The sequence below is a fragment of the Hemitrygon akajei genome, chromosome 22 (assembly GCF_048418815.1).
Source record: "Hemitrygon akajei chromosome 22, sHemAka1.3, whole genome shotgun sequence".
In the NCBI taxonomy this organism is placed as follows: domain Eukaryota; kingdom Metazoa; phylum Chordata; class Chondrichthyes; order Myliobatiformes; family Dasyatidae; genus Hemitrygon; species Hemitrygon akajei.
The window spans coordinates 14,029,151-14,101,239 of NC_133145.1; positions in this window are offsets into that span (position 1 = coordinate 14,029,151).

Below are 72,089 nucleotides of genomic sequence, written 5' to 3' on the forward strand. Positions count from 1 at the left end.
GAGTAGATCCGCAACCATTTTTATTTGTGTGCTACTGATGTTGGTGAAGTTACTCGAAGCAATATAACCAGTTTCACATAATAGAACTACATTGTTTCAAAGCAACAGAAGGATAAAGGCAGTTCTAATGTAAATGCAATGTAGTAGGTTCTTGAATTCAACTTTACTTTATGTATTCCGTGGCTGTGAGTAGTACTCATTGTGTTTCAATTCACTTCACTTCACCCTCTATAGTTATGCACCTGTAAATAACACAAAATACACAGAATAGTAAGTAATGCATTCAACCGAAATGTGAGTAGAATATAATTTCCCTCAAACGTCCTAGGTGCTAATTTGATGCACCCCTTTTTAATATAGTTTCCATATCATTTAGAGTAGTCTGTAACCATTTCTATGTGTGTGCTACTGATGTTGACGAAGTTATTCTAAACAGTATAACCAGTTTCACATAATAGTACTACAGTGTTTCAAAGCAGTACAAAGATCAAGGCAGTTCCAATGGAAATGAAATGCAGTAGGTTCTTGAATTCAACTTTACTTTATGTATTCCGTGGCTGTGAGTAGTATTCATTCTGTTTCTATTGACTTACACTTCACCCTGTATAGTTATGCACATCTATATAACACAAAATACACAGAATAGTAAGTAAATGCATTCAACCGAAATGAGAGTAGAATATAATTTCTCTCAAACGACCTAGTTGCTAACTTGATGCAACCTTTATAATATACTTTTCATATCATTTAGAGTAGTCTGCAACCATTTCTATGTGTGTGCTATTGATGTTGACGAAGTTACTCTAAGCAATATAACCAGTTTCACATAATAGTACTTCAGTGTTTCAAAGCAATACAAAGATCAAGGCAGTTCCAATGTAAATGCAATGCAGTAGGTTCTTGAATTCAACTTTATGTATTCCGTGGCTGTGAGTAGTACTCATATTATTTCTATTCACTTACACTTCACCCTGTATAGTTATGCACCTGTAAATAACACAAAATACACAGAATATTAAGTAATGCATTCAACCGAAATGTGAGTAGAATATAATTTCCCTCAAACGTCCTAGGTGCTAACTTGATGCAACCCTTTTTAATATAGTTTCCATATCATTTAGAGTAGTCTGCAACCATTTCTATGTGTGTGCTACTGATGTTGACGAAGTTATTCTAAACAGTATAACCAGTTTCACATAATAGTACCAGTGTTTCAAAGCAGTACAAAGATCAAGGCAGTTCCAATGGAAATGAAATGCAGTAGGTTCTTGAATTCAACTTTACTTTATGTATTCCGTGGCTGTGAGTAGTATTCATTGTGTTTCTATTCACTTACACTTCACCCTGTATAGTTATGCACATGTACATAACACAAAATACACAGAATAGTAACTAATGCATTCACCTGACAAGAGAGTACAATATAATTTTACTCAATAGTATGTGCTAAGTTGATGCAACCTTTTCTAATATACTTTCCGTATCATTTAGAGTAGATCCGCAACCATTTTTATGTGTGTGCTACTGATGTTGGTGAAGTTACTCGAAGCAATATAACCAGTTTCACATAATAGAACTACATTGTTTCAAAGCAACAGAAGGATAAAGGCAGTTCTAATGTAAATGCAATGTAGAAGGTTCTTGAATTCAACTTTACTTTATGTATTCAGTGGCTGTGAGTAGTATTCATTGTGTTTCTATTCACTTACACTTCACCCTGTATAGTTATGCACATGTACATAACACAAAATACACAGAATAGTAACTAATGCATTCACCTGACAAGAGAGTACAACATAATTTTACTCAATAGTATGTGCTAAGTTGATGCAACCATTTTTAATATACTTTCCATATCATTTAGAGTAGTCTGCAACCATTTCCAAGTGTGTGCTACTGATGTTGACGAAGATACTCTAAGCCATATAACCAGTTTCACATAATAGTACTTCAGTGTTTCAAAACAATACAAAGATCAAGGCAGTTCCAAAGTAAATGCAATGCAGTAGGTTCTTGAATTCAACTTTATGTATTCCGTGTCTGTGAGTAGTATTCATTGTGTATCTATTCACTTACACTTCACCCTGTATAGTTATGCACATGTATATAACACAAAATACACAGAATAGTAAGTAAATGCATTCAACCGAAATGAGAGTAGAATATAATTTCTCTCAAACGTCCTAGGTGCTAACTTGATGCAACCTTTTTAATATACTTTCCATATCATTTAGAGTAGTCTGCAACCATTTGTATGTGTGTGCTACTGATGTTGACGAAGTTACTCTAAGCAATATGACCGGTTTCACATAATAGTACTTCAGTGTTTGAAAGCAATACAAAGATCAAGGCAGTTCCAATGTAAATGCAATGCAGTAGGTTCTTGAATTCAACTTTATGTATTCCGTGGCTGTGAGTAGTACTCATTGTGTTTCAATTCACTTCACTTCACCCTCTATAGTTATGCACCTGTAAATAACACAAAATACACAGAATAGTAAGTAATGCATTCAACCGAAATGTGAGTAGAATATAATTTCCCTCAAACGTCCTAGGTGCTAATTTGATGCACCCCTTTTTAATATAGTTTCCATATCATTTAGAGTAGTCTGTAACCATTTCTATGTGTGTGCTACTGATGTTGACGAAGTTATTCTAAACAGTATAACCAGTTTCACATAATAGTACTACAGTGTTTCAAAGCAGTACAAAGATCAAGGCAGTTCCAATGGAAATGAAATGCAGTAGGTTCTTGAATTCAACTTTACTTTATGTATTCCGTGGCTGTGAGTAGTATTCATTCTGTTTCTATTGACTTACACTTCACCCTGTATAGTTATGCACATGTAAATAACACAAAATACACAGAATAGTAAGTAATGCATTCAACCGAAATGAGAGTAGAATATAATTTCCCTCAAACGTCCTAGGTGCTAACTTGATCCAACCTTTTTAATATACTTTTCATATCATTTAGAGTAGTCTGCAACCATTTCTATGTGTGTGCTACTGATGTTGACGAAGTTATTCTAAACAGTATAACCAGTTTCACATAATAGTACCAGTATTTCAAAGCAGTGCAAAGATCAAGGCAGTTCCAATGGAAATGAAATGCAGTAGGTTCTTGAATTCAACTTTACTTTATGTATTCCGTGGCTGTGAGTAGTATTCATTCTGTTTCTATTGACTTACACTTCACCCTGTATAGTTATGCACATGTAAATAACACAAAATACACAGAATAGTAAGTAATGCATTCAACCGAAATGAGAGTAGAATATAATTTCCCTCAAACGTCCTAGGTGCTAACTTGATGCAACCTTTTTAATATACTTTTCATATCATTTAGAGTAGTCTGCAACCATTTCTATGTGTGTGCTACTGATGTTGACGAAGTTATTCTAAACAGTATAACCAGTTTCACATAATAGTACCAGTATTTCAAAGCAGTACAAAGATCAAGGCAGTTCCAATGGAAATGAAATGCAGTAGGTTCTTGAATTCAACTTTACTTTATGTATTCCGTGGCTGTGAGTAGTATTCATTGTGTTTCTATTCACTTACACTTCACCCTGTATAGTTATGCACATGTACATAACACAAAATACACAGAATAGTAACTAATGCATTCACCTGACAAGAGAGTACAACATAATTTTACTCAATAGTATGTGCTAAGTTGATGCAACCATTTTTAATATACTTTCCATATCATTTAGAGTAGTCTGCAACCATTTCTAAGTGTGTGCTACTGATGTTGACGAAGATACTCTAAGCCATATAACCAGTTTCACATAATAGTACTTCAGTGTTTCAAAGCAATTCAAAGATCAAGGCAGTTCCAATGTAAATGCAATGCAGTAGTTTCTTGAATTCAACATTATGTATTCTGTGGCTGTGAGTAGTATTCATTGTGTTTCTATTCACTTACACTTCACCCTGTATAGTTATGCACATGTACATAACACAAAATACACAGAATAGTAACTAATGCATTCACCTGACAAGAGAGTACAACATAATTTTACTCAATAGTATGTGCTAAGTTGATGCAACCTTTTTAATATACTTTCCATATCATTTAGAGTAGTCTGCAACCATTTCTATGTGTGTGCAACTGATGTTGAATAAGTTATTCTAAACAGTAAACCCGTTTCACATAATAGTACTACAGTGTTTCAAAGCAGTACAAAGATCAAGGCAGTTCCAATGGAAATGAAATGCAGTAGGTTCTTGAATTCAACTTTACTTTATGTATTCCGTGGCTGTGAGTAGTATTCATTGTGTTTCTATTCACTTACACTTCACCCTGTATAGTTATGCACATGTACATAACACAAAATACACAGAATAGTAACTAATGCATTCACCTGACAAGAGAGTACAATATAATTTTACTCAATAGTATGTGCTAAGTTGATGCAACCTTTTCTAATATACTTTCCGTATCATTTAGAGTAGATCCGCAACCATTTTTATTTGTGTGCTACTGATGTTGGTGAAGTTACTCGAAGCAATATAACCAGTTTCACATAATAGAACTACATTGTTTCAAAGCAACAGAAGGATAAAGGCAGTTCTAATGTAAATGCAATGTAGTAGGTTCTTGAATTCAACTTTACTTTATGTATTCCGTGGCTGTGAGTAGTACTCATTGTGTTTCAATTCACTTCACTTCACCCTCTATAGTTATGCACCTGTAAATAACACAAAATACACAGAATAGTAAGTAATGCATTCAACCGAAATGTGAGTAGAATATAATTTCCCTCAAACGTCCTAGGTGCTAATTTGATGCACCCCTTTTTAATATAGTTTCCATATCATTTAGAGTAGTCTGTAACCATTTCTATGTGTGTGCTACTGATGTTGACGAAGTTATTCTAAACAGTATAACCAGTTTCACATAATAGTACTACAGTGTTTCAAAGCAGTACAAAGATCAAGGCAGTTCCAATGGAAATGAAATGCAGTAGGTTCTTGAATTCAACTTTACTTTATGTATTCCGTGGCTGTGAGTAGTATTCATTCTGTTTCTATTGACTTACACTTAACCCTGTATAGTTATGCACATCTATATAACACAAAATACACAGAATAGTAAGTAAATGCATTCAACCGAAATGAGAGTAGAATATAATTTCTCTCAAACGACCTAGTTGCTAACTTGATGCAACCTTTATAATATACTTTTCATATCATTTAGAGTAGTCTGCAACCATTTCTATGTGTGTGCTATTGATGTTGACGAAGTTACTCTAAGCAATATAACCAGTTTCACATAATAGTACTTCAGTGTTTCAAAGCAATACAAAGATCAAGGCAGTTCCAATGTAAATGCAATGCAGTAGGTTCTTGAATTCAACTTTATGTATTCCGTGGCTGTGAGTAGTACTCATATTATTTCTATTCACTTACACTTCACCCTGTATAGTTATGCACCTGTAAATAACACAAAATACACAGAATATTAAGTAATGCATTCAACCGAAATGTGAGTAGAATATAATTTCCCTCAAACGTCCTAGGTGCTAACTTGATGCAACCCTTTTTAATATAGTTTCCATATCATTTAGAGTAGTCTGCAACCATTTCTATGTGTGTGCTACTGATGTTGACGAAGTTATTCTAAACAGTATAACCAGTTTCACATAATAGTACCAGTGTTTCAAAGCAGTACAAAGATCAAGGCAGTTCCAATGGAAATGAAATGCAGTAGGTTCTTGAATTCAACTTTACTTTATGTATTCCGTGGCTGTGAGTAGTATTCATTGTGTTTCTATTCACTTACACTTCACCCTGTATAGTTATGCACATGTACATAACACAAAATACACAGAATAGTAACTAATGCATTCACCTGACAAGAGAGTACAATATAATTTTACTCAATAGTATGTGCTAAGTTGATGCAACCTTTTCTAATATACTTTCCGTATCATTTAGAGTAGATCCGCAACCATTTTTATGTGTGTGCTACTGATGTTGGTGAAGTTACTCGAAGCAATATAACCAGTTTCACATAATAGAACTACATTGTTTCAAAGCAACAGAAGGATAAAGGCAGTTCTAATGTAAATGCAATGTAGAAGGTTCTTGAATTCAACTTTACTTTATGTATTCAGTGGCTGTGAGTAGTATTCATTGTGTTTCTATTCACTTACACTTCACCCTGTATAGTTATGCACATGTACATAACACAAAATACACAGAATAGTAACTAATGCATTCACCTGACAAGAGAGTACAACATAATTTTACTCAATAGTATGTGCTAAGTTGATGCAACCATTTTTAATATACTTTCCATATCATTTAGAGTAGTCTGCAACCATTTCCAAGTGTGTGCTACTGATGTTGACGAAGATACTCTAAGCCATATAACCAGTTTCACATAATAGTACTTCAGTGTTTCAAAACAATACAAAGATCAAGGCAGTTCCAAAGTAAATGCAATGCAGTAGGTTCTTGAATTCAACTTTATGTATTCCGTGTCTGTGAGTAGTATTCATTGTGTATCTATTCACTTACACTTCACCCTGTATAGTTATGCACATGTATATAACACAAAATACACAGAATAGTAAGTTAATGCATTCAACCGAAATGAGAGTAGAATATAATTTCTCTCAAACGTCCTAGGTGCTAACTTGATGCAACCTTTTTAATATACTTTCCATATCATTTAGAGTAGTCTGCAACCATTTCTATGTGTGTGCTACTGATGTTGACGAAGTTATTCTAAACAGTATAACCAGTTTCACATAATAGTACCAGTGTTTCAAAGCAGTACAAAGATCAAGGCAGTTCCAATGGAAATGAAATGCAGTAGGTTCTTGAATTCAACTTTACTTTATGTATTCCGTGGCTGTGAGTAGTATTCATTGTGTTCCTATTCACTTACACTTCACCCTGTATAGTTATGCACATGTACATAACACAAAATACACAGAATAGTAACTAATGCATTCACCTGACAAGAGAGTACAATATAATTTTACTCAATAGTATGTGCTAAGTTGATGCAACCTTTTCTAATATACTTTCCGTATCATTTAGAGTAGATCCGCAACCATTTTTATGTGTGTGCTACTGATGTTGGTGAAGTTACTCGAAGCAATATAACCAGTTTCACATAATAGAACTACATTGTTTCAAAGCAACAGAAGGATAAAGGCAGTTCTAATGTAAATGCAATGTAGAAGGTTCTTGAATTCAACTTTACTTTATGTATTCAGTGGCTGTGAGTAGTATTCATTGTGTTTCTATTCACTTACACTTCACCCTGTATAGTTATGCACATGTACATAACACAAAATACACAGAATAGTAACTAATGCATTCACCTGACAAGAGAGTACAACATAATTTTACTCAATAGTATGTGCTAAGTTGATGCAAACTTTTTAATATACTTTCCATATCATTTAGAGTAGTCTGCAACCATTTCTATGTGTGTGCTACTGATGTTGACGAAGTTATTCTAAACAGTAAACCCGTTTCACATAATAGTACTACAGTGTTTCAAAGCAGTACAAAGATCAAGGCAGTTCCAATGGAAATGAAATGCAGTAGGTTCTTGAATTCAACTTTACTTTATGTATTCCGTGGCTGTGAGTAGTATTCATTGTGTTTCTATTCACTTACACTTCACCCTGTATAGTTATGCACATGTACATAACACAAAATACACAGAATGGTAACTAATGCATTCACCTGACAAGAGAGTACAATATAATTTTACTCAATAGTATGTGCTAAGTTGATGCAACCTTTTCTAATATACTTTCCGTATCATTTAGAGTAGATCCGCAACCATTTTTATGTGTGTGCTACTGATGTTGGTGAAGTTACTCGAAGCAATATAACCAGTTTCACATAATAGAACTACATTGTTTCAAAGCAACAGAAGGATAAAGGCAGTTCTAATGTAAATGCAATGTAGAAGGTTCTTGAATTCAACTTTACTTTATGTATTCAGTGGCTGTGAGTAGTATTCATTGTGTTTCTATTCACTTACACTTCACCCTGTATAGTTATGCACATGTACATAACACAAAATACACAGAATAGTAACTAATGCATTCACCTGACAAGAGAGTACAACATAATTTTACTCAATAGTATGTGCTAAGTTGATGCAACCTTTTTAATATACTTTCCATATCATTTAGAGTAGTCTGCAACCATTTCTATGTGTGTGCTACTGATGTTGACGAAGTTATTCTAAACAGTAAACCCGTTTCACATAATAGTACTACAGTGTTTCAAAGCAGTACAAAGATCAAGGCAGTTCCAATGGAAATGAAATGCAGTAGGTTCTTGAATTCAACTTTACTTTATGTATTCCGTGGCTGTGAGTAGTATTCATTGTGTTTCTATTCACTTACACTTCACCCTGTATAGTTATGCACATGTACATAACACAAAATACACAGAATAGTAACTAATGCATTCACCTGGCAAGAGAGTACAATATAATTTTACTCAATACTATGTGCTAAGTTGATGCAACCTTTTCTAATATACTTTCCGTATCATTTAGAGTAGATCCGCAACCATTTTTATTTGTGTGCTACTGATGTTGGTGAAGTTACTCGAAGCAATATAACCAGTTTCACATAATAGAACTACATTGTTTCAAAGCAACAGAAGGATAAAGGCAGTTCTAATGTAAATGCAATGTAGTAGGTTCTTGAATTCAACTTTACTTTATGTATTCAGTGGCTGTGAGTAGTATTCATTCTGTTTCTATTCACTTACACTTCACCCTGTATAGTTATGCACATGTATATAACACAAAATACACAGAATAGTAAGTAAATGCATTCAACCGAAATGAGAGTAGAATATAATTTCTCTCAAACGTCCTAGGTGCTAACTTGATGCAACCTTTTTAATATACTTTCCATATCATTTAGAGTAGTCTGCAACCATTTGTATGTGTGTGCTACTGATGTTGACGAAGTTACTCTAAGCAATATGACCGGTTTCACATAATAGTACTTTAGTGTTTGAAAGCAATACAAAGATCAAGGCAGTTCCAATGTAAATGCAATGCAGTAGGTTCTTGAATTCAACTTTATGTATTCCGTGGCTGTGAGTAGTACTCATTGTGTTTCAATTCACTTCACTTCACCCTCTATAGTTATGCACCTGTAAATAACACAAAATACACAGAATAGTAAGTAATGCATTCAACCGAAATGTGAGTAGAATATAATTTCCCTCAAACGTCCTAGGTGCTAATTTGATGCACCCCTTTTTAATATAGTTTCCATATCATTTAGAGTAGTCTGTAACCATTTCTATGTGTGTGCTACTGATGTTGACGAAGTTATTCTAAACACTATAACCAGTTTCACATAATAGTACTACAGTGTTTCAAAGCAGTACAAAGATCAAGGCAGTTCCAATGGAAATGAAATGCAGTAGGTTCTTGAATTCAACTTTACTTTATGTATTCCGTGGCTGTGAGTAGTATTCATTCTGTTTCTATTGACTTACACTTCACCCTGTATAGTTATGCACATGTAAATAACACAAAATACACAGAATAGTAAGTAATGCATTCAACCGAAATGAGAGTAGAATATAATTTCCCTCAAACGTCCTAGGTGCTAACTTGATCCAACCTTTTTAATATACTTTTCATATCATTTAGAGTAGTCTGCAACCATTTCTATGTGTGTGCTACTGATGTTGACGAAGTTATTCTAAACAGTATAACCAGTTTCACATAATAGTACCAGTATTTCAAAGCAGTACAAAGATCAAGGCAGTTCCAATGGAAATGAAATGCAGTAGGTTCTTGAATTCAACTTTACTTTATGTATTCCGTGGCTGTGAGTAGTATTCATTGTGTTTCTATTCACTTACACTTCACCCTGTATAGTTATGCACATGTACATAACACAAAATACACAGAATAGTAACTAATGCATTCACCTGACAAGAGAGTACAACATAATTTTACTCAATAGTATGTGCTAAGTTGATGCAACCATTTTTAATATACTTTCCATATCATTTAGAGTAGTCTGCAACCATTTCTAAGTGTGTGCTACTGATGTTGACGAAGATACTCTAAGCCATATAACCAGTTTCACATAATAGTACTTCAGTGTTTCAAAGCAATTCAAAGATCAAGGCAGTTCCAATGTAAATGCAATGCAGTAGTTTCTTGAATTCAACATTATGTATTCTGTGGCTGTGAGTAGTATTCATTGTGTTTCTATTCACTTACACTTCACCCTGTATAGTTATGCACATGTACATAACACAAAATACACAGAATAGTAACTAATGCATTCACCTGACAAGAGAGTACAACATAATTTTACTCAATAGTATGTGCTAAGTTGATGCAACCTTTTTAATATACTTTCCATATCATTTAGAGTAGTCTGCAACCATTTCTATGTGTGTGCAACTGATGTTGAATAAGTTATTCTAAACAGTAAACCCGTTTCACATAATAGTACTACAGTGTTTCAAAGCAGTACAAAGATCAAGGCAGTTCCAATGGAAATGAAATGCAGTAGGTTCTTGAATTCAACTTTACTTTATGTATTCCGTGGCTGTGAGTAGTATTCATTGTGTTTCTATTCACTTACACTTCACCCTGTATAGTTATGCACATGTACATAACACAAAATACACAGAATAGTAACTAATGCATTCACCTGACAAGAGAGTACAATATAATTTTACTCAATAGTATGTGCTAAGTTGATGCAACCTTTTCTAATATACTTTCCGTATCATTTAGAGTAGATCCGCAACCATTTCCAAGTGTGTGCTACTGATGTTGGTGAAGTTACTCGAAGCGATATAACCAGTTTCACATAATAGAACTACATTGTTTCAAAGCAACAGAAGGATAAAGGCAGTTCTAATGTAAATGCAATGTAGTAGGTTCTTGAATTCAACTTTACTTTATGTATTCCGTGGCTGTGAGTAGTACTCATTGTGTTTCAATTCACTTCACTTCACCCTCTATAGTTATGCACCTGTAAATAACACAAAATACACAGAATAGTAAGTAATGCATTCAACCGAAATGTGAGTAGAATATAATTTCCCTCAAACGTCCTAGGTGCTAATTTGATGCACCCCTTTTTAATATAGTTTCCATATCATTTAGAGTAGTCTGTAACCATTTCTATGTGTGTGCTACTGATGTTGACGAAGTTATTCTAAACAGTATAACCAGTTTCACATAATAGTACTACAGTGTTTCAAAGCAGTACAAAGATCAAGGCAGTTCCAATGGAAATGAAATGCAGTAGGTTCTTGAATTCAACTTTACTTTATGTATTCCGTGGCTGTGAGTAGTATTCATTCTGTTTCTATTGACTTACACTTCACCCTGTATAGTTATGCACATCTATATAACACAAAATACACAGAATAGTAAGTAAATGCATTCAACCGAAATGAGAGTAGAATATAATTTCTCTCAAACGACCTAGTTGCTAACTTGATGCAACCTTTATAATATACTTTTCATATCATTTAGAGTAGTCTGCAACCATTTCTATGTGTGTGCTATTGATGTTGACGAAGTTACTCTAAGCAATATAACCAGTTTCACATAATAGTACTTCAGTGTTTCAAAGCAATACAAAGATCAAGGCAGTTCCAATGTAAATGCAATGCAGTAGGTTCTTGAACTCAACTTTATGTATTCCGTGGCTGTGAGTAGTACTCATATTATTTCTATTCACTTACACTTCACCCTGTATAGTTATGCAACTGTAAATAACACAAAATACACAGAATATTAAGTAATGCATTCAACCGAAATGTGAGTAGAATATAATTTCCCTCAAACGTCCTAGGTGCTAACTTGATGCAACCCTTTTTAATATAGTTTCCATATCATTTAGAGTAGTCTGCAACCATTTCTATGTGTGTGCTACTGATGTTGACGAAGTTATTCTAAACAGTATAACCAGTTTCACATAATAGTACCAGTGTTTCAAAGCAGTACAAAGATCAAGGCAGTTCCAATGGAAATGAAATGCAGTAGGTTCTTGAATTCAACTTTACTTTATGTATTCCGTGGCTGTGAGTAGTATTCATTGTGTTTCTATTCACTTACACTTCACCCTGTATAGTTATGCACATGTACATAACACAAAATACACAGAATAGTAACTAATGCATTCACCTGACAAGAGAGTACAATATAATTTTACTCAATAGTATGTGCTAAGTTGATGCAACCTTTTCTAATATACTTTCCGTATCATTTAGAGTAGATCCGCAACCATTTTTATGTGTGTGCTACTGATGTTGGTGAAGTTACTCGAAGCAATATAACCAGTTTCACATAATAGAACTACATTGTTTCAAAGCAACAGAAGGATAAAGGCAGTTCTAATGTAAATGCAATGTAGAAGGTTCTTGAATTCAACTTTACTTTATGTATTCAGTGGCTGTGAGTAGTATTCATTGTGTTTCTATTCACTTACACTTCACCCTGTATAGTTATGCACATGTACATAACACAAAATACACAGAATAGTAACTAATGCATTCACCTGACAAGAGAGTACAACATAATTTTACTCAATAGTATGTGCTAAGTTGATGCAACCATTTTTAATATACTTTCCATATCATTTAGAGTAGTCTGCAACCATTTCCAAGTGTGTGCTACTGATGTTGACGAAGATACTCTAAGCCATATAACCAGTTTCACATAATAGTACTTCAGTGTTTCAAAACAATACAAAGATCAAGGCAGTTCCAAAGTAAATGCAATGCAGTAGGTTCTTGAATTCAACTTTATGTATTCCGTGTCTGTGAGTAGTATTCATTGTGTATCTATTCACTTACACTTCACCCTGTATAGTTATGCACATGTATATAACACAAAATACACAGAATAGTAAGTAAATGCATTCAACCGAAATGAGAGTAGAATATAATTTCTCTCAAACGTCCTAGGTGCTAACTTGATGCAACCTTTTTAATATACTTTCCATATCATTTAGAGTAGTCTGCAACCATTTGTATGTGTGTGCTACTGATGTTGACGAAGTTACTCTAAGCAATATGACCGGTTTCACATAATAGTACTTCAGTGTTTGAAAGCAATACAAAGATCAAGGCAGTTCCAATGTAAATGCAATGCAGTAGGTTCTTGAATTCAACTTTATGTATTCCGTGGCTGTGAGTAGTACTCATTGTGTTTCAATTCACTTCACTTCACCCTCTATAGTTATGCACCTGTAAATAACACAAAATACACAGAATAGTAAGTAATGCATTCAACCGAAATGTGAGTAGAATATAATTTCCCTCAAACGTCCTAGGTGCTAATTTGATGCACCCCTTTTTAATATAGTTTCCATATCATTTAGAGTAGTCTGTAACCATTTCTATGTGTGTGCTACTGATGTTGACGAAGTTATTCTAAACAGTATAACCAGTTTCACATAATAGTACTACAGTGTTTCAAAGCAGTACAAAGATCAAGGCAGTTCCAATGGAAATGAAATGCAGTAGGTTCTTGAATTCAACTTTACTTTATGTATTCCGTGGCTGTGAGTAGTATTCATTCTGTTTCTATTGACTTACACTTCACCCTGTATAGTTATGCACATGTAAATAACACAAAATACACAGAATAGTAAGTAATGCATTCAACCGAAATGAGAGTAGAATATAATTTCCCTCAAACGTCCTAGGTGCTAACTTGATGCAACCTTTTTAATATACTTTTCATATCATTTAGAGTAGTCTGCAACCATTTCTATGTGTGTGCTACTGATGTTGACGAAGTTATTCTAAACAGTATAACCAGTTTCACATAATAGTACCAGTATTTCAAAGCAGTGCAAAGATCAAGGCAGTTCCAATGGAAATGAAATGCAGTAGGTTCTTGAATTCAACTTTACTTTATGTATTCCGTGGCTGTGAGTAGTATTCATTCTGTTTCTATTGACTTACACTTCACCCTGTATAGTTATGCACATGTAAATAACACAAAATACACAGAATAGTAAGTAATGCATTCAACCGAAATGAGAGTAGAATATAATTTCCCTCAAACGTCCTAGGTGCTAACTTGATGCAACCTTTTTAATATACTTTTCATATCATTTAGAGTAGTCTGCAACCATTTCTATGTGTGTGCTACTGATGTTGACGAAGTTATTCTAAACAGTATAACCAGTTTCACATAATAGTACCAGTATTTCAAAGCAGTACAAAGATCAAGGCAGTTCCAATGGAAATGAAATGCAGTAGGTTCTTGAATTCAACTTTACTTTATGTATTCCGTGGCTGTGAGTAGTATTCATTGTGTTTCTATTCACTTACACTTCACCCTGTATAGTTATGCACATGTACATAACACAAAATACACAGAATAGTAACTAATGCATTCACCTGACAAGAGAGTACAACATAATTTTACTCAATAGTATGTGCTAAGTTGATGCAACCATTTTTAATATACTTTCCATATCATTTAGAGTAGTCTGCAACCATTTCTAAGTGTGTGCTACTGATGTTGACGAAGATACTCTAAGCCATATAACCAGTTTCACATAATAGTACTTCAGTGTTTCAAAGCAATTCAAAGATCAAGGCAGTTCCAATGTAAATGCAATGCAGTAGTTTCTTGAATTCAACATTATGTATTCTGTGGCTGTGAGTAGTATTCATTGTGTTTCTATTCACTTACACTTCACCCTGTATAGTTATGCACATGTACATAACACAAAATACACAGAATAGTAACTAATGCATTCACCTGACAAGAGAGTACAACATAATTTTACTCAATAGTATGTGCTAAGTTGATGCAACCTTTTTAATATACTTTCCATATCATTTAGAGTAGTCTGCAACCATTTCTATGTGTGTGCAACTGATGTTGAATAAGTTATTCTAAACAGTAAACCCGTTTCACATAATAGTACTACAGTGTTTCAAAGCAGTACAAAGATCAAGGCAGTTCCAATGGAAATGAAATGCAGTAGGTTCTTGAATTCAACTTTACTTTATGTATTCCGTGGCTGTGAGTAGTATTCATTGTGTTTCTATTCACTTACACTTCACCCTGTATAGTTATGCACATGTACATAACACAAAATACACAGAATAGTAACTAATGCATTCACCTGACAAGAGAGTACAATATAATTTTACTCAATAGTATGTGCTAAGTTGATGCAACCTTTTCTAATATACTTTCCATATCATTTAGAGTAGTCTGCAACCATTTCTAAGTGTGTGCTACTGATGTTGACGAAGATACTCTAAGCCATATAACCAGTTTCACATAATAGAACTACATTGTTTCAAAGCAACAGAAGGATAAAGGCAGTTCTAATGTAAATGCAATGTAGTAGGTTCTTGAATTCAACTTTACTTTATGTATTCCGTGGCTGTGAGTAGTACTCATTGTGTTTCAATTCACTTCACTTCACCCTCTATAGTTATGCACCTGTAAATAACACAAAATACACAGAATAGTAAGTAATGCATTCAACCGAAATGTGAGTAGAATATAATTTCCCTCAAACGTCCTAGGTGCTAATTTGATGCACCCCTTTTTAATATAGTTTCCATATCATTTAGAGTAGTCTGTAACCATTTCTATGTGTGTGCTACTGATGTTGACGAAGTTATTCTAAACAGTATAACCAGTTTCACATAATAGTACTACAGTGTTTCAAAGCAGTACAAAGATCAAGGCAGTTCCAATGGAAATGAAATGCAGTAGGTTCTTGAATTCAACTTTACTTTATGTATTCCGTGGCTGTGAGTAGTATTCATTCTGTTTCTATTGACTTACACTTCACCCTGTATAGTTATGCACATCTATATAACACAAAATACACAGAATAGTAAGTAAATGCATTCAACCGAAATGAGAGTAGAATATAATTTCTCTCAAACGACCTAGTTGCTAACTTGATGCAACCTTTATAATATACTTTTCATATCATTTAGAGTAGTCTGCAACCATTTCTATGTGTGTGCTATTGATGTTGACGAAGTTACTCTAAGCAATATAACCAGTTTCACATAATAGTACTTCAGTGTTTCAAAGCAATACAAAGATCAAGGCAGTTCCAATGTAAATGCAATGCAGTAGGTTCTTGAATTCAACTTTATGTATTCCGTGGCTGTGAGTAGTACTCATATTATTTCTATTCACTTACACTTCACCCTGTATAGTTATGCACCTGTAAATAACACAAAATACACAGAATATTAAGTAATGCATTCAACCGAAATGTGAGTAGAATATAATTTCCCTCAAACGTCCTAGGTGCTAACTTGATGCAACCCTTTTTAATATAGTTTCCATATCATTTAGAGTAGTCTGCAACCATTTCTATGTGTGTGCTACTGATGTTGACGAAGTTATTCTAAACAGTATAACCAGTTTCACATAATAGTACCAGTGTTTCAAAGCAGTACAAAGATCAAGGCAGTTCCAATGGAAATGAAATGCAGTAGGTTCTTGAATTCAACTTTACTTTATGTATTCCGTGGCTGTGAGTAGTATTCATTGTGTTTCTATTCACTTACACTTCACCCTGTATAGTTATGCACATGTACATAACACAAAATACACAGAATAGTAACTAATGCATTCACCTGACAAGAGAGTACAATATAATTTTACTCAATAGTATGTGCTAAGTTGATGCAACCTTTTCTAATATACTTTCCGTATCATTTAGAGTAGATCCGCAACCATTTTTATGTGTGTGCTACTGATGTTGGTGAAGTTACTCGAAGCAATATAACCAGTTTCACATAATAGAACTACATTGTTTCAAAGCAACAGAAGGATAAAGGCAGTTCTAATGTAAATGCAATGTAGAAGGTTCTTGAATTCAACTTTACTTTATGTATTCAGTGGCTGTGAGTAGTATTCATTGTGTTTCTATTCACTTACACTTCACCCTGTATAGTTATGCACATGTACATAACACAAAATACACAGAATAGTAACTAATGCATTCACCTGACAAGAGAGTACAACATAATTTTACTCAATAGTATGTGCTAAGTTGATGCAACCATTTTTAATATACTTTCCATATCATTTAGAGTAGTCTGCAACCATTTCCAAGTGTGTGCTACTGATGTTGACGAAGATACTCTAAGCCATATAACCAGTTTCACATAATAGTACTTCAGTGTTTCAAAACAATACAAAGATCAAGGCAGTTCCAAAGTAAATGCAATGCAGTAGGTTCTTGAATTCAACTTTATGTATTCCGTGTCTGTGAGTAGTATTCATTGTGTATCTATTCACTTACACTTCACCCTGTATAGTTATGCACATGTATATAACACAAAATACACAGAATAGTAAGTAAATGCATTCAACCGAAATGAGAGTAGAATATAATTTCTCTCAAACGTCCTAGGTGCTAACTTGATGCAACCTTTTTAATATACTTTCCATATCATTTAGAGTAGTCTGCAACCATTTGTATGTGTGTGCTACTGATGTTGACGAAGTTACTCTAAGCAATATGACCGGTTTCACATAATAGTACTTCAGTGTTTGAAAGCAATACAAAGATCAAGGCAGTTCCAATGTAAATGCAATGCAGTAGGTTCTTGAATTCAACTTTATGTATTCCGTGGCTGTGAGTAGTACTCATTGTGTTTCAATTCACTTCACTTCACCCTCTATAGTTATGCACCTGTAAATAACACAAAATACACAGAATAGTAAGTAATGCATTCAACCGAAATGTGAGTAGAATATAATTTCCCTCAAACGTCCTAGGTGCTAATTTGATGCACCCCTTTTTAATATAGTTTCCATATCATTTAGAGTAGTCTGTAACCATTTCTATGTGTGTGCTACTGATGTTGACGAAGTTATTCTAAACAGTATAACCAGTTTCACATAATAGTACTACAGTGTTTCAAAGCAGTACAAAGATCAAGGCAGTTCCAATGGAAATGAAATGCAGTAGGTTCTTGAATTCAACTTTACTTTATGTATTCCGTGGCTGTGAGTAGTATTCATTCTGTTTCTATTGACTTACACTTCACCCTGTATAGTTATGCACATGTAAATAACACAAAATACACAGAATAGTAAGTAATGCATTCAACCGAAATGAGAGTAGAATATAATTTCCCTCAAACGTCCTAGGTGCTAACTTGATCCAACCTTTTTAATATACTTTTCATATCATTTAGAGTAGTCTGCAACCATTTCTATGTGTGTGCTACTGATGTTGACGAAGTTATTCTAAACAGTATAACCAGTTTCACATAATAGTACCAGTATTTCAAAGCAGTGCAAAGATCAAGGCAGTTCCAATGGAAATGAAATGCAGTAGGTTCTTGAATTCAACTTTACTTTATGTATTCCGTGGCTGTGAGTAGTATTCATTCTGTTTCTATTGACTTACACTTCACCCTGTATAGTTATGCACATGTAAATAACACAAAATACACAGAATAGTAAGTAATGCATTCAACCGAAATGAGAGTAGAATATAATTTCCCTCAAACGTCCTAGGTGCTAACTTGATGCAACCTTTTTAATATACTTTTCATATCATTTAGAGTAGTCTGCAACCATTTCTATGTGTGTGCTACTGATGTTGACGAAGTTATTCTAAACAGTATAACCAGTTTCACATAATAGTACCAGTATTTCAAAGCAGTACAAAGATCAAGGCAGTTCCAATGGAAATGAAATGCAGTAGGTTCTTGAATTCAACTTTACTTTATGTATTCCGTGGCTGTGAGTAGTATTCATTGTGTTTCTATTCACTTACACTTCACCCTGTATAGTTATGCACATGTACATAACACAAAATACACAGAATAGTAACTAATGCATTCACCTGACAAGAGAGTACAACATAATTTTACTCAATAGTATGTGCTAAGTTGATGCAACCATTTTTAATATACTTTCCATATCATTTAGAGTAGTCTGCAACCATTTCTAAGTGTGTGCTACTGATGTTGACGAAGATACTCTAAGCCATATAACCAGTTTCACATAATAGTACTTCAGTGTTTCAAAGCAATTCAAAGATCAAGGCAGTTCCAATGTAAATGCAATGCAGTAGTTTCTTGAATTCAACATTATGTATTCTGTGGCTGTGAGTAGTATTCATTGTGTTTCTATTCACTTACACTTCACCCTGTATAGTTATGCACATGTACATAACACAAAATACACAGAATAGTAACTAATGCATTCACCTGACAAGAGAGTACAACATAATTTTACTCAATAGTATGTGCTAAGTTGATGCAACCTTTTTAATATACTTTCCATATCATTTAGAGTAGTCTGCAACCATTTCTATGTGTGTGCAACTGATGTTGAATAAGTTATTCTAAACAGTAAACCCGTTTCACATAATAGTACTACAGTGTTTCAAAGCAGTACAAAGATCAAGGCAGTTCCAATGGAAATGAAATGCAGTAGGTTCTTGAATTCAACTTTACTTTATGTATTCCGTGGCTGTGAGTAGTATTCATTGTGTTTCTATTCACTTACACTTCACCCTGTATAGTTATGCACATGTACATAACACAAAATACACAGAATAGTAACTAATGCATTCACCTGACAAGAGAGTACAATATAATTTTACTCAATAGTATGTGCTAAGTTGATGCAACCTTTTCTAATATACTTTCCGTATCATTTAGAGTAGATCCGCAACCATTTTTATTTGTGTGCTACTGATGTTGGTGAAGTTACTCGAAGCAATATAACCAGTTTCACATAATAGAACTACATTGTTTCAAAGCAACAGAAGGATAAAGGCAGTTCTAATGTAAATGCAATGTAGTAGGTTCTTGAATTCAACTTTACTTTATGTATTCCGTGGCTGTGAGTAGTACTCATTGTGTTTCAATTCACTTCACTTCACCCTCTATAGTTATGCACCTGTAAATAACACAAAATACACAGAATAGTAAGTAATGCATTCAACCGAAATGTGAGTAGAATATAATTTCCCTCAAACGTCCTAGGTGCTAATTTGATGCACCCCTTTTTAATATAGTTTCCATATCATTTAGAGTAGTCTGTAACCATTTCTATGTGTGTGCTACTGATGTTGACGAAGTTATTCTAAACAGTATAACCAGTTTCACATAATAGTACTACAGTGTTTCAAAGCAGTACAAAGATCAAGGCAGTTCCAATGGAAATGAAATGCAGTAGGTTCTTGAATTCAACTTTACTTTATGTATTCCGTGGCTGTGAGTAGTATTCATTCTGTTTCTATTGACTTACACTTAACCCTGTATAGTTATGCACATCTATATAACACAAAATACACAGAATAGTAAGTAAATGCATTCAACCGAAATGAGAGTAGAATATAATTTCTCTCAAACGACCTAGTTGCTAACTTGATGCAACCTTTATAATATACTTTTCATATCATTTAGAGTAGTCTGCAACCATTTCTATGTGTGTGCTATTGATGTTGACGAAGTTACTCTAAGCAATATAACCAGTTTCACATAATAGTACTTCAGTGTTTCAAAGCAATACAAAGATCAAGGCAGTTCCAATGTAAATGCAATGCAGTAGGTTCTTGAATTCAACTTTATGTATTCCGTGGCTGTGAGTAGTACTCATATTATTTCTATTCACTTACACTTCACCCTGTATAGTTATGCACCTGTAAATAACACAAAATACACAGAATATTAAGTAATGCATTCAACCGAAATGTGAGTAGAATATAATTTCCCTCAAACGTCCTAGGTGCTAACTTGATGCAACCCTTTTTAATATAGTTTCCATATCATTTAGAGTAGTCTGCAACCATTTCTATGTGTGTGCTACTGATGTTGACGAAGTTATTCTAAACAGTATAACCAGTTTCACATAATAGTACCAGTGTTTCAAAGCAGTACAAAGATCAAGGCAGTTCCAATGGAAATGAAATGCAGTAGGTTCTTGAATTCAACTTTACTTTATGTATTCCGTGGCTGTGAGTAGTATTCATTGTGTTTCTATTCACTTACACTTCACCCTGTATAGTTATGCACATGTACATAACACAAAATACACAGAATAGTAACTAATGCATTCACCTGACAAGAGAGTACAATATAATTTTACTCAATAGTATGTGCTAAGTTGATGCAACCTTTTCTAATATACTTTCCGTATCATTTAGAGTAGATCCGCAACCATTTTTATGTGTGTGCTACTGATGTTGGTGAAGTTACTCGAAGCAATATAACCAGTTTCACATAATAGAACTACATTGTTTCAAAGCAACAGAAGGATAAAGGCAGTTCTAATGTAAATGCAATGTAGAAGGTTCTTGAATTCAACTTTACTTTATGTATTCAGTGGCTGTGAGTAGTATTCATTGTGTTTCTATTCACTTACACTTCACCCTGTATAGTTATGCACATGTACATAACACAAAATACACAGAATAGTAACTAATGCATTCACCTGACAAGAGAGTACAACATAATTTTACTCAATAGTATGTGCTAAGTTGATGCAACCATTTTTAATATACTTTCCATATCATTTAGAGTAGTCTGCAACCATTTCCAAGTGTGTGCTACTGATGTTGACGAAGATACTCTAAGCCATATAACCAGTTTCACATAATAGTACTTCAGTGTTTCAAAACAATACAAAGATCAAGGCAGTTCCAAAGTAAATGCAATGCAGTAGGTTCTTGAATTCAACTTTATGTATTCCGTGTCTGTGAGTAGTATTCATTGTGTATCTATTCACTTACACTTCACCCTGTATAGTTATGCACATGTATATAACACAAAATACACAGAATAGTAAGTAAATGCATTCAACCGAAATGAGAGTAGAATATAATTTCTCTCAAACGTCCTAGGTGCTAACTTGATGCAACCTTTTTAATATACTTTCCATATCATTTAGAGTAGTCTGCAACCATTTGTATGTGTGTGCTACTGATGTTGACGAAGTTACTCTAAGCAATATGACCGGTTTCACATAATAGTACTTCAGTGTTTGAAAGCAATACAAAGATCAAGGCAGTTCCAATGTAAATGCAATGCAGTAGGTTCTTGAATTCAACTTTATGTATTCCGTGGCTGTGAGTAGTACTCATTGTGTTTCAATTCACTTCACTTCACCCTCTATAGTTATGCACCTGTAAATAACACAAAATACACAGAATAGTAAGTAATGCATTCAACCGAAATGTGAGTAGAATATAATTTCCCTCAAACGTCCTAGGTGCTAATTTGATGCACCCCTTTTTAATATAGTTTCCATATCATTTAGAGTAGTCTGTAACCATTTCTATGTGTGTGCTACTGATGTTGACGAAGTTATTCTAAACAGTATAACCAGTTTCACATAATAGTACTACAGTGTTTCAAAGCAGTACAAAGATCAAGGCAGTTCCAATGGAAATGAAATGCAGTAGGTTCTTGAATTCAACTTTACTTTATGTATTCCGTGGCTGTGAGTAGTATTCATTCTGTTTCTATTGACTTACACTTCACCCTGTATAGTTATGCACATGTAAATAACACAAAATACACAGAATAGTAAGTAATGCATTCAACCGAAATGAGAGTAGAATATAATTTCCCTCAAACGTCCTAGGTGCTAACTTGATCCAACCTTTTTAATATACTTTTCATATCATTTAGAGTAGTCTGCAACCATTTCTATGTGTGTGCTACTGATGTTGACGAAGTTATTCTAAACAGTATAACCAGTTTCACATAATAGTACCAGTATTTCAAAGCAGTGCAAAGATCAAGGCAGTTCCAATGGAAATGAAATGCAGTAGGTTCTTGAATTCAACTTTACTTTATGTATTCCGTGGCTGTGAGTAGTATTCATTGTGTTTCTATTCACTTACACTTCACCCTGTATAGTTATGCACATGTACATAACACAAAATACACAGAATAGTAACTAATGCATTCACCTGACAAGAGAGTACAACATAATTTTACTCAATAGTATGTGCTAAGTTGATGCAACCATTTTTAATATACTTTCCATATCATTTAGAGTAGTCTGCAACCATTTCTAAGTGTGTGCTACTGATGTTGACGAAGATACTCTAAGCCATATAACCAGTTTCACATAATAGTACTTCAGTGTTTCAAAGCAATTCAAAGATCAAGGCAGTTCCAATGTAAATGCAATGCAGTAGTTTCTTGAATTCAACATTATGTATTCTGTGGCTGTGAGTAGTATTCATTGTGTTTCTATTCACTTACACTTCACCCTGTATAGTTATGCACATGTACATAACACAAAATACACAGAATAGTAACTAATGCATTCACCTGACAAGAGAGTACAACATAATTTTACTCAATAGTATGTGCTAAGTTGATGCAACCTTTTTAATATACTTTCCATATCATTTAGAGTAGTCTGCAACCATTTCTATGTGTGTGCAACTGATGTTGAATAAGTTATTCTAAACAGTAAACCCGTTTCACATAATAGTACTACAGTGTTTCAAAGCAGTACAAAGATCAAGGCAGTTCCAATGGAAATGAAATGCAGTAGGTTCTTGAATTCAACTTTACTTTATGTATTCCGTGGCTGTGAGTAGTATTCATTGTGTTTCTATTCACTTACACTTCACCCTGTATAGTTATGCACATGTACATAACACAAAATACACAGAATAGTAACTAATGCATTCACCTGACAAGAGAGTACAATATAATTTTACTCAATAGTATGTGCTAAGTTGATGCAACCTTTTCTAATATACTTTCCGTATCATTTAGAGTAGATCCGCAACCATTTTTATGTGTGTGCTACTGATGTTGGTGAAGTTACTCGAAGCAATATAACCAGTTTCACATAATAGAACTACATTGTTTCAAAGCAACAGAAGGATAAAGGCAGTTCTAATGTAAATGCAATGTAGAAGGTTCTTGAATTCAACTTTACTTTATGTATTCAGTGGCTGTGAGTAGTATTCATTGTGTTTCTATTCACTTACACTTCACCCTGTATAGTTATGCACATGTACATAACACAAAATACACAGAATAGTAACTAATGCATTCACCTGACAAGAGAGTACAACATAATTTTACTCAATAGTATGTGCTAAGTTGATGCAACCATTTTTAATATACTTTCCATATCATTTAGAGTAGTCTGCAACCATTTCCAAGTGTGTGCTACTGATGTTGACGAAGATACTCTAAGCCATATAACCAGTTTCACATAATAGTACTTCAGTGTTTCAAAACAATACAAAGATCAAGGCAGTTCCAAAGTAAATGCAATGCAGTAGGTTCTTGAATTCAACTTTATGTATTCCGTGTCTGTGAGTAGTATTCATTGTGTATCTATTCACTTACACTTCACCCTGTATAGTTATGCACATGTATATAACACAAAATACACAGAATAGTAAGTTAATGCATTCAACCGAAATGAGAGTAGAATATAATTTCTCTCAAACGTCCTAGGTGCTAACTTGATGCAACCTTTTTAATATACTTTCCATATCATTTAGAGTAGTCTGCAACCATTTCTATGTGTGTGCTACTGATGTTGACGAAGTTATTCTAAACAGTATAACCAGTTTCACATAATAGTACCAGTGTTTCAAAGCAGTACAAAGATCAAGGCAGTTCCAATGGAAATGAAATGCAGTAGGTTCTTGAATTCAACTTTACTTTATGTATTCCGTGGCTGTGAGTAGTATTCATTGTGTTCCTATTCACTTACACTTCACCCTGTATAGTTATGCACATGTACATAACACAAAATACACAGAATAGTAACTAATGCATTCACCTGACAAGAGAGTACAATATAATTTTACTCAATAGTATGTGCTAAGTTGATGCAACCTTTTCTAATATACTTTCCGTATCATTTAGAGTAGATCCGCAACCATTTTTATGTGTGTGCTACTGATGTTGGTGAAGTTACTCGAAGCAATATAACCAGTTTCACATAATAGAACTACATTGTTTCAAAGCAACAGAAGGATAAAGGCAGTTCTAATGTAAATGCAATGTAGAAGGTTCTTGAATTCAACTTTACTTTATGTATTCAGTGGCTGTGAGTAGTATTCATTGTGTTTCTATTCACTTACACTTCACCCTGTATAGTTATGCACATGTACATAACACAAAATACACAGAATAGTAACTAATGCATTCACCTGACAAGAGAGTACAACATAATTTTACTCAATAGTATGTGCTAAGTTGATGCAAACTTTTTAATATACTTTCCATATCATTTAGAGTAGTCTGCAACCATTTCTATGTGTGTGCTACTGATGTTGACGAAGTTATTCTAAACAGTAAACCCGTTTCACATAATAGTACTACAGTGTTTCAAAGCAGTACAAAGATCAAGGCAGTTCCAATGGAAATGAAATGCAGTAGGTTCTTGAATTCAACTTTACTTTATGTATTCCGTGGCTGTGAGTAGTATTCATTGTGTTTCTATTCACTTACACTTCACCCTGTATAGTTATGCACATGTACATAACACAAAATACACAGAATGGTAACTAATGCATTCACCTGACAAGAGAGTACAATATAATTTTACTCAATAGTATGTGCTAAGTTGATGCAACCTTTTCTAATATACTTTCCGTATCATTTAGAGTAGATCCGCAACCATTTTTATGTGTGTGCTACTGATGTTGGTGAAGTTACTCGAAGCAATATAACCAGTTTCACATAATAGAACTACATTGTTTCAAAGCAACAGAAGGATAAAGGCAGTTCTAATGTAAATGCAATGTAGAAGGTTCTTGAATTCAACTTTACTTTATGTATTCAGTGGCTGTGAGTAGTATTCATTGTGTTTCTATTCACTTACACTTCACCCTGTATAGTTATGCACATGTACATAACACAAAATACACAGAATAGTAACTAATGCATTCACCTGACAAGAGAGTACAACATAATTTTACTCAATAGTATGTGCTAAGTTGATGCAACCTTTTTAATATACTTTCCATATCATTTAGAGTAGTCTGCAACCATTTCTATGTGTGTGCTACTGATGTTGACGAAGTTATTCTAAACAGTAAACCCGTTTCACATAATAGTACTACAGTGTTTCAAAGCAGTACAAAGATCAAGGCAGTTCCAATGGAAATGAAATGCAGTAGGTTCTTGAATTCAACTTTACTTTATGTATTCCGTGGCTGTGAGTAGTATTCATTGTGTTTCTATTCACTTACACTTCACCCTGTATAGTTATGCACATGTACATAACACAAAATACACAGAATAGTAACTAATGCATTCACCTGGCAAGAGAGTACAATATAATTTTACTCAATACTATGTGCTAAGTTGATGCAACCTTTTCTAATATACTTTCCGTATCATTTAGAGTAGATCCGCAACCATTTTTATTTGTGTGCTACTGATGTTGGTGAAGTTACTCGAAGCAATATAACCAGTTTCACATAATAGAACTACATTGTTTCAAAGCAACAGAAGGATAAAGGCAGTTCTAATGTAAATGCAATGTAGTAGGTTCTTGAATTCAACTTTACTTTATGTATTCAGTGGCTGTGAGTAGTATTCATTCTGTTTCTATTCACTTACACTTCACCCTGTATAGTTATGCACATGTATATAACACAAAATACACAGAATAGTAAGTAAATGCATTCAACCGAAATGAGAGTAGAATATAATTTCTCTCAAACGTCCTAGGTGCTAACTTGATGCAACCTTTTTAATATACTTTCCATATCATTTAGAGTAGTCTGCAACCATTTGTATGTGTGTGCTACTGATGTTGACGAAGTTACTCTAAGCAATATGACCGGTTTCACATAATAGTACTTCAGTGTTTGAAAGCAATACAAAGATCAAGGCAGTTCCAATGTAAATGCAATGCAGTAGGTTCTTGAATTCAACTTTATGTATTCCGTGGCTGTGAGTAGTACTCATTGTGTTTCAATTCACTTCACTTCACCCTCTATAGTTATGCACCTGTAAATAACACAAAATACACAGAATAGTAAGTAATGCATTCAACCGAAATGTGAGTAGAATATAATTTCCCTCAAACGTCCTAGGTGCTAATTTGATGCACCCCTTTTTAATATAGTTTCCATATCATTTAGAGTAGTCTGTAACCATTTCTATGTGTGTGCTACTGATGTTGACGAAGTTATTCTAAACACTATAACCAGTTTCACATAATAGTACTACAGTGTTTCAAAGCAGTACAAAGATCAAGGCAGTTCCAATGGAAATGAAATGCAGTAGGTTCTTGAATTCAACTTTACTTTATGTATTCCGTGGCTGTGAGTAGTATTCATTCTGTTTCTATTGACTTACACTTCACCCTGTATAGTTATGCACATGTAAATAACACAAAATACACAGAATAGTAAGTAATGCATTCAACCGAAATGAGAGTAGAATATAATTTCCCTCAAACGTCCTAGGTGCTAACTTGATGCAACCTTTTTAATATACTTTTCATATCATTTAGAGTAGTCTGCAACCATTTCTATGTGTGTGCTACTGATGTTGACGAAGTTATTCTAAACAGTATAACCAGTTTCACATAATAGTACCAGTATTTCAAAGCAGTACAAAGATCAAGGCAGTTCCAATGGAAATGAAATGCAGTAGGTTCTTGAATTCAACTTTACTTTATGTATTCCGTGGCTGTGAGTAGTATTCATTGTGTTTCTATTCACTTACACTTCACCCTGTATAGTTATGCACATGTACATAACACAAAATACACAGAATAGTAACTAATGCATTCACCTGACAAGAGAGTACAACATAATTTTACTCAATAGTATGTGCTAAGTTGATGCAACCTTTTTAATATACTTTCCATATCATTTAGAGTAGTCTGCAACCATTTCTATGTGTGTGCAACTGATGTTGAATAAGTTATTCTAAACAGTAAACCCGTTTCACATAATAGTACTACAGTGTTTCAAAGCAGTACAAAGATCAAGGCAGTTCCAATGGAAATGAAATGCAGTAGGTTCTTGAATTCAACTTTACTTTATGTATTCCGTGGCTGTGAGTAGTATTCATTGTGTTTCTATTCACTTACACTTCACCCTGTATAGTTATGCACATGTACATAACACAAAATACACAGAATAGTAACTAATGCATTCACCTGACAAGAGAGTACAATATAATTTTACTCAATAGTATGTGCTAAGTTGATGCAACCTTTTCTAATATACTTTCCGTATCATTTAGAGTAGATCCGCAACCATTTTTATTTGTGTGCTACTGATGTTGGTGAAGTTACTCGAAGCAATATAACCAGTTTCACATAATAGAACTACATTGTTTCAAAGCAACAGAAGGATAAAGGCAGTTCTAATGTAAATGCAATGTAGTAGGTTCTTGAATTCAACTTTACTTTATGTATTCCGTGGCTGTGAGTAGTACTCATTGTGTTTCAATTCACTTCACTTCACCCTCTATAGTTATGCACCTGTAAATAACACAAAATACACAGAATAGTAAGTAATGCATTCAACCGAAATGTGAGTAGAATATAATTTCCCTCAAACGTCCTAGGTGCTAATTTGATGCACCCCTTTTTAATATAGTTTCCATATCATTTAGAGTAGTCTGTAACCATTTCTATGTGTGTGCTACTGATGTTGACGAAGTTATTCTAAACAGTATAACCAGTTTCACATAATAGTACTACAGTGTTTCAAAGCAGTACAAAGATCAAGGCAGTTCCAATGGAAATGAAATGCAGTAGGTTCTTGAATTCAACTTTACTTTATGTATTCCGTGGCTGTGAGTAGTATTCATTCTGTTTCTATTGACTTACACTTCACCCTGTATAGTTATGCACATCTATATAACACAAAATACACAGAATAGTAAGTAAATGCATTCAACCGAAATGAGAGTAGAATATAATTTCTCTCAAACGACCTAGTTGCTAACTTGATGCAACCTTTATAATATACTTTTCATATCATTTAGAGTAGTCTGCAACCATTTCTATGTGTGTGCTATTGATGTTGACGAAGTTACTCTAAGCAATATAACCAGTTTCACATAATAGTACTTCAGTGTTTCAAAGCAATACAAAGATCAAGGCAGTTCCAATGTAAATGCAATGCAGTAGGTTCTTGAATTCAACTTTATGTATTCCGTGGCTGTGAGTAGTACTCATATTATTTCTATTCACTTACACTTCACCCTGTATAGTTATGCACCTGTAAATAACACAAAATACACAGAATATTAAGTAATGCATTCAACCGAAATGTGAGTAGAATATAATTTCCCTCAAACGTCCTAGGTGCTAACTTGATGCAACCCTTTTTAATATAGTTTCCATATCATTTAGAGTAGTCTGCAACCATTTCTATGTGTGTGCTACTGATGTTGACGAAGTTATTCTAAACACTATAACCAGTTTCACATAATAGTACTACAGTGTTTCAAAGCAGTACAAAGATCAAGGCAGTTCCAATGGAAATGAAATGCAGTAGGTTCTTGAATTCAACTTTACTTTATGTATTCCGTGGCTGTGAGTAGTATTCATTCTGTTTCTATTGACTTACACTTCACCCTGTATAGTTATGCACATGTAAATAACACAAAATACACAGAATAGTAAGTAATGCATTCAACCGAAATGAGAGTAGAATATAATTTCCCTCAAACGTCCTAGGTGCTAACTTGATGCAACCTTTTTAATATACTTTTCATATCATTTAGAGTAGTCTGCAACCATTTCTATGTGTGTGCTACTGATGTTGACGAAGTTATTCTAAACAGTATAACCAGTTTCACATAATAGTACCAGTATTTCAAAGCAGTACAAAGATCAAGGCAGTTCCAATGGAAATGAAATGCAGTAGGTTCTTGAATTCAACTTTACTTTATGTATTCCGTGGCTGTGAGTAGTATTCATTGTGTTTCTATTCACTTACACTTCACCCTGTATAGTTATGCACATGTACATAACACAAAATACACAGAATAGTAACTAATGCATTCACCTGACAAGAGAGTACAACATAATTTTACTCAATAGTATGTGCTAAGTTGATGCAACCATTTTTAATATACTTTCCATATCATTTAGAGTAGTCTGCAACCATTTCTAAGTGTGTGCTACTGATGTTGACGAAGATACTCTAAGCCATATAACCAGTTTCACATAATAGTACTTCAGTGTTTCAAAGCAATTCAAAGATCAAGGCAGTTCCAATGTAAATGCAATGCAGTAGTTTCTTGAATTCAACATTATGTATTCTGTGGCTGTGAGTAGTATTCATTGTGTTTCTATTCACTTACACTTCACCCTGTATAGTTATGCACATGTACATAACACAAAATACACAGAATAGTAACTAATGCATTCACCTGACAAGAGAGTACAACATAATTTTACTCAATAGTATGTGCTAAGTTGATGCAACCTTTTTAATATACTTTCCATATCATTTAGAGTAGTCTGCAACCATTTCTATGTGTGTGCAACTGATGTTGAATAAGTTATTCTAAACAGTAAACCCGTTTCACATAATAGTACTACAGTGTTTCAAAGCAGTACAAAGATCAAGGCAGTTCCAATGGAAATGAAATGCAGTAGGTTCTTGAATTCAACTTTACTTTATGTATTCCGTGGCTGTGAGTAGTATTCATTGTGTTTCTATTCACTTACACTTCACCCTGTATAGTTATGCACATGTAAACACAAAATACACAGAATAGTAACTAATGCATTCACCTGACAAGAGAGTACAATATAATTTTACTCAATAGTATGTGCTAAGTTGATGCAACCTTTTCTAATATACTTTCCGTATCATTTAGAGTAGATCCGCAACCATTTTTATTTGTGCTACTGATGTTGGTGAAGTTACTCGAAGCAATATAACCAGTTTCACATAATAGAACTACATTGTTTCAAAGCAACAGAAGGATAAAGGCAGTTCTAATGTAAATGCAATGTAGTAGGTTCTTGAATTCAACTTTACTTTATGTATTCCGTGGCTGTGAGTAGTACTCATTGTGTTTCAATTCACTTCACTTCACCCTCTATAGTTATGCACCTGTAAATAACACAAAATACACAGAATAGTAAGTAATGCATTCAACCGAAATGTGAGTAGAATATAATTTCCCTCAAACGTCCTAGGTGCTAATTTGATGCACCCCTTTTTAATATAGTTTCCATATCATTTAGAGTAGTCTGTAACCATTTCTATGTGTGTGCTACTGATGTTGACGAAGTTATTCTAAACAGTATAACCAGTTTCACATAATAGTACTACAGTGTTTCAAAGCAGTACAAAGATCAAGGCAGTTCCAATGGAAATGAAATGCAGTAGGTTCTTGAATTCAACTTTACTTTATGTATTCCGTGGCTGTGAGTAGTATTCATTCTGTTTCTATTGACTTACACTTCACCCTGTATAGTTATGCACATGTATATAACACAAAATACACAGAATAGTAAGTAAATGCATTCAACCGAAATGAGAGTAGAATATAATTTCTCTCAAACGACCTAGTTGCTAACTTGATGCAACCTTTATAATATACTTTTCATATCATTTAGAGTAGTCTGCAACCATTTCTATGTGTGTGCTATTGATGTTGACGAAGTTACTCTAAGCAATATAACCAGTTTCACATAATAGTACTTCAGTGTTTCAAAGCAATACAAAGATCAAGGCAGTTCCAATGTAAATGCAATGCAGTAGGTTCTTGAATTCAACTTTATGTATTCCGTGGCTGTGAGTAGTACTCATATTATTTCTATTCACTTACACTTCACCCTGTATAGTTATGCACCTGTAAATAACACAAAATACACAGAATATTAAGTAATGCATTCAACCGAAATGTGAGTAGAATATAATTTCCCTCAAACGTCCTAGGTGCTAACTTGATGCAACCCTTTTTAATATAGTTTCCATATCATTTAGAGTAGTCTGCAACCATTTCTATGTGTGTGCTACTGATGTTGACGAAGTTATTCTAAACAGTATAACCAGTTTCACATAATAGTACCAGTGTTTCAAAGCAGTACAAAGATCAAGGCAGTTCCAATGGAAATGAAATGCAGTAGGTTCTTGAATTCAACTTTACTTTATGTATTCCGTGGCTGTGAGTAGTATTCATTGTGTTTCTATTCACTTACACTTCACCCTGTATAGTTATGCACATGTACATAACACAAAATACACAGAATAGTAACTAATGCATTCACCTGACAAGAGAGTACAATATAATTTTACTCAATAGTATGTGCTAAGTTGATGCAACCTTTTCTAATATACTTTCCGTATCATTTAGAGTAGATCCGCAACCATTTTTATGTGTGTGCTACTGATGTTGGTGAAGTTACTCGAAGCAATATAACCAGTTTCACATAATAGAACTACATTGTTTCAAAGCAACAGAAGGATAAAGGCAGTTCTAATGTAAATGCAATGTAGAAGGTTCTTGAATTCAACTTTACTTTATGTATTCAGTGGCTGTGAGTAGTATTCATTGTGTTTCTATTCACTTACACTTCACCCTGTATAGTTATGCACATGTACATAACACAAAATACACAGAATAGTAACTAATGCATTCACCTGACAAGAGAGTACAACATAATTTTACTCAATAGTATGTGCTAAGTTGATGCAACCATTTTTAATATACTTTCCATATCATTTAGAGTAGTCTGCAACCATTTCCAAGTGTGTGCTACTGATGTTGACGAAGATACTCTAAGCCATATAACCAGTTTCACATAGTACTTCAGTGTTTCAAAACAATACAAAGATCAAGGCAGTTCCAAAGTAAATGCAATGCAGTAGGTTCTTGAATTCAACTTTATGTATTCCGTGTCTGTGAGTAGTATTCATTGTGTATCTATTCACTTACACTTCACCCTGTATAGTTATGCACATGTATATAACACAAAATACACAGAATAGTAAGTAAATGCATTCAACCGAAATGAGAGTAGAATATAATTTCTCTCAAACGTCCTAGGTGCTAACTTGATGCAACCTTTTTAATATACTTTCCATATCATTTAGAGTAGTCTGCAACCATTTGTATGTGTGTGCTACTGATGTTGACGAAGTTACTCTAAGCAATATGACCGGTTTCACATAATAGTACTTCAGTGTTTGAAAGCAATACAAAGATCAAGGCAGTTCCAATGTAAATGCAATGCAGTAGGTTCTTGAATTCAACTTTATGTATTCCGTGGCTGTGAGTAGTACTCATTGTGTTTCAATTCACTTCACTTCACCCTCTATAGTTATGCACCTGTAAATAACACAAAATACACAGAATAGTAAGTAATGCATTCAACCGAAATGTGAGTAGAATATAATTTCCCTCAAACGTCCTAGGTGCTAATTTGATGCACCCCTTTTTAATATAGTTTCCATATCATTTAGAGTAGTCTGTAACCATTTCTATGTGTGTGCTACTGATGTTGACGAAGTTATTCTAAACAGTATAACCAGTTTCACATAATAGTACTACAGTGTTTCAAAGCAGTACAAAGATCAAGGCAGTTCCAATGGAAATGAAATGCAGTAGGTTCTTGAATTCAACTTTACTTTATGTATTCCGTGGCTGTGAGTAGTATTCATTCTGTTTCTATTGACTTACACTTCACCCTGTATAGTTATGCACATGTAAATAACACAAAATACACAGAATAGTAAGTAATGCATTCAACCGAAATGAGAGTAGAATATAATTTGCCTCAAACGTCCTAGGTGCTAACTTGATGCAACCTTTTTAATATACTTTTCATATCATTTAGAGTAGTCTGCAACCATTTCTATGTGTGTGCTACTGATGTTGACGAAGTTATTCTAAACAGTATAACCAGTTTCACATAATAGTACCAGTATTTCAAAGCAGTACAAAGATCAAGGCAGTTCCAATGGAAATGAAATGCAGTAGGTTCTTGAATTCAACTTTACTTTATGTATTCCGTGGCTGTGAGTAGTATTCATTGTGTTTCTATTCACTTACACTTCACCCTGTATAGTTATGCACATGTACATAACACAAAATACACAGAATAGTAACTAATGCATTCACCTGACAAGAGAGTACAACATAATTTTACTCAATAGTATGTGCTAAGTTGATGCAACCATTTTTAATATACTTTCCATATCATTTAGAGTAGTCTGCAACCATTTCTAAGTGTGTGCTACTGATGTTGACGAAGATACTCTAAGCCATATAACCAGTTTCACATAATAGTACTTCAGTGTTTCAAAGCAATTCAAAGATCAAGGCAGTTCCAATGTAAATGCAATGCAGTAGTTTCTTGAATTCAACATTATGTATTCTGTGGCTGTGAGTAGTATTCATTGTGTTTCTATTCACTTACACTTCACCCTGTATAGTTATGCACATGTACATAACACAAAATACACAGAATAGTAACTAATGCATTCACCTGACAAGAGAGTACAACATAATTTTACTCAATAGTATGTGCTAAGTTGATGCAACCTTTTTAATATACTTTCCATATCATTTAGAGTAGTCTGCAACCATTTCTATGTGTGTGCAACTGATGTTGAATAAGTTATTCTAAACAGTAAACCCGTTTCACATAATAGTACTACAGTGTTTCAAAGCAGTACAAAGATCAAGGCAGTTCCAATGGAAATGAAATGCAGTAGGTTCTTGAATTCAACTTTACTTTATGTATTCCGTGGCTGTGAGTAGTATTCATTGTGTTTCTATTCACTTACACTTCACCCTGTATAGTTATGCACATGTACATAACACAAAATACACAGAATAGTAACTAATGCATTCACCTGACAAGAGAGTACAATATAATTTTACTCAATAGTATGTGCTAAGTTGATGCAACCTTTTCTAATATACTTTCCGTATCATTTAGAGTAGATCCGCAACCATTTTTATGTGTGTGCTACTGATGTTGGTGAAGTTACTCGAAGCAATATAACCAGTTTCACATAATAGAACTACATTGTTTCAAAGCAACAGAAGGATAAAGGCAGTTCTAATGTAAATGCAATGTAGAAGGTTCTTGAATTCAACTTTACTTTATGTATTCAGTGGCTGTGAGTAGTATTCATTGTGTTTCTATTCACTTACACTTCACCCTGTATAGTTATGCACATGTACATAACACAAAATACACAGAATAGTAACTAATGCATTCACCTGACAAGAGAGTACAACATAATTTTACTCAATAGTATGTGCTAAGTTGATGCAACCATTTTTAATATACTTTCCATATCATTTAGAGTAGTCTGCAACCATTTCCAAGTGTGTGCTACTGATGTTGACGAAGATACTCTAAGCCATATAACCAGTTTCACATAATAGTACTTCAGTGTTTCAAAACAATACAAAGATCAAGGCAGTTCCAAAGTAAATGCAATGCAGTAGGTTCTTGAATTCAACTTTATGTATTCCGTGTCTGTGAGTAGTATTCATTGTGTATCTATTCACTTACACCTCACCCTGTATAGTTATGCACATGTATATAACACAAAATACACAGAATAGTAAGTTAATGCATTCAACCGAAATGAGAGTAGAATATAATTTCTCTCAAACGTCCTAGGTGCTAACTTGATGCAACCTTTTTAATATACTTTCCATATCATTTAGAGTAGTCTGCAACCATTTCTATGTGTGTGCTACTGATGTTGACGAAGTTATTCTAAACAGTATAACCAGTTTCACATAATAGTACCAGTGTTTCAAAGCAGTACAAAGATCAAGGCAGTTCCAATGGAAATGAAATGCAGTAGGTTCTTGAATTCAACTTTACTTTATGTATTCCGTGGCTGTGAGTAGTATTCATTGTGTTCCTATTCACTTACACTTCACCCTGTATAGTTATGCACATGTACATAACACAAAATACACAGAATAGTAACTAATGCATTCACCTGACAAGAGAGTACAATATAATTTTACTCAATAGTATGTGCTAAGTTGATGCAACCTTTTCTAATATACTTTCCGTATCATTTAGAGTAGATCCGCAACCATTTTTATGTGTGTGCTACTGATGTTGGTGAAGTTACTCGAAGCAATATAACCAGTTTCACATAATAGAACTACATTGTTTCAAAGCAACAGAAGGATAAAGGCAGTTCTAATGTAAATGCAATGTAGAAGGTTCTTGAATTCAACTTTACTTTATGTATTCAGTGGCTGTGAGTAGTATTCATTGTGTTTCTATTCACTTACACTTCACCCTGTATAGTTATGCACATGTACATAACACAAAATACACAGAATAGTAACTAATGCATTCACCTGACAAGAGAGTACAACATAATTTTACTCAATAGTATGTGCTAAGTTGATGCAAACTTTTTAATATACTTTCCATATCATTTAGAGTAGTCTGCAACCATTTCTATGTGTGTGCTACTGATGTTGACGAAGTTATTCTAAACAGTAAACCCGTTTCACATAATAGTACTACAGTGTTTCAAAGCAGTACAAAGATCAAGGCAGTTCCAATGGAAATGAAATGCAGTAGGTTCTTGAATTCAACTTTACTTTATGTATTCCGTGGCTGTGAGTAGTATTCATTGTGTTTCTATTCACTTACACTTCACCCTGTATAGTTATGCACATGTACATAACACAAAATACACAGAATGGTAACTAATGCATTCACCTGACAAGAGAGTACAATATAATTTTACTCAATAGTATGTGCTAAGTTGATGCAACCTTTTCTAATATACTTTCCGTATCATTTAGAGTAGATCCGCAACCATTTTTATGTGTGTGCTACTGATGTTGGTGAAGTTACTCGAAGCAATATAACCAGTTTCACATAATAGAACTACATTGTTTCAAAGCAACAGAAGGATAAAGGCAGTTCTAATGTAAATGCAATGTAGTAGGTTCTTGAATTCAACTTTACTTTATGTATTCAGTGGCTGTGAGTAGTATTCATTCTGTTTCTATTCACTTACACTTCACCCTGTATAGTTATGCACATGTACATAACACAAAATACACAGAATAGTAACTAATGCATTCACCTGACAAGAGAGTACAATATAATTTTACTCAATAGTATGTGCTAAGTTGATGCAACCTTTTCTAATATACTTTCCGTATCATTTAGAGTAGATCCGCAACCATTTTTATGTGTGTGCTACTGATGTTGGTGAAGTTACTCGAAGCAATATAACCAGTTTCACATAATAGAACTACATTGTTTCAAAGCAACAGAAGGATAAAGGCAGTTCTAATGTAAATGCAATGTAGAAGGTTCTTGAATTCAACTTTACTTTATGTATTCAGTGGCTGTGAGTAGTATTCATTGTGTTTCTATTCACTTACACTTCACCCTGTATAGTTATGCACATGTACATAACACAAAATACACAGAATAGTAACTAATGCATTCACCTGACAAGAGAGTACAACATAATTTTACTCAATAGTATGTGCTAAGTTGATGCAACCATTTTTAATATACTTTCCATATCATTTAGAGTAGTCTGCAACCATTTCCAAGTGTGTGCTACTGATGTTGACGAAGATACTCTAAGCCATATAACCAGTTTCACATAATAGTACTTCAGTGTTTCAAAACAATACAAAGATCAAGGCAGTTCCAAAGTAAATGCAATGCAGTAGGTTCTTGAATTCAACTTTATGTATTCCGTGTCTGTGAGTAGTATTCATTGTGTATCTATTCACTTACACTTCACCCTGTATAGTTATGCACATGTATATAACACAAAATACACAGAATAGTAAGTAAATGCATTCAACCGAAATGAGAGTAGAATATAATTTCTCTCAAACGTCCTAGGTGCTAACTTGATGCAACCTTTTTAATATACTTTCCATATCATTTAGAGTAGTCTGCAACCATTTGTATGTGTGTGCTACTGATGTTGACGAAGTTACTCTAAGCAATATGACCGGTTTCACATAATAGTACTTCAGTGTTTGAAAGCAATACAAAGATCAAGGCAGTTCCAATGTAAATGCAATGCAGTAGGTTCTTGAATTCAACTTTATGTATTCCGTGGCTGTGAGTAGTACTCATTGTGTTTCAATTCACTTCACTTCACCCTCTATAGTTATGCACCTGTAAATAACACAAAATACACAGAATAGTAAGTAATGCATTCAACCGAAATGTGAGTAGAATATAATTTCCCTCAAACGTCCTAGGTGCTAATTTGATGCACCCCTTTTTAATATAGTTTCCATATCATTTAGAGTAGTCTGTAACCATTTCTATGTGTGTGCTACTGATGTTGACGAAGTTATTCTAAACAGTATAACCAGTTTCACATAATAGTACTACAGTGTTTCAAAGCAGTACAAAGATCAAGGCAGTTCCAATGGAAATGAAATGCAGTAGGTTCTTGAATTCAACTTTACTTTATGTATTCCGTGGCTGTGAGTAGTATTCATTCTGTTTCTATTGACTTACACTTCACCCTGTATAGTTATGCACATGTAAATAACACAAAATACACAGAATAGTAAGTAATGCATTCAACCGAAATGAGAGTAGAATATAATTTCCCTCAAACGTCCTAGGTGCTAACTTGATGCAACCTTTTTAATATACTTTTCATATCATTTAGAGTAGTCTGCAACCATTTCTATGTGTGTGCTACTGATGTTGACGAAGTTATTCTAAACAGTATAACCAGTTTCACATAATAGTACCAGTATTTCAAAGCAGTACAAAGATCAAGGCAGTTCCAATGGAAATGAAATGCAGTAGGTTCTTGAATTCAACTTTACTTTATGTATTCCGTGGCTGTGAGTAGTATTCATTCTGTTTCTATTCACTTACACTTCACCCTGTATAGTTATGCACATGTACATAACACAAAATACACAGAATAGTAACTAATGCATTCACCTGACAAGAGAGTACAACATAATTTTACTCAATAGTATGTGCTAAGTTGATGCAACCATTTTTAATATACTTTCCATATCATTTAGAGTAGTCTGCAACCATTTCTAAGTGTGTGCTACTGATGTTGACGAAGATACTCTAAGCCATATAACCAGTTTCACATAATAGTACTTCAGTGTTTCAAAGCAATTCAAAGATCAAGGCAGTTCCAATGTAAATGCAATGCAGTAGTTTCTTGAATTCAACATTATGTATTCTGTGGCTGTGAGTAGTATTCATTGTGTTTCTATTCACTTACACTTCACCCTGTATAGTTATGCACATGTACATAACACAAAATACACAGAATAGTAACTAATGCATTCACCTGACAAGAGAGTACAACATAATTTTACTCAATAGTATGTGCTAAGTTGATGCAACCTTTTTAATATACTTTCCATATCATTTAGAGTAGTCTGCAACCATTTCTATGTGTGTGCAACTGATGTTGAATAAGTTATTCTAAACAGTAAACCCGTTTCACATAATAGTACTACAGTGTTTCAAAGCAGTACAAAGATCAAGGCAGTTCCAATGGAAATGAAATGCAGTAGGTTCTTGAATTCAACTTTACTTTATGTATTCCGTGGCTGTGAGTAGTATTCATTGTGTTTCTATTCACTTACACTTCACCCTGTATAGTTATGCACATGTACATAACACAAAATACACAGAATAGTAACTAATGCATTCACCTGACAAGAGAGTACAATATAATTTTACTCAATAGTATGTGCTAAGTTGATGCAACCTTTTCTAATATACTTTCCGTATCATTTAGAGTAGATCCGCAACCATTTTTATTTGTGTGCTACTGATGTTGGTGAAGTTACTCGAAGCAATATAACCAGTTTCACATAATAGAACTACATTGTTTCAAAGCAACAGAAGGATAAAGGCAGTTCTAATGTAAATGCAATGTAGTAGGTTCTTGAATTCAACTTTACTTTATGTATTCCGTGGCTGTGAGTAGTACTCATTGTGTTTCAATTCACTTCACTTCACCCTCTATAGTTATGCACCTGTAAATAACACAAAATACACAGAATAGTAAGTAATGCATTCAACCGAAATGTGAGTAGAATATAATTTCCCTCAAACGTCCTAGGTGCTAATTTGATGCACCCCTTTTTAATATAGTTTCCATATCATTTAGAGTAGTCTGTAACCATTTCTATGTGTGTGCTACTGATGTTGACGAAGTTATTCTAAACAGTATAACCAGTTTCACATAATAGTACTACAGTGTTTCAAAGCAGTACAAAGATCAAGGCAGTTCCAATGGAAATGAAATGCAGTAGGTTCTTGAATTCAACTTTACTTTATGTATTCCGTGGCTGTGAGTAGTATTCATTCTGTTTCTATTGACTTACACTTCACCCTGTATAGTTATGCACATCTATATAACACAAAATACAGAGAATAGTAAGTAAATGCATTCAACCGAAATGAGAGTAGAATATAATTTCTCTCAAACGACCTAGTTGCTAACTTGATGCAACCTTTATAATATACTTTTCATATCATTTAGAGTAGTCTGCAACCATTTCTATGTGTGTGCTATTGATGTTGACGAAGTTACTCTAAGCAATATAACCAGTTTCACATAATAGTACTTCAGTGTTTCAAAGCAATACAAAGATCAAGGCAGTTCCAATGTAAATGCAATGCAGTAGGTTCTTGAATTCAACTTTATGTATTCCGTGGCTGTGAGTAGTACTCATATTATTTCTATTCACTTACACTTCACCCTGTATAGTTATGCACCTGTAAATAACACAAAATACACAGAATATTAAGTAATGCATTCAACCGAAATGTGAGTAGAATATAATTTCCCTCAAACGTCCTAGGTGCTAACTTGATGCAACCCTTTTTAATATAGTTTCCATATCATTTAGAGTAGTCTGCAACCATTTCTATGTGTGTGCTACTGATGTTGACGAAGTTATTCTAAACAGTATAACCAGTTTCACATAATAGTACCAGTGTTTCAAAGCAGTACAAAGATCAAGGCAGTTCCAATGGAAATGAAATGCAGTAGGTTCTTGAATTCAACTTTACTTTATGTATTCCGTGGCTGTGAGTAGTATTCATTGTGTTTCTATTCACTTACACTTCACCCTGTATAGTTATGCACATGTACATAACACAAAATACACAGAATAGTAACTAATGCATTCACCTGACAAGAGAGTACAACATAATTTTACTCAATAGTATGTGCTAAGTTGATGCAACCATTTTTAATATACTTTCCATATCATTTAGAGTAGTCTGCAACCATTTCCAAGTGTGTGCTACTGATGTTGACGAAGATACTCTAAGCCATATAACCAGTTTCACATAATAGTACTTCAGTGTTTCAAAACAATACAAAGATCAAGGCAGTTCCAAAGTAAATGCAATGCAGTAGGTTCTTGAATTCAACTTTATGTATTCCGTGTCTGTGAGTAGTATTCATTGTGTATCTATTCACTTACACTTCACCCTGTATAGTTATGCACATGTATATAACACAAAATACACAGAATAGTAAGTTAATGCATTCAACCGAAATGAGAGTAGAATATAATTTCTCTCAAACGTCCTAGGTGCTAACTTGATGCAACCTTTTTAATATACTTTCCATATCATTTAGAGTAGTCTGCAACCATTTCTATGTGTGTGCTACTGATGTTGACGAAGTTATTCTAAACAGTATAACCAGTTTCACATAATAGTACCAGTGTTTCAAAGCAGTACAAAGATCAAGGCAGTTCCAATGGAAATGAAATGCAGTAGGTTCTTGAATTCAACTTTACTTTATGTATTCCGTGGCTGTGAGTAGTATTCATTGTGTTTCTATTCACTTACACTTCACCCTGTATAGTTATGCACATGTACATAACACAAAATACACAGAATAGTAACTAATGCATTCACCTGACAAGAGAGTACAATATAATTTTACTCAATAGTATGTGCTAAGTTGATGCAACCTTTTCTAATATACTTTCCGTATCATTTAGAGTAGATCCGCAACCATTTTTATGTGTGTGCTACTGATGTTGGTGAAGTTACTCGAAGCAATATAACCAGTTTCACATAATAGAACTACATTGTTTCAAAGCAACAGAAGGATAAAGGCAGTTCTAATGTAAATGCAATGTAGAAGGTTCTTGAATTCAACTTTACTTTATGTATTCAGTGGCTGTGAGTAGTATTCATTGTGTTTCTATTCACTTACACTTCACCCTGTATAGTTATGCACATGTACATAACACAAAATACACAGAATAGTAACTAATGCATTCACCTGACAAGAGAGTACAACATAATTTTACTCAATAGTATGTGCTAAGTTGATGCAACCTTTTTAATATACTTTCCATATCATTTAGAGTAGTCTGCAACCATTTCTATGTGTGTGCTACTGATGTTGACGAAGTTATTCTAAACAGTAAACCCGTTTCACATAATAGTACTACAGTGTTTCAAAGCAGTACAAAGATCAAGGCAGTTCCAATGGAAATGAAATGCAGTAGGTTCTTGAATTCAACTTTACTTTATGTATTCCGTGGCTGTGAGTAGTATTCATTGTGTTTCTATTCACTTACACTTCACCCTGTATAGTTATGCACATGTACATAACACAAAATACACAGAATAGTAACTAATGCATTCACCTGACAAGAGAGTACAATATAATTTTACTCAATAGTATGTGCTAAGTTGATGCAACCTTTTCTAATATACTTTCCGTATCATTTAGAGTAGATCCGCAACCATTTTTATTTGTGTGCTACTGATGTTGGTGAAGTTACTCGAAGCAATATAACCAGTTTCACATAATAGAACTACATTGTTTCAAAGCAACAGAAGGATAAAGGCAGTTCTAATGTAAATGCAATGTAGTAGGTTCTTGAATTCAACTTTACTTTATGTATTCAGTGGCTGTGAGTAGTATTCATTCTGTTTCTATTCACTTACACTTCACCCTGTATAGTTATGCACATGTATATAACACAAAATACACAGAATAGTAAGTAAATGCATTCAACCGAAATGAGAGTAGAATATAATTTCTCTCAAACGTCCTAGGTGCTAACTTGATGCAACCTTTTTAATATACTTTCCATATCATTTAGAGTAGTCTGCAACCATTTGTGTGTGTGTGCTACTGATGTTGACGAAGTTACTCTAAGCAATATGACCGGTTTCACATAATAGTACTTCAGTGTTTGAAAGCAATACAAAGATCAAGGCAGTTCCAATGTAAATGCAATGCAGTAGGTTCTTGAATTCAACTTTATGTATTCCGTGGCTGTGAGTAGTACTCATTGTGTTTCAATTCACTTCACTTCACCCTCTATAGTTATGCACCTGTAAATAACACAAAATACACAGAATAGTAAGTAATGCATTCAACCGAAATGTGAGTAGAATATAATTTCCCTCAAACGTCCTAGGTGCTAACTTGATGCAACCCTTTTTAATATAGTTTCCATATCATTTAGAGTAGTCTGCAACCATTTCTATGTGTGTGCTACTGATGTTGACGAAGTTATTCTAAACAGTATAACCAGTTTCACATAATAGTACCAGTGTTTCAAAGCAGTACAAAGATCAAGGCAGTTCCAATGGAAATGAAATGCAGTAGGTTCTTGAATTCAACTTTACTTTATGTATTCCGTGGCTGTGAGTAGTATTCATTGTGTTTCTATTCACTTACACTTCACCCTGTATAGTTATGCACATGTACATAACACAAAATACACAGAATAGTAACTAATGCATTCACCTGACAAGAGAGTACAATATAATTTTACTCAATAGTATGTGCTAAGTTGATGCAACCTTTTCTAATATACTTTCCGTATCATTTAGAGTAGATCCGCAACCATTTTTATGTGTGTGCTACTGATGTTGGTGAAGTTACTCGAAGCAATATAACCAGTTTCACATAATAGAACTACATTGTTTCAAAGCAACAGAAGGATAAAGGCAGTTCTAATGTAAATGCAATGTAGAAGGTTCTTGAATTCAACTTTACTTTATGTATTCAGTGGCTGTGAGTAGTATTCATTGTGTTTCTATTCACTTACACTTCACCCTGTATAGTTATGCACATGTACATAACACAAAATACACAGAATAGTAACTAATGCATTCACCTGACAAGAGAGTACAACATACTTTTACTCAATAGTATGTGCTAAGTTGATGCAACCATTTTTAATATACTTTCCATATCATTTAGAGTAGTCTGCAACCATTTCCAAGTGTGTGCTACTGATGTTGACGAAGATACTCTAAGCCATATAACCAGTTTCACATAATAGTACTTCAGTGTTTCAAAACAATACAAAGATCAAGGCAGTTCCAAAGTAAATGCAATGCAGTAGGTTCTTGAATTCAACTTTATGTATTCCGTGTCTGTGAGTAGTATTCATTGTGTATCTATTCACTTACACTTCACCCTGTATAGTTAAGCACATGTATATAACACAAAATACACAGAATAGTAAGTTAATGCATTCAACCGAAATGAGAGTAGAATATAATTTCTCTCAAACGTCCTAGGTGCTAACTTGATGCAACCTTTTTAATATACTTTCCATATCATTTAGAGTAGTCTGCAACCATTTCTATGTGTGTGCTACTGATGTTGACGAAGTTATTCTAAACAGTATAACCAGTTTCACATAATAGTACCAGTGTTTCAAAGCAGTACAAAGATCAAGGCAGTTCCAATGGAAATGAAATGCAGTAGGTTCTTGAATTCAACTTTACTTTATGTATTCCGTGGCTGTGAGTAGTATTCATTGTGTTTCTATTCACTTACACTTCACCCTGTATAGTTATGCACATGTACATAACACAAAATACACAGAATAGTAACTAATGCATTCACCTGACAAGAGAGTACAATATAATTTTACTCAATAGTATGTGCTAAGTTGATGCAACCTTTTCTAATATACTTTCCGTATCATTTAGAGTAGATCCGCAACCATTTTTATGTGTGTGCTACTGATGTTGGTGAAGTTACTCGAAGCAATATAACCAGTTTCACATAATAGAACTACATTGTTTCAAAGCAACAGAAGGATAAAGGCAGTTCTAATGTAAATGCAATGTAGAAGGTTCTTGAATTCAACTTTACTTTATGTATTCAGTGGCTGTGAGTAGTATTCATTGTGTTTCTATTCACTTACACTTCACCCTGTATAGTTATGCACATGTACATAACACAAAATATACAGAATAGTAACTAATGCATTCACCTGACAAGAGAGTACAACATAATTTTACTCAATAGTATGTGCTAAGTTGATGCAACCTTTTTAATATACTTTCCATATCATTTAGAGTAGTCTGCAACCATTTCTATGTGTGTGCTACTGATGTTGACGAAGTTATTCTAAAGAGTAAACCCGTTTCACATAATAGTACTACAGTGTTTCAAAGCAGTACAAAGATCAAGGCAGTTCCAATGGAAATGAAATGCAGTAGGTTCTTGAATTCAACTTTACTTTATGTATTCCGTGGCTGTGAGTAGTATTCATTGTGTTTCTATTCACTTACACTTCACCCTGTATAGTTATGCACATGTACATAACACAAAATACACAGAATAGTAACTAATGCATTCACCTGACAAGAGAGTACAATATAATTTTACTCAATACTATGTGCTAAGTTGATGCAACCTTTTCTAATATACTTTCCGTATCATTTAGAGTAGATCCGCAACCATTTTTATTTGTGTGCTACTGATGTTGGTGAAGTTACTCGAAGCAATATAACCAGTTTCACATAATAGAACTACATTGTTTCAAAGCAACAGAAGGATAAAGGCAGTTCTAATGTAAATGCAATGTAGTAGGTTCTTGAATTCAACTTTACTTTATGTATTCAGTGGCTGTGAGTAGTATTCATTCTGTTTCTATTCACTTACACTTCACCCTGTATAGTTATGCACATGTATATAACACAAAATACACAGAATAGTAAGTAAATGCATTCAACCGAAATGAGAGTAGAATATAATTTCTCTCAAACGTCCTAGGTGCTAACTTGATGCAACCTTTTTAATATACTTTCCATATCATTTAGAGTAGTCTGCAACCATTTGTATGTGTGTGCTACTGATGTTGACGAAGTTACTCTAAGCAATATGACCGGTTTCACATAATAGTACTTCAGTGTTTGAAAGCAATACAAAGATCAAGGCAGTTCCAATGTAAATGCAATGCAGTAGGTTCTTGAATTCAACTTTATGTATTCCGTGGCTGTGAGTAGTACTCATTGTGTTTCAATTCACTTCACTTCACCCTCTATAGTTATGCACCTGTAAATAACACAAAATACACAGAATAGTAAGTAATGCATTCAACCGAAATGTGAGTAGAATATAATTTCCCTCAAACGTCCTAGGTGCTAATTTGATGCACCCCTTTTTAATATAGTTTCCATATCATTTAGAGTAGTCTGTAACCATTTCTATGTGTGTGCTACTGATGTTGACGAAGTTATTCTAAACAGTATAACCAGTTTCACATAATAGTACTACAGTGTTTCAAAGCAGTACAAAGATCAAGGCAGTTCCAATGGAAATGAAATGCAGTAGGTTCTTGAATTCAACTTTACTTTATGTATTCCGTGGCTGTGAGTAGTATTCATTCTGTTTCTATTGACTTACACTTCACCCTGTATAGTTATGCACATGTATATAACACAAAATACACAGAATAGTAAGTAAATGCATTTAACCGAAATGAGAGTAGAATATAATTTCTCTCAAACGACCTAGTTGCTAACTTGATGCAACCTTTATAATATACTTTTCATATCATTTAGAGTAGTCTGCAACCATTTCTATGTGTGTGCTATTGATGTTGACGAAGTTACTCTAAGCAATATAACCAGTTTCACATAATAGTACTTCAGTGTTTCAAAGCAATACAAAGATCAAGGCAGTTCCAATGTAAATGCAATGCAGTAGGTTCTTGAATTCAACTTTATGTATTCCGTGGCTGTGAGTAGTACTCATATTATTTCTATTCACTTACACTTCACCCTGTATAGTTATGCACCTGTAAATAACACAAAATACACAGAATATTAAGTAATGCATTCAACCGAAATGTGAGTAGAATATAATTTCCCTCAAACGTCCTAGGTGCTAACTTGATGCAACCCTTTTTAATATAGTTTCCATATCATTTAGAGTAGTCTGCAACCATTTCTATGTGTGTGCTACTGATGTTGACGAAGTTATTCTAAACAGTATAACCAGTTTCACATAATAGTACCAGTGTTTCAAAGCAGTACAAAGATCAAGGCAGTTCCAATGGAAATGAAATGCAGTAGGTTCTTGAATTCAACTTTACTTTATGTATTCCGTGGCTGTGAGTAGTATTCATTGTGTTTCTATTCACTTACACTTCACCCTGTATAGTTATGCACATGTACATAACACAAAATACACAGAATAGTAACTAATGCATTCACCTGACAAGAGAGTACAATATAATTTTACTCAATAGTATGTGCTAAGTTGATGCAACCTTTTCTAATATACTTTCCGTATCATTTAGAGTAGATCCGCAACCATTTTTATGTGTGTGCTACTGATGTTGGTGAAGTTACTCGAAGCAATATAACCAGTTTCACATAATAGAACTACATTGTTTCAAAGCAACAGAAGGATAAAGGCAGTTCTAATGTAAATGCAATGTAGAAGGTTCTTGAATTCAACTTTACTTTATGTATTCAGTGGCTGTGAGTAGTATTCATTGTGTTTCTATTCACTTACACTTCACCCTGTATAGTTATGCACATGTACATAACACAAAATACACAGAATAGTAACTAATGCATTCACCTGACAAGAGAGTACAACATAATTTTACTCAATAGTATGTGCTAAGTTGATGCAACCATTTTTAATATACTTTCCATATCATTTAGAGTAGTCTGCAACCATTTCCAAGTGTGTGCTACTGATGTTGACGAAGATACTCTAAGCCATATAACCAGTTTCACATAATAGTACTTCAGTGTTTCAAAACAATACAAAGATCAAGGCAGTTCCAAAGTAAATGCAATGCAGTAGGTTCTTGAATTCAACTTTATGTATTCCGTGTCTGTGAGTAGTATTCATTGTGTATCTATTCACTTACACTTCACCCTGTATAGTTATGCACATGTATATAACACAAAATACACAGAATAGTAAGTTAATGCATTCAACCGAAATGAGAGTAGAATATAATTTCTCTCAAACGTCCTAGGTGCTAACTTGATGCAACCTTTTTAATATACTTTCCATATCATTTAGAGTAGTCTGCAACCATTTCTATGTGTGTGCTACTGATGTTGACGAAGTTATTCTAAACAGTATAACCAGTTTCACATAATAGTACCAGTGTTTCAAAGCAGTACAAAGATCAAGGCAGTTCCAATGGAAATGAAATGCAGTAGGTTCTTGAATTCAACTTTACTTTATGTATTCCGTGGCTGTGAGTAGTATTCATTGTGTTTCTATTCACTTACACTTCACCCTGTATAGTTATGCACATGTACATAACACAAAATACACAGAATAGTAACTAATGCATTCACCTGACAAGAGAGTACAATATAATTTTACTCAATAGTATGTGCTAAGTTGATGCAACCTTTTCTAATATACTTTCCGTATCATTTAGAGTAGATCCGCAACCATTTTTATGTGTGTGCTACTGATGTTGGTGAAGTTACTCGAAGCAATATAACCAGTTTCACATAATAGAACTACATTGTTTCAAAGCAACAGAAGGATAAAGGCAGTTCTAATGTAAATGCAATGTAGAAGGTTCTTGAATTCAACTTTACTTTATGTATTCAGTGGCTGTGAGTAGTATTCATTGTGTTTCTATTCACTTACACTTCACCTTGTATAGTTATGCACATGTACATAACACAAAATATACAGAATAGTAACTAATGCATTCACCTGACAAGAGAGTACAACATAATTTTACTCAATAGTATGTGCTAAGTTGATGCAACCTTTTTAATATACTTTCCATATCATTTAGAGTAGTCTGCAACCATTTCTATGTGTGTGCTACTGATGTTGACGAAGTTATTCTAAAGAGTAAACCCGTTTCACATAATAGTACTACAGTGTTTCAAAGCAGTACAAAGATCAAGGCAGTTCCAATGGAAATGAAATGCAGTAGGTTCTTGAATTCAACTTTACTTTATGTATTCCGTGGCTGTGAGTAGTATTCATTGTGTTTCTATTCACTTACACTTCACCCTGTATAGTTATGCACATGTACATAACACAAAATACACAGAATAGTAACTAATGCATTCACCTGACAAGAGAGTACAATATAATTTTACTCAATACTATGTGCTAAGTTGATGCAACCTTTTCTAATATACTTTCCGTATCATTTAGAGTAGATCCGCAACCATTTTTATTTGTGTGCTACTGATGTTGGTGAAGTTACTCGAAGCAATATAACCAGTTTCACATAATAGAACTACATTGTTTCAAAGCAACAGAAGGATAAAGGCAGTTCTAATGTAAATGCAATGTAGTAGGTTCTTGAATTCAACTTTACTTTATGTATTCAGTGGCTGTGAGTAGTATTCATTCTGTTTCTATTCACTTACACTTCACCCTGTATAGTTATGCACATGTATATAACACAAAATACACAGAATAGTAAGTAAATGCATTCAACCGAAATGAGAGTAGAATATAATTTCTCTCAAACGTCCTAGGTGCTAACTTGATGCAACCTTTTTAATATACTTTCCATATCATTTAGAGTAGTCTGCAACCATTTGTATGTGTGTGCTACTGATGTTGACGAAGTTACTCTAAGCAATATGACCGGTTTCACATAATAGTACTTCAGTGTTTGAAAGCAATACAAAGATCAAGGCAGTTCCAATGTAAATGCAATGCAGTAGGTTCTTGAATTCAACTTTATGTATTCCGTGGCTGTGAGTAGTACTCATTGTGTTTCAATTCACTTCACTTCACCCTCTATAGTTATGCACCTGTAAATAACACAAAATACACAGAATAGTAAGTAATGCATTCAACCGAAATGTGAGTAGAATATAATTTCCCTCAAACGTCCTAGGTGCTAATTTGATGCACCCCTTTTTAATATAGTTTCCATATCATTTAGAGTAGTCTGTAACCATTTCTATGTGTGTGCTACTGATGTTGACGAAGTTATTCTAAACAGTATAACCAGTTTCACATAATAGTACTACAGTGTTTCAAAGCAGTACAAAGATCAAGGCAGTTCCAATGGAAATGAAATGCAGTAGTTTCTTGAATTCAACTTTACTTTATGTATTCCGTGGCTGTGAGTAGTATTCATTCTGTTTCTATTGACTTACACTTCACCCTGTATAGTTATGCACATGTATATAACACAAAATACACAGAATAGTAAGTAAATGCATTCAACCGAAATGAGAGTAGAATATAATTTCTCTCAAACGACCTAGTTGCTAACTTGATGCAACCTTTATAATATACTTTTCATATCATTTAGAGTAGTCTGCAACCATTTCTATGTGTGTGCTATTGATGTTGACGAAGTTACTCTAAGCAATATAACCAGTTTCACATAATAGTACTTCAGTGTTTCAAAGCAATACAAAGATCAAGGCAGTTCCAATGTAAATGCAATGCAGTAGGTTCTTGAATTCAACTTTATGTATTCCGTGGCTGTGAGTAGTACTCATATTATTTCTATTCACTTACACTTCACCCTGTATAGTTATGCACCTGTAAATAACACAAAATACACAGAATATTAAGTAATGCATTCAACCGAAATGTGAGTAGAATATAATTTCCCTCAAACGTCCTAGGTGCTAACTTGATGCAACCCTTTTTAATATAGTTTCCATATCATTTAGAGTAGTCTGCAACCATTTCTATGTGTGTGCTACTGATGTTGACGAAGTTATTCTAAACAGTATAACCAGTTTCACATAATAGTACCAGTGTTTCAAAGCAGTACAAAGATCAAGGCAGTTCCAATGGAAATGAAATGCAGTAGGTTCTTGAATTCAACTTTACTTTATGTATTCCGTGGCTGTGAGTAGTATTCATTGTGTTTCTATTCACTTACACTTCACCCTGTATAGTTATGCACATGTACATAACACAAAATACACAGAATAGTAACTAATGCATTCACCTGACAAGAGAGTACAATATAATTTTACTCAATAGTATGTGCTAAGTTGATGCAACCTTTTCTAATATACTTTCCGTATCATTTAGAGTAGATCCGCAACCATTTTTATGTGTGTGCTACTGATGTTGGTGAAGTTACTCGAAGCAATATAACCAGTTTCACATAATAGAACTACATTGTTTCAAAGCAACAGAAGGATAAAGGCAGTTCTAATGTAAATGCAATGTAGAAGGTTCTTGAATTCAACTTTACTTTATGTATTCAGTGGCTGTGAGTAGTATTCATTGTGTTTCTATTCACTTACACTTCACCCTGTATAGTTATGCACATGTACATAACACAAAATACACAGAATAGTAACTAATGCATTCACCTGACAAGAGAGTACAACATAATTTTACTCAATAGTATGTGCTAAGTTGATGCAACCATTTTTAATATACTTTCCATATCATTTAGAGTAGTCTGCAACCATTTCCAAGTGTGTGCTACTGATGTTGACGAAGATACTCTAAGCCATATAACCAGTTTCACATAATAGTACTTCAGTGTTTCAAAACAATACAAAGATCAAGGCAGTTCCAAAGTAAATGCAATGCAGTAGGTTCTTGAATTCAACTTTATGTATTCCGTGTCTGTGAGTAGTATTCATTGTGTATCTATTCACTTGCACTTCACCCTGTATAGTTATGCACATGTATATAACACAAAATACACAGAATAGTAAGTTAATGCATTCAACCGAAATGAGAGTAGAATATAATTTCTCTCAAACGTCCTAGGTGCTAACTTGATGCAACCTTTTTAATATAGTTTCCATATCATTTAGAGTAGTCTGCAACCATTTCTATGTGTGTGCTACTGATGTTGACGAAGTTATTCTAAACAGTATAACCAGTTTCACATAATAGTACCAGTGTTTCAAAGCAGTACAAAGATCAAGGCAGTTCCAATGGAAATGAAATGCAGTAGGTTCTTGAATTCAACTTTACTTTATGTATTCCGTGGCTGTGAGTAGTATTCATTGTGTTTCTATTCACTTACACTTCACCCTGTATAGTTATGCACATGTACATAACACAAAATACACAGAATAGTAACTAATGCATTCTCCTGACAAGAGAGTACAATATAATTTTACTCAATAGTATGTGCTAAGTTGATGCAACCTTTTCTAATATACTTTCCGTATCATTTAGAGTAGATCCGCAACCATTTTTATGTGTGTGCTACTGATGTTGGTGAAGTTACTCGAAGCAATATAACCAGTTTCACATAATAGAACTACATTGTTTCAAAGCAACAGAAGGATAAAGGCAGTTCTAATGTAAATGCAATGTAGAAGGTTCTTGAATTCAACTTTACTTTATGTATTCAGTGGCTGTGAGTAGTATTCATTGTGTTTCTATTCACTTACACTTCACCCTGTATAGTTATGCACATGTACATAACACAAAATACACAGAATAGTAACTAATGCATTCACCTGACAAGAGAGTACAACATAATTTTACTCAATAGTATGTGCTAAGTTGATGCAACCTTTTTAATATACTTTCCATATCATTTAGAGTAGTCTGCAACCATTTCTATGTGTGTGCTACTGATGTTGACGAAGTTATTCTAAACAGTAAACCCGTTTCACATAATAGTACTACAGTGTTTCAAAGCAGTACAAAGATCAAGGCAGTTCCAATGGAAATGAAATGCAGTAGGTTCTTGAATTCAACTTTACTTTATGTATTCCGTGGCTGTGAGTAGTATTCATTGTGTTTCTATTCACTTACACTTCACCCTGTATAGTTATGCACATGTACATAACACAAAATACACAGAATAGTAACTAATGCATTCACCTGACAAGAGAGTACAATATAATTTTACTCAATAGTATGTGCTAAGTTGATGCAACCTTTTCTAATATACTTTCCGTATCATTTAGAGTAGATCCGCAACCATTTTTATTTGTGTGCTACTGATGTTGGTGAAGTTACTCGAAGCAATATAACCAGTTTCACATAATAGAACTACATTGTTTCAAAGCAACAGAAGGATAAAGGCAGTTCTAATGTAAATGCAATGTAGTAGGTTCTTGAATTCAACTTTACTTTATGTATTCAGTGGCTGTGAGTAGTATTCATTCTGTTTCTATTCACTTACACTTCACCCTGTATAGTTATGCACATGTATATAACACAAAATACACAGAATAGTAAGTAAATGCATTCAACCGAAATGAGAGTAGAATATAATTTCTCTCAAACGTCCTAGGTGCTAACTTGATGCAACCTTTTTAATATACTTTCCATATCATTTAGAGTAGTCTGCAACCATTTGTATGTGTGTGCTACTGATGTTGACGAAGTTACTCTAAGCAATATGACCGGTTTCACATAATAGTACTTCAGTGTTTGAAAGCAATACAAAGATCAAGGCAGTTCCAATGTAAATGCAATGCAGTAGGTTCTTGAATTCAACTTTATGTATTCCGTGGCTGTGAGTAGTACTCATTGTGTTTCAATTCACTTCACTTCACCCTCTATAGTTATGCACCTGTAAATAACACAAAATACACAGAATAGTAAGTAATGCATTCAACCGAAATGTGAGTAGAATATAATTTCCCTCAAACGTCCTAGGTGCTAATTTGATGCACCCCTTTTTAATATAGTTTCCATATCATTTAGAGTAGTCTGCAACCATTTCTATGTGTGTGCTACTGATGTTGACGAAGTTATTCTAAACAGTATAACCAGTTTCACATAATAGTACCAGTGTTTCAAAGCAGTACAAAGATCAAGGCAGTTCCAATGGAAATGAAATGCAGTAGGTTCTTGAATTCAACTTTACTTTATGTATTCCGTGGCTGTGAGTAGTACTCATTGTGTTTCAATTCACTTCACTTCACCCTCTATAGTTATGCACCTGTAAATAACACAAAATACACAGAATAGTAAGTAATGCATTCAACCGAAATGTGAGTAGAATATAATTTCCCTCAAACGTCCTAGGTGCTAATTTGATGCACCCCTTTTTAATATAGTTTCCATATCATTTAGAGTAGTCTGTAACCATTTCTATGTGTGTGCTACTGATGTTGACGAAGTTATTCTAAACAGTATAACCAGTTTCACATAATAGTACTACAGTGTTTCAAAGCAGTACAAAGATCAAGGCAGTTCCAATGGAAATGAAATGCAGTAGTTTCTTGAATTCAACTTTACTTTATGTATTCCGTGGCTGTGAGTAGTATTCATTCTGTTTCTATTGACTTACACTTCACCCTGTATAGTTATGCACATGTATATAACACAAAATACACAGAATAGTAAGTAAATGCATTCAACCGAAATGAGAGTAGAATATAATTTCTCTCAAACGACCTAGTTGCTAACTTGATGCAACCTTTATAATATACTTTTCATATCATTTAGAGTAGTCTGCAACCATTTCTATGTGTGTGCTATTGATGTTGACGAAGTTACTCTAAGCAATATAACCAGTTTCACATAATAGTACTTCAGTGTTTCAAAGCAATACAAAGATCAAGGCAGTTCCAATGTAAATGCAATGCAGTAGGTTCTTGAATTCAACTTTATGTATTCCGTGGCTGTGAGTAGTACTCATATTATTTCTATTCACTTACACTTCACCCTGTATAGTTATGCACCTGTAAATAACACAAAATACACAGAATATTAAGTAATGCATTCAACCGAAATGTGAGTAGAATATAATTTCCCTCAAACGTCCTAGGTGCTAACTTGATGCAACCCTTTTTAATATAGTTTCCATATCATTTAGAGTAGTCTGCAACCATTTCTATGTGTGTGCTACTGATGTTGACGAAGTTATTCTAAACAGTATAACCAGTTTCACATAATAGTACCAGTGTTTCAAAGCAGTACAAAGATCAAGGCAGTTCCAATGGAAAGGAAATGCAGTAGGTTCTTGAATTCAACTTTACTTTATGTATTCCGTGGCTGTGAGTAGTATTCATTGTGTTTCTATTCACTTACACTTCACCCTGTATAGTTATGCACATGTACATAACACAAAATACACAGAATAGTAACTAATGCATTCACCTGACAAGAGAGTACAATATAATTTTACTCAATAGTATGTGCTAAGTTGATGCAACCTTTTCTAATATACTTTCCGTATCATTTAGAGTAGATCCGCAACCATTTTTATGTGTGTGCTACTGATGTTGGTGAAGTTACTCGAAGCAATATAACCAGTTTCACATAATAGAACTACATTGTTTCAAAGCAACAGAAGGATAAAGGCAGTTCTAATGTAAATGCAATGTAGAAGGTTCTTGAATTCAACTTTACTTTATGTATTCAGTGGCTGTGAGTAGTATTCATTGTGTTTCTATTCACTTACACTTCACCCTGTATAGTTATGCACATGTACATAACACAAAATACACAGAATAGTAACTAATGCATTCACCTGACAAGAGAGTACAACATAATTTTACTCAATAGTATGTGCTAAGTTGATGCAACCATTTTTAATATACTTTCCATATCATTTAGAGTAGTCTGCAACCATTTCCAAGTGTGTGCTACTGATGTTGACGAAGATACTCTAAGCCATATAACCAGTTTCACATAATAGTACTTCAGTGTTTCAAAACAATACAAAGATCAAGGCAGTTCCAAAGTAAATGCAATGCAGTAGGTTCTTGAATTCAACTTTATGTATTCCGTGTCTGTGAGTAGTATTCATTGTGTATCTATTCACTTACACTTCACCCTGTATAGTTATGCACATGTATATAACACAAAATACACAGAATAGTAAGTTAATGCATTCAACCGAAATGAGAGTAGAATATAATTTCTCTCAAACGTCCTAGGTGCTAACTTGATGCAACCTTTTTAATATAGTTTCCATATCATTTAGAGTAGTCTGCAACCATTTCTATGTGTGTGCTACTGATGTTGACGAAGTTATTCTAAACAGTATAACCAGTTTCACATAATAGTACCAGTGTTTCAAAGCAGTACAAAGATCAAGGCAGTTCCAATGGAAATGAAATGCAGTAGGTTCTTGAATTCAACTTTACTTTATGTATTCCGTGGCTGTGAGTAGTATTCATTGTGTTTCTATTCACTTACACTTCACCCTGTATAGTTATGCACATGTACATAACACAAAATACACAGAATAGTAACTAATGCATTCTCCTGACAAGAGAGTACAATATAATTTTACTCAATAGTATGTGCTAAGTTGATGCAACCTTTTCTAATATACTTTCCGTATCATTTAGAGTAGATCCGCAACCATTTTTATGTGTGTGCTACTGATGTTGGTGAAGTTACTCGAAGCAATATAACCAGTTTCACATAATAGAACTACATTGTTTCAAAGCAACAGAAGGATAAAGGCAGTTCTAATGTAAATGCAATGTAGAAGGTTCTTGAATTCAACTTTACTTTATGTATTCAGTGGCTGTGAGTAGTATTCATTGTGTTTCTATTCACTTACACTTCACCCTGTATAGTTATGCACATGTACATAACACAAAATACACAGAATAGTAACTAATGCATTCACCTGACAAGAGAGTACAACATAATTTTACTCAATAGTATGTGCTAAGTTGATGCAACCTTTTTAATATACTTTCCATATCATTTAGAGTAGTCTGCAACCATTTCTATGTGTGTGCTACTGATGTTGACGAAGTTATTCTAAACAGTAAACCCGTTTCACATAATAGTACTACAGTGTTTCAAAGCAGTACAAAGATCAAGGCAGTTCCAATGGAAATGAAATGCAGTAGGTTCTTGAATTCAACTTTACTTTATGTATTCCGTGGCTGTGAGTAGTATTCATTGTGTTTCTATTCACTTACACTTCACCCTGTATAGTTATGCACATGTACATAACACAAAATACACAGAATAGTAACTAATGCATTCACCTGACAAGAGAGTACAATATAATTTTACTCAATAGTATGTGCTAAGTTGATGCAACCTTTTCTAATATACTTTCCGTATCATTTAGAGTAGATCCGCAACCATTTTTATTTGTGTGCTACTGATGTTGGTGAAGTTACTCGAAGCAATATAACCAGTTTCACATAATAGAACTACATTGTTTCAAAGCAACAGAAGGATAAAGGCAGTTCTAATGTAAATGCAATGTAGTAGGTTCTTGAATTCAACTTTACTTTATGTATTCAGTGGCTGTGAGTAGTATTCATTCTGTTTCTATTCACTTACACTTCACCCTGTATAGTTATGCACATGTATATAACACAAAATACACAGAATAGTAAGTAAATGCATTCAACCGAAATGAGAGTAGAATATAATTTCTCTCAAACGTCCTAGGTGCTAACTTGATGCAACCTTTTTAATATACTTTCCATATCATTTAGAGTAGTCTGCAACCATTTGTATGTGTGTGCTACTGATGTTGACGAAGTTACTCTAAGCAATATGACCGGTTTCACATAATAGTACTTCAGTGTTTGAAAGCAATACAAAGATCAAGGCAGTTCCAATGTAAATGCAATGCAGTAGGTTCTTGAATTCAACTTTATGTATTCCGTGGCTGTGAGTAGTACTCATTGTGTTTCAATTCACTTCACTTCACCCTCTATAGTTATGCACCTGTAAATAACACAAAATACACAGAATAGTAAGTAATGCATTCAACCGAAATGTGAGTAGAATATAATTTCCCTCAAACGTCCTAGGTGCTAATTTGATGCACCCCTTTTTAATATAGTTTCCATATCATTTAGAGTAGTCTGCAACCATTTCTATGTGTGTGCTACTGATGTTGACGAAGTTATTCTAAACAGTATAACCAGTTTCACATAATAGTACCAGTGTTTCAAAGCAGTACAAAGATCAAGGCAGTTCCAATGGAAATGAAATGCAGTAGGTTCTTGAATTCAACTTTACTTTATGTATTCCGTGGCTGTGAGTAGTATTCATTGTGTTTCTATTCACTTACACTTCACCCTGTATAGTTATGCACATGTACATAACACAAAATACACAGAATAGTAACTAATGCATTCACCTGACAAGAGAGTACAATATAATTTTACTCAATAGTATGTGCTAAGTTGATGCAACCTTTTCTAATATACTTTCCGTATCATTTAGAGTAGATCCGCAACCATTTTTATGTGTGTGCTACTGATGTTGGTGAAGTTACTCGAAGCAATATAACCAGTTTCACATAATAGAACTACACTGTTTCAAAGCAACAGAAGGATAAAGGCAGTTCTAATGTAAATGCAATGTAGAAGGTTCTTGAATTCAACTTTACTTTATGTATTCAGTGGCTGTGAGTAGTATTCATTGTGTTTCTATTCACTTACACTTCACCCTGTATAGTTATGCACATGTACATAACACAAAATACACAGAATAGTAACTAATGCATTCACCTGACAAGAGAGTACAACATAATTTTACTCAATAGTATGTGCTAAGTTGATGCAACCATTTTTAATATACTTTCCATATCATTTAGAGTAGTCTGCAACCATTTCCAAGTGTGTGCTACTGATGTTGACGAAGATACTCTAAGCCATATAACCAGTTTCACATAATAGTACTTCAGTGTTTCAAAACAATACAAAGATCAAGGCAGTTCCAAAGTAAATGCAATGCAGTAGGTTCTTGAATTCAACTTTATGTATTCCGTGTCTGTGAGTAGTATTCATTGTGTATCTATTCACTTACACTTCACCCTGTATAGTTATGCACATGTATATAACACAAAATACACAGAATAGTAAGTTAATGCATTCAACCGAAATGAGAGTAGAATATAATTTCTCTCAAACGTCCTAGGTGCTAACTTGATGCAACCTTTTTAATATACTTTCCATATCATTTAGAGTAGTCTGCAACCATTTCTATGTGTGTGCTACTGATGTTGACGAAGTTATTCTAAACAGTATAACCAGTTTCACATAATAGTACCAGTGTTTCAAAGCAGTACAAAGATCAAGGCAGTTCCAATGGAAATGAAATGCAGTAGGTTCTTGAATTCAACTTTACTTTATGTATTCCGTGGCTGTGAGTAGTATTCATTGTGTTTCTATTCACTTACACTTCACCCTGTATAGTTATGCACATGTACATAACACAAAATACACAGAATAGTAACTAATGCATTCACCTGACAAGAGAGTACAATATAATTTTACTCAATAGTATGTGCTAAGTTGATGCAACCTTTTCTAATATACTTTCCGTATCATTTAGAGTAGATCCGCAACCATTTTTATGTGTGTGCTACTGATGTTGGTGAAGTTACTCGAAGCAATATAACCAGTTTCACATAATAGAACTACATTGTTTCAAAGCAACAGAAGGATAAAGGCAGTTCTAATGTAAATGCAATGTAGAAGGTTCTTGAATTCAACTTTACTTTATGTATTCAGTGGCTGTGAGTAGTATTCATTGTGTTTCTATTCACTTACACTTCACCCTGTATAGTTATGCACATGTACATAACACAAAATACACAGAATAGTAACTAATGCATTCACCTGACAAGAGAGTACAACATAATTTTACTCAATAGTATGTGCTAAGTTGATGCAACCTTTTTAATATACTTTCCATATCATTTAGAGTAGTCTGCAACCATTTCTATGTGTGTGCTACTGATGTTGACGAAGTTATTCTAAACAGTAAACCCGTTTCACATAATAGTACTACAGTGTTTCAAAGCAGTACAAAGATCAAGGCAGTTCCAATGGAAATGAAATGCAGTAGGTTCTTGAATTCAACTTTACTTTATGTATTCCGTGGCTGTGAGTAGTATTCATTGTGTTTCTATTCACTTACACTTCACCCTGTATAGTTATGCACATGTACATAACACAAAATACACAGAATAGTAACTAATGCATTCACCTGACAAGAGAGTACAATATAATTTTACTCAATAGTATGTGCTAAGTTGATGCAACCTTTTCTAATATACTTTCCGTATCATTTAGAGTAGATCCGCAACCATTTTTATTTGTGTGCTACTGATGTTGGTGAAGTTACTCGAAGCAATATAACCAGTTTCACATAATAGAACTACATTGTTTCAAAGCAACAGAAGGATAAAGGCAGTTCTAATGTAAATGCAATGTAGTAGGTTCTTGAATTCAACTTTACTTTATGTATTCAGTGGCTGTGAGTAGTATTCATTCTGTTTCTATTCACTTACACTTCACCCTGTATAGTTATGCACATGTATATAACACAAAATACACAGAATAGTAAGTAAATGCATTCAACCGAAATGAGAGTAGAATATAATTTCTCTCAAACGTCCTAGGTGCTAACTTGATGCAACCTTTTTAATATACTTTCCATATCATTTAGAGTAGTCTGCAACCATTTGTATGTGTGTGCTACTGATGTTGACGAAGTTACTCTAAGCAATATGACCGGTTTCACATAATAGTACTTCAGTGTTTGAAAGCAATACAAAGATCAAGGCAGTTCCAATGTAAATGCAATGCAGTAGGTTCTTGAATTCAACTTTATGTATTCCGTGGCTGTGAGTAGTACTCATTGTGTTTCAATTCACTTCACTTCACCCTCTATAGTTATGCACCTGTAAATAACACAAAATACACAGAATAGTAAGTAATGCATTCAACCGAAATGTGAGTAGAATATAATTTCCCTCAAACGTCCTAGGTGCTAATTTGATGCACCCCTTTTTAATATAGTTTCCATATCATTTAGAGTAGTCTGCAACCATTTCTATGTGTGTGCTACTGATGTTGACGAAGTTATTCTAAACAGTATAACCAGTTTCACATAATAGTACCAGTGTTTCAAAGCAGTACAAAGATCAAGGCAGTTCCAATGGAAATGAAATGCAGTAGGTTCTTGAATTCAACTTTACTTTATGTATTCCGTGGCTGTGAGTAGTATTCATTGTGTTTCTATTCACTTACACTTCACCCTGTATAGTTATGCACATGTACATAACACAAAATACACAGAATAGTAACTAATGCATTCACCTGACAAGAGAGTACAATATAATTTTACTCAATAGTATGTGCTAAGTTGATGCAACCTTTTCTAATATACTTTCCGTATCATTTAGAGTAGATCCGCAACCATTTTTATGTGTGTGCTACTGATGTTGGTGAAGTTACTCGAAGCAATATAACCAGTTTCACATAATAGAACTACACTGTTTCAAAGCAACAGAAGGATAAAGGCAGTTCTAATGTAAATGCAATGTAGAAGGTTCTTGAATTCAACTTTACTTTATGTATTCAGTGGCTGTGAGTAGTATTCATTGTGTTTCTATTCACTTACACTTCACCCTGTATAGTTATGCACATGTACATAACACAAAATACACAGAATAGTAACTAATGCATTCACCTGACAAGAGAGTACAACATAATTTTACTCAATAGTATGTGCTAAGTTGATGCAACCATTTTTAATATACTTTCCATATCATTTAGAGTAGTCTGCAACCATTTCCAAGTGTGTGCTACTGATGTTGACGAAGATACTCTAAGCCATATAACCAGTTTCACATAATAGTACTTCAGTGTTTCAAAACAATACAAAGATCAAGGCAGTTCCAAAGTAAATGCAATGCAGTAGGTTCTTGAATTCAACTTTATGTATTCCGTGTCTGTGAGTAGTATTCATTGTGTATCTATTCACTTACACTTCACCCTGTATAGTTATGCACATGTATATAACACAAAATACACAGAATAGTAAGTTAATGCATTCAACCGAAATGAGAGTAGAATATAATTTCTCTCAAACGTCCTAGGTGCTAACTTGATGCAACCTTTTTAATATACTTTCCATATCATTTAGAGTAGTCTGCAACCATTTCTATGTGTGTGCTACTGATGTTGACGAAGTTATTCTAAACAGTATAACCAGTTTCACATAATAGTACCAGTGTTTCAAAGCAGTACAAAGATCAAGGCAGTTCCAATGGAAATGAAATGCAGTAGGTTCTTGAATTCAACTTTACTTTATGTATTCCGTGGCTGTGAGTAGTATTCATTGTGTTTCTATTCACTTACACTTCACCCTGTATAGTTATGCACATGTACATAACACAAAATACACAGAATAGTAACTAATGCATTCACCTGACAAGAGAGTACAATATAATTTTACTCAATAGTATGTGCTAAGTTGATGCAACCTTTTCTAATATACTTTCCGTATCATTTAGAGTAGATCCGCAACCATTTTTATGTGTGTGCTACTGATGTTGGTGAAGTTACTCGAAGCAATATAACCAGTTTCACATAATAGAACTACATTGTTTCAAAGCAACAGAAGGATAAAGGCAGTTCTAATGTAAATGCAATGTAGAAGGTTCTTGAATTCAACTTTACTTTATGTATTCAGTGGCTGTGAGTAGTATTCATTGTGTTTCTATTCACTTACACTTCACCCTGTATAGTTATGCACATGTACATAACACAAAATACACAGAATAGTAACTAATGCATTCACCTGACAAGAGAGTACAACATAATTTTACTCAATAGTATGTGCTAAGTTGATGCAACCTTTTTAATATACTTTCCATATCATTTAGAGTAGTCTGCAACCATTTCTATGTGTGTGCTACTGATGTTGACGAAGTTATTCTAAAGAGTAAACCCGTTTCACATAATAGTACTACAGTGTTTCAAAGCAGTACAAAGATCAAGGCAGTTCCAATGGAAATGAAATGCAGTAGGTTCTTGAATTCAACTTTACTTTATGTATTCCGTGGCTGTGAGTAGTATTCATTGTGTTTCTATTCACTTACACTTCACCCTGTATAGTTATGCACATGTACATAACACAAAATACACAGAATAGTAACTAATGCATTCACCTGACAAGAGAGTACAATATAATTTTACTCAATAGTATGTGCTAAGTTGATGCAACCTTTTCTAATATACTTTCCGTATCATTTAGAGTAGATCCGCAACCATTTTTATTTGTGTGCTACTGATGTTGGTGAAGTTACTCGAAGCAATATAACCAGTTTCACATAATAGAACTACATTGTTTCAAAGCAACAGAAGGATAAAGGCAGTTCTAATGTAAATGCAATGTAGTAGGTTCTTGAATTCAACTTTACTTTATGTATTCAGTGGCTGTGAGTAGTATTCATTCTGTTTCTATTCACTTACACTTCACCCTGTATAGTTATGCACATGTATATAACACAAAATACACAGAATAGTAAGTAAATGCATTCAACCGAAATGAGAGTAGAATATAATTTCTCTCAAACGTCCTAGGTGCTAACTTGATGCAACCTTTTTAATATACTTTCCATATCATTTAGAGTAGTCTGCAACCATTTGTATGTGTGTGCTACTGATGTTGACGAAGTTACTCTAAGCAATATGACCGGTTTCACATAATAGTACTTCAGTGTTTGAAAGCAATACAAAGATCAAGGCAGTTCCAATGTAAATGCAATGCAGTAGGTTCTTGAATTCAACTTTATGTATTCCGTGGCTGTGAGTAGTACTCATTGTGTTTCAATTCACTTCACTTCACCCTCTATAGTTATGCACCTGTAAATAACACAAAATACACAGAATAGTAAGTAATGCATTCAACCGAAATGTGAGTAGAATATAATTTCCCTCAAACGTCCTAGGTGCTAATTTGATGCACCCCTTTTTAATATAGTTTCCATATCATTTAGAGTAGTCTGTAACCATTTCTATGTGTGTGCTACTGATGTTGACGAAGTTATTCTAAACAGTATAACCAGTTTCACATAATAGTACTACAGTGTTTCAAAGCAGTACAAAGATCAAGGCAGTTCCAATGGAAATGAAATGCAGTAGGTTCTTGAATTCAACTTTACTTTATGTATTCCGTGGCTGTGAGTAGTATTCATTCTGTTTCTATTGACTTACACTTCACCCTGTATAGTTATGCACATGTATATAACACAAAATACACAGAATAGTAAGTAAATGCATTCAACCGAAATGAGAGTAGAATATAATTTCTCTCAAACGACCTAGTTGCTAACTTGATGCAACCTTTATAATATACTTTTCATATCATTTAGAGTAGTCTGCAACCATTTCTATGTGTGTGCTATTGATGTTGACGAAGTTACTCTAAGCAATATAACCAGTTTCACATAATAGTACTTCAGTGTTTCAAAGCAATACAAAGATCAAGGCAGTTCCAATGTAAATGCAATGCAGTAGGTTCTTGAATTCAACTTTATGTATTCCGTGGCTGTGAGTAGTACTCATATTATTTCTATTCACTTACACTTCACCCTGTATAGTTATGCACCTGTAAATAACACAAAATACACAGAATATTAAGTAATGCATTCAACCGAAATGTGAGTAGAATATAATTTCCCTCAAACGTCCTAGGTGCTAACTTGATGCAACCCTTTTTAATATAGTTTCCATATCATTTAGAGTAGTCTGCAACCATTTCTATGTGTGTGCTACTGATGTTGACGAAGTTATTCTAAACAGTATAACCAGTTTCACATAATAGTACCAGTGTTTCAAAGCAGTACAAAGATCAAGGCAGTTCCAATGGAAATGAAATGCAGTAGGTTCTTGAATTCAACTTTACTTTATGTATTCCGTGGCTGTGAGTAGTATTCATTGTGTTTCTATTCACTTACACTTCACCCTGTATAGTTATGCACATGTACATAACACAAAATACACAGAATAGTAACTAATGCATTCACCTGAGAAGAGAGTACAATATAATTTTACTCAATAGTATGTGCTAAGTTGATGCAACCTTTTCTAATATACTTTCCGTATCATTTAGAGTAGATCCGCAACCATTTTTATGTGTGTGCTACTGATGTTGGTGAAGTTACTCGAAGCAATATAACCAGTTTCACATAATAGAACTACATTGTTTCAAAGCAACAGAAGGATAAAGGCAGTTCTAATGTAAATGCAATGTAGAAGGTTCTTGAATTCAACTTTACTTTATGTATTCAGTGGCTGTGAGTAGTATTCATTGTGTTTCTATTCACTTACACTTCACCCTGTATAGTTATGCACATGTACATAACACAAAATACACAGAATAGTAACTAATGCATTCACCTGACAAGAGAGTACAACATAATTTTACTCAATAGTATGTGCTAAGTTGATGCAACCATTTTTAATATACTTTCCATATCATTTAGAGTAGTCTGCAACCATTTCCAAGTGTGTGCTACTGATGTTGACGAAGATACTCTAAGCCATATAACCAGTTTCACATAATAGTACTTCAGTGTTTCAAAACAATACAAAGATCAAGGCAGTTCCAAAGTAAATGCAATGCAGTAGGTTCTTGAATTCAACTTTATGTATTCCGTGTCTGTGAGTAGTATTCATTGTGTATCTATTCACTTACACTTCACCCTGTATAGTTATGCACATGTATATAACACAAAATACACAGAATAGTAAGTTAATGCATTCAACCGAAATGAGAGTAGAATATAATTTCTCTCAAACGTCCTAGGTGCTAACTTGATGCAACCTTTTTAATATACTTTCCATATCATTTAGAGTAGTCTGCAACCATTTCTATGTGTGTGCTACTGATGTTGACGAAGTTATTCTAAACAGTATAACCAGTTTCACATAATAGTACCAGTGTTTCAAAGCAGTACAAAGATCAAGGCAGTTCCAATGGAAATGAAATGCAGTAGGTTCTTGAATTCAACTTTACTTTATGTATTCCGTGGCTGTGAGTAGTATTCATTGTGTTTCTATTCACTTACACTTCACCCTGTATAGTTATGCACATGTACATAACACAAAATACACAGAATAGTAACTAATGCATTCTCCTGACAAGAGAGTACAATATAATTTTACTCAATAGTATGTGCTAAGTTGATGCAACCTTTTCTAATATACTTTCCGTATCATTTAGAGTAGATCCGCAACCATTTTTATGTGTGTGCTACTGATGTTGGTGAAGTTACTCGAAGCAATATAACCAGTTTCACATAATAGAACTACATTGTTTCAAAGCAACAGAAGGATAAAGGCAGTTCTAATGTAAATGCAATGTAGAAGGTTCTTGAATTCAACTTTACTTTATGTATTCAGTGGCTGTGAGTAGTATTCATTGTGTTTCTATTCACTTACACTTCACCCTGTATAGTTATGCACATGTACATAACACAAAATACACAGAATAGTAACTAATGCATTCACCTGACAAGAGAGTACAACATAATTTTACTCAATAGTATGTGCTAAGTTGATGCAACCTTTTTAATATACTTTCCATATCATTTAGAGTAGTCTGCAACCATTTCTATGTGTGTGCTACTGATGTTGACGAAGTTATTCTAAACAGTAAACCCGTTTCACATAATAGTACTACAGTGTTTCAAAGCAGTACAAAGATCAAGGCAGTTCCAATGGAAATGAAATGCAGTAGGTTCTTGAATTCAACTTTACTTTATGTATTCAGTGGCTGTGAGTAGTATTCATTGTGTTTCTATTCACTTACACTTCACCCTGTATAGTTATGCACATGTACATAACACAAAATACACAGAATAGTAACTAATGCATTCACCTGACAAGAGAGTACAATATAATTTTACTCAATAGTATGTGCTAAGTTGATGCAACCTTTTCTAATATACTTTCCGTATCATTTAGAGTAGATCCGCAACCATTTTTATTTGTGTGCTACTGATGTTGGTGAAGTTACTCGAAGCAATATAACCAGTTTCACATAATAGAACTACATTGTTTCAAAGCAACAGAAGGATAAAGGCAGTTCTAATGTAAATGCAATGTAGTAGGTTCTTGAATTCAACTTTACTTTATGTATTCAGTGGCTGTGAGTAGTATTCATTCTGTTTCTATTCACTTACACTTCACCCTGTATAGTTATGCACATGTATATAACACAAAATACACAGAATAGTAAGTAAATGCATTCAACCGAAATGAGAGTAGAATATAATTTCTCTCAAACGTCCTAGGTGCTAACTTGATGCAACCTTTTTAATATACTTTCCATATCATTTAGAGTAGTCTGCAACCATTTGTATGTGTGTGCTACTGATGTTGACGAAGTTACTCTAAGCAATATGACCGGTTTCACATAATAGTACTTCAGTGTTTGAAAGCAATACAAAGATCAAGGCAGTTCCAATGTAAATGCAATGCAGTAGGTTCTTGAATTCAACTTTATGTATTCCGTGGCTGTGAGTAGTACTCATTGTGTTTCAATTCACTTCACTTCACCCTCTATAGTTATGCACCTGTAAATAACACAAAATACACAGAATAGTAAGTAATGCATTCAACCGAAATGTGAGTAGAATATAATTTCCCTCAAACGTCCTAGGTGCTAATTTGATGCACCCCTTTTTAATATAGTTTCCATATCATTTAGAGTAGTCTGCAACCATTTCTATGTGTGTGCTACTGATGTTGACGAAGTTATTCTAAACAGTATAACCAGTTTCACATAATAGTACCAGTGTTTCAAAGCAGTACAAAGATCAAGGCAGTTCCAATGGAAATGAAATGCAGTAGGTTCTTGAATTCAACTTTACTTTATGTATTCCGTGGCTGTGAGTAGTATTCATTGTGTTTCTATTCACTTACACTTCACCCTGTATAGTTATGCACATGTACATAACACAAAATACACAGAATAGTAACTAATGCATTCACCTGACAAGAGAGTACAATATAATTTTACTCAATAGTATGTGCTAAGTTGATGCAACCTTTTCTAATATACTTTCCGTATCATTTAGAGTAGATCCGCAACCATTTTTATGTGTGTGCTACTGATGTTGGTGAAGTTACTCGAAGCAATATAACCAGTTTCACATAATAGAACTACACTGTTTCAAAGCAACAGAAGGATAAAGGCAGTTCTAATGTAAATGCAATGTAGAAGGTTCTTGAATTCAACTTTACTTTATGTATTCAGTGGCTGTGAGTAGTATTCATTGTGTTTCTATTCACTTACACTTCACCCTGTATAGTTATGCACATGTACATAACACAAAATACACAGAATAGTAACTAATGCATTCACCTGACAAGAGAGTACAACATAATTTTACTCAATAGTATGTGCTAAGTTGATGCAACCATTTTTAATATACTTTCCATATCATTTAGAGTAGTCTGCAACCATTTCCAAGTGTGTGCTACTGATGTTGACGAAGATACTCTAAGCCATATAACCAGTTTCACATAATAGTACTTCAGTGTTTCAAAACAATACAAAGATCAAGGCAGTTCCAAAGCAAATGCAATGCAGTAGGTTCTTGAATTCAACTTTATGTATTCCGTGTCTGTGAGTAGTATTCATTGTGTATCTATTCACTTACACTTCACCCTGTATAGTTATGCACATGTATATAACACAAAATACACAGAATAGTAAGTTAATGCATTCAACCGAAATGAGAGTAGAATATAATTTCTCTCAAACGTCCTAGGTGCTAACTTGATGCAACCTTTTTAATATACTTTCCATATCATTTAGAGTAGTCTGCAACCATTTCTATGTGTGTGCTACTGATGTTGACGAAGTTATTCTAAACAGTATAACCAGTTTCACATAATAGTACCAGTGTTTCAAAGCAGTACAAAGATCAAGGCAGTTCCAATGGAAATGAAATGCAGTAGGTTCTTGAATTCAACTTTACTTTATGTATTCCGTGGCTGTGAGTAGTATTCATTGTGTTTCTATTCACTTACACTTCACCCTGTATAGTTATGCACATGTACATAACACAAAATACACAGAATAGTAACTAATGCATTCACCTGACAAGAGAGTACAATATAATTTTACTCAATAGTATGTGCTAAGTTGATGCAACCTTTTCTAATATACTTTCCGTATCATTTAGAGTAGATCCGCAACCATTTTTATGTGTGTGCTACTGATGTTGGTGAAGTTACTCGAAGCAATATAACCAGTTTCACATAATAGAACTACATTGTTTCAAAGCAACAGAAGGATAAAGGCAGTTCTAATGTAAATGCAATGTAGAAGGTTCTTGAATTCAACTTTACTTTATGTATTCAGTGGCTGTGAGTAGTATTCATTGTGTTTCTATTCACTTACACTTCACCCTGTATAGTTATGCACATGTACATAACACAAAATACACAGAATAGTAACTAATGCATTCACCTGACAAGAGAGTACAACATAATTTTACTCAATAGTATGTGCTAAGTTGATGCAACCTTTTTAATATACTTTCCATATCATTTAGAGTAGTCTGCAACCATTTCTATGTGTGTGCTACTGATGTTGACGAAGTTATTCTAAACAGTAAACCCGTTTCACATAATAGTACTACAGTGTTTCAAAGCAGTACAAAGATCAAGGCAGTTCCAATGGAAATGAAATGCAGTAGGTTCTTGAATTCAACTTTACTTTATGTATTCCGTGGCTGTGAGTAGTATTCATTGTGTTTCTATTCACTTACACTTCACCCTGTATAGTTATGCACATGTACATAACACAAAATACACAGAATAGTAACTAATGCATTCACCTGACAAGAGAGTACAATATAATTTTACTCAATAGTATGTGCTAAGTTGATGCAACCTTTTCTAATATACTTTCCGTATCATTTAGAGTAGATCCGCAACCATTTTTATTTGTGTGCTACTGATGTTGGTGAAGTTACTCGAAGCAATATAACCAGTTTCACATAATAGAACTACATTGTTTCAAAGCAACAGAAGGATAAAGGCAGTTCTAATGTAAATGCAATGTAGTAGGTTCTTGAATTCAACTTTACTTTATGTATTCAGTGGCTGTGAGTAGTATTCATTCTGTTTCTATTCACTTACACTTCACCCTGTATAGTTATGCACATGTATATAACACAAAATACACAGAATAGTAAGTAAATGCATTCAACCGAAATGAGAGTAGAATATAATTTCTCTCAAACGTCCTAGGTGCTAACTTGATGCAACCTTTTTAATATACTTTCCATATCATTTAGAGTAGTCTGCAACCATTTGTATGTGTGTGCTACTGATGTTGACGAAGTTACTCTAAGCAATATGACCGGTTTCACATAATAGTACTTCAGTGTTTGAAAGCAATACAAAGATCAAGGCAGTTCCAATGTAAATGCAATGCAGTAGGTTCTTGAATTCAACTTTATGTATTCCGTGGCTGTGAGTAGTACTCATTGTGTTTCAATTCACTTCACTTCACCCTCTATAGTTATGCACCTGTAAATAACACAAAATACACAGAATAGTAAGTAATGCATTCAACCGAAATGTGAGTAGAATATAATTTCCCTCAAACGTCCTAGGTGCTAATTTGATGCACCCCTTTTTAATATAGTTTCCATATCATTTAGAGTAGTCTGTAACCATTTCTATGTTTGTGCTACTGATGTTGACGAAGTTATTCTAAACAGTATAACCAGTTTCACATAATAGTACTACAGTGTTTCAAAGCAGTACAAAGATCAAGGCAGTTCCAATGGAAATGAAATGCAGTAGGTTCTTGAATTCAACTTTACTTTATGTATTCCGTGGCTGTGAGTAGTATTCATTCTGTTTCTATTGACTTACACTTCACCCTGTATAGTTATGCACATGTATATAACACAAAATACACAGAATAGTAAGTAAATGCATTCAACCGAAATGAGAGTAGAATATAATTTCTCTCAAACGACCTAGTTGCTAACTTGATGCAACCTTTATAATATACTTTTCATATCATTTAGAGTAGTCTGCAACCATTTCTATGTGTGTGCTATTGATGTTGACGAAGTTACTCTAAGCAATATAACCAGTTTCACATAATAGTACTTCAGTGTTTCAAAGCAATACAAAGATCAAGGCAGTTCCAATGTAAATGCAATGCAGTAGGTTCTTGAATTCAACTTTATGTATTCCGTGGCTGTGAGTAGTACTCATATTATTTCTATTCACTTACACTTCACCCTGTATAGTTATGCACCTGTAAATAACACAAAATACACAGAATATTAAGTAATGCATTCAACCGAAATGTGAGTAGAATATAATTTCCCTCAAACGTCCTAGGTGCTAACTTGATGCAACCCTTTTTAATATAGTTTCCATATCATTTAGAGTAGTCTGCAACCATTTCTATGTGTGTGCTACTGATGTTGACGAAGTTATTCTAAACAGTATAACCAGTTTCACATAATAGTACCAGTGTTTCAAAGCAGTACAAAGATCAAGGCAGTTCCAATGGAAATGAAATGCAGTAGGTTCTTGAATTCAACTTTACTTTATGTATTCCGTGGCTGTGAGTAGTATTCATTGTGTTTCTATTCACTTACACTTCACCCTGTATAGTTATGCACATGTACATAACACAAAATACACAGAATAGTAACTAATGCATTCACCTGACAAGAGAGTACAATATAATTTTACTCAATAGTATGTGCTAAGTTGATGCAACCTTTTCTAATATACTTTCCGTATCATTTAGAGTAGATCCGCAACCATTTTTATGTGTGTGCTACTGATGTTGGTGAAGTTACTCGAAGCAATATAACCAGTTTCACATAATAGAACTACATTGTTTCAAAGCAACAGAAGGATAAAGGCAGTTCTAATGTAAATGCAATGTAGAAGGTTCTTGAATTCAACTTTACTTTATGTATTCAGTGGCTGTGAGTAGTATTCATTGTGTTTCTATTCACTTACACTTCACCCTGTATAGTTATGCACATGTACATAACACAAAATACACAGAATAGTAACTAATGCATTCACCTGACAAGAGAGTACAATATAATTTTACTCAATAGTATGTGCTAAGTTGATGCAACCTTTTCTAATATACTTTCCGTATCATTTAGAGTAGATCCGCAACCATTTTTATTTGTGTGCTACTGATGTTGGT